Consider the following 72,089-nt stretch of genomic DNA (forward strand, 5'->3'; position numbering starts at 1 on the left):
TGTTTACTTTTATTAGCTGATTATACTTTTAAGAATGATCAAATATTGCTTGTTTGTTTCTAAAAATAAGATGTTCAAAATTAATATGATGAAAAGACGCCATATTTTTTATTCAAGCATTATACAAGATAATGCAGTTTAAATTTGTTATTGTCGTTTGTATTGTTATTTTTACATTTAGTTGCTTGTATTGCTATTTTTACATTAAGTTGTTTGTATAGTTGTGTTTACATTTAGATCACTTCACCTGTTATGATGATGAGGTTTCAAAGTTTTAATGCAATCTCAATGCCAAGATGTTTGGCATACTTGTCCACACATAAGAAAACATGTTCCACTTTTACTGCACACATTATAACATAGGATGGGATTTTTGGCCCAAAATTGCTACATAGATTTCTGTCTAATTTTAATTTAACAACTATATTGCAAAACCTATGCGAAGGAAATTAGGGAACAAACAAAGCTTTCTAAATAGTAAAAGTTAAACTTCGATTATGTAAGCTATGAGCACATCCATAATTCGTTAAGCAAGTATAGCGAATGATATCCGCGTCTGTTTCTCATTTAATTTTCTCATCAGCGTTTCAGATGTAGTAAAAATTATGACTTCGTTTCGTGCACGAATAATTTATACATAATTTATATTGACGTACAGCGCAGCAACATTCATTCGATTGATGTAGTATGCCCCATGTTGATTTGAACGATGTTGAAATACTTCGTGCGCTAAACGAATTTTAGCTACATTTAATAAAGCTATGCTGAACATTTACTGACCAACAACTGTGGATACCATTTACGATGCTGTTTAGAACGAACTATAATCAAAACTGCAGTATTTAATTGGAAGGTGATAAGCGCTATTAAGAGGTAATCCAGATCAATCTGTTAAAAGTACCTGGCATAATGAATCTAGATTATATTGAAATTTTTATTTACATTATTCTGTAAATATTCCTGAAAATATTTATGCATGAAAGATAACTTATGTTGTGAAAGTATTCACCGTCAAACAGTGTAGCTTATCACCCCCCCCCCCCCCCCCGCCCACACACACACACCTTTGATTCTGACCTTTCAGTATCTACCCTCCCATTTCTGTCAAGAATCTTCCGTTCCCAGGATGGATTTAAATTTTTAAGCAGCATGCAGACGACATATCGTTATCATTGCTAAGAGTCGCTATTTATATCTGACAGAATATATGACACTGCTTTCAAGTATGTATACCAGGTGGCGCTCCATTATACTTTACGTAATAAACAATATGCAACATTATACGGTTTTTAAACAACATGGAGTAACACTTGATAATCGACTTATCTGTCGGTCAGTCAAACAATCAAAGGTGGGAAAGAAAATAAAAGTTTCAATGCCATACAACCTGTTTATATGCTCTTTAAACTTTGTGTTCTATTCTTTCTTCCGGTTTAACACAACAAATTAAAATCTTGTGCTTCTTGGTTTATCTATTCATTAATTAATTGATGAACAAAAGACCGGCCACATGCCTAGCAAATTGTTATATAATCTCTTCTGCTTCTTAGTTTTGTTTTTAAAAAATGCAAGGATTTAAATCTAAATTAGTGACGATATGAACCTACATACATTTTAGATTTTCAAGAAAACGGATTCCGGGGAAAAAAAGTAAAATTCTAGGACAGCCAAGGTTTTGTGCGACGTAATGATTCGTGGAAAGGTTTTATTATCTGGATAGTAACAATAAATGTTTCAGTGAAATATAGTTTCCGTTTATTAGTATGAACTCATAAATTAATATTTGCACATCATCATATCGTTGTGCCCAAAAGATCAGCCATGGTGTTTTATCCATTATGCGACAAACGTCTAGCGTTTCATATGAGAGAGAGAGAGAGAGAGAGAGAGAGAGAGAGAGAGCACTTTAATTGAAAATATGTCATACATCACTTTTTCAAACGATCAAGAAAAGGGCAAGGTGGCAACAGGATAAAGATCGTCGACATTTTCTTCCCTTTTTGTAACTGTTAGGACTCTATGAGCATAATCTAGGTAACAGAAAGATGCAAAACCAACAAAGTTTGTACAACATATGAAACCTGAAACCTACAAAATAAATTATTATTATTAATGGAATCTAATATAATCCTAACAAGTTGTTTCTATATTAAAAAAAGTATCATGTCCAGAATGAATTTCAGAATGTACTGGTCAGCTAGCAGTTCTGATGTATCACATTGAATGTACTGGTCAGCTAGCAGTTCTGATGTATCACATTGAATGTACTGGTCAGCTAGCAGTTCTGATGTATCACACTGAATGTACTGGTCAGCTAGCAGTTCTGATGTATCACAATGACATTGATCTGAATGCTTGTGAATAATTAACAATAGTCCCAGAATAATATTCTAGTCTAATGAGCACTTAGTAATTCTAATGAATAATCCAAACAAATGTTTCCTCTCAAATAATATCTAAACACAACATTAAATATGTCTGCAGAGTGATGTTACAACAAGAACTTAGGAAGTATAAGGTGTGAAAATGCATTTTCTACTATTCCTACGTGACATTTTGCAAACGACCCACATCGTAAAAGAACCCATCTGATTTAACTCATCTAATGGCGAATAACTAAATTTTTCTAAGAATCCACCATACTAACCTGTCCAACGGGAAACAACCCCAAACTTGTAAACAGGTTTTATTATAAATATTACTATTAATGACCGTAAACACCTACGTAAGCACTTGTTTATTGACCGTATCCGATTTACGCTCTTACTATCTGAAATAGAATTTTTAACCCGTTTATAAAATGACCTATCTAGTATCTTGATTATATATGATCACTACAATTTACAGTCATGAATAAAGATTAAATATAATATATATACAGAAGGGCAGTTTCAGTGCTAGGGTGATATGCAGACTGTACATTACGAAAACGACTATTTAAATTCAGATGAGATATAAGTTTGGTTTGTACAAATGATGCTTATGATACAGAGGTTTGATTCAATTATTGAGTATTGCATTGCTACTGCTGCTGCTGCTGCTAATACTACTACTACTGCTACTACTGCATGAGTATTAATGATATATTTTTCAGCAATTGGTACAATTTTGTTGTTCACGTTTAAATCCGTTTATTAAATTTTTAAGAATATTATATAGAATATAATTTGTATCATTATTAGTCTTGCTACACATAACATATTACGGACTATTTGTATTAAAGCATTGTAATATGGGATATATTTTAGTTAATTCTTCTTGTTCTCGTTCTTCTCCTTTTTCCATTATTATTATTATTGTTATTGTTATTATTATTATTATTATTCAAGCGCTTATGAAAGTACACGAGAGAATTGAAGGAAAAAGGCAAGAATCCGTTTAATTAAAGATAAAACACAAAATTAACATTACTATTCAAAAAGCTCTTTGTTTTCATTGAAAACGAAATACATGAATTGAATGCTGTTACTTTTGGCCCAGAGAGAATAAGCTAAAGGCAGTTTTCTGTATATCCCGCCAAAAGTGCCAAAGACACTTTTCCGAAGAAAAAACTGCAAGTTCCTATACGGGATGCCCCATCTGGACTCCAAAATTGGGAAACATTTACACTGTTGTGATAAGGATTTGTATCATAACCTTTTTCTCGGTTTTTGCTATGAGAAGGAATTACTCATAAGTTAAGAAATGTCTTTGCCCATGGTCAGAGAGAGAGAGAGAGAGAGAGAGAGAGAGAGAGAGAGAGAGAGAGAGACAGAGAGAGAGAGAGTTTAGGCTCTCTTAACAAAGGGTATCACTCATAACGGTGTAGATACGGCTTCGTCTTTGGGAATATGACAAGCGGAGGTACGGAATCACTGTAAGGAAAGACAGAGCCCTCTGATTCTCGATGAACGAATTTTATTTTAATAATTCATATATTTAGAGATACATCTATAAAACTTTATATTTTAAAATACACGAAATACACATAACATTACACCTTTCCTTATAGCTTACCAACTTCATACATTTGTATAATTTCTGCCTTTTAGAATATAATACAGATAATTAAATCTTGACTAAATTCATGATAGCCAAAGAGTATAAAATTAAATAGATGAGATTAATGCAACAATCATTTTGAACAACTGTTTTTTTTTTATACTAAAATTAAAAATAGAATACTAATTTGGAATAGGTTGTTAAAACATTGTTCTTTATTACTTAAAAAAAAAAATCTTTTATTTTTAAAATAAATTTAAACATGAAGTTGGTTGTGAATTTGTCTTTTCCAAAAATACAAAAAAAAAATTCTTCAAAAGAATTAAACATTTTATTACATTATAATATAAAAAAGATAGGACTCATAAAAATGTGCAAAAATTAAGTCTAGATTGAACTTTACCGTCCTCTGCTACGGGAAACGCGTGAATCATCTAGCTTACTCATCCATTAGGGATTTAGGAATTTGCCTGTTCAGCAGCTTCCCACCAAGTCTAAATTGCTGACCTTTGGAGACAAGAGAAATGTATTTTATAGAGTTTTGCACTTGCTCGTAAAGCGCAATCTTTATTAAAATAGTATGCAGTTGTAGTACAGAAATATAAAAAAACTAATCTCAATATACTTTAGTGGAAAATTACTTTCAATATAATATAATGAAAAATTACTTTCAAAACAAATTTAAATTGTTTTCAATGTTAATACTTTTACTCAGAAATTCTGTCATAACAGCAATACATTATGCCGAACAAAAAGTGAGACAAAATGACGGTGTCCTTGTCCAAGGGGATTGTCTCTGAATACCGATACCTGTTTGTTATTTGAGGTTGAAGGGATTCACACCCACGAAAAACGTGATCGACATATCTCCGAATATTCACTTGGCTTTATGACTAATACAAAATTTCCTGTCTTTTGTATGAATTAATTCATCAACACTAAGCTAGGTTAAAAAGAATAATAGCAAATAAAGAGATGTAATATGTGGGAGTACATGACGAAGAAAACATGTTACTGTCTTTATATTATTGGTTTCCATTTTCAACATTAAAGGAGAGTTTCATGTGTCATCACGGTGGAATAATGACTACAGTTAGCATTTGATTTGTTGCTGTAATGTTTTAAGACTTTCATGCCTGTATAGATAGTCAATATTATTAGGATTCTATGGTATTAAACTAAGTAATAGAAACGAGCTAAAACCAACAAGTTTTGTATAATTCAACAAATAATCTATTCCCCAAGGATAAAAAGTTCTAATTTATCAAGGAACCTACGGTATTATGAATTAAATCTCAAATAATCCTAAACGTTGTATCACAACCTACAATGATAGACAAATATTAGCTATGTATAATGTTCTTTACAATATAAATGTCACTATTCAGGTGTGCCCCTACAATTTATAATCAGGAATAAAACATTAAACACTCAATATATATATATATATATATATATATATATATATATATATATATATATATATATATATATATATATATATATATATATATAGAGAGAGAGAGAGAGAGAGAGAGAGAGAGAGAGAGAGAGAGAGAGAGAGATACATACATACATACATGTTTGCATGGTTTGATATTCAATTAACTTCACAGATGAATGTCAATGTTTATTATTTTGCAATACATCTTTATGGAAGATAGTGTAATGTAATCTTGAGTGTATTTATAGAATGGGTCACAAATTGAGTTATTCAGTACAAATCAATTTCAAAATAAGACAATTGTATTTACATGTACTATGCCTCTGTTTTGGATAAGGCCAAATCGAGTTCTGACCTCAGCTGACGTTGTCATTAGAATTACGGTTATAGTGACTACGACCTAACACTAGTGATTAACTTCAACATCTTTTACACTATTATGGTAGTAACGTGTGTGTCGTATTAAGTTTCATGTTCTTTTTTAAACTTCGCGTGTCAACCACCTATATTTCATGTTTTGGACTGCACTTGTCCCATAGTTGAATGCATAAGCAATGAAATGTGTCAACACAGTTTGTAAACCTATTGAATTTTTTTTGGCGTTGTTTTATTGTCCTGGCAGACCTCAGTAACAGATATATTTCAATGACGTTTTGACATTCAGAAGTCCTAACTTACAAGTGTTAAGTCACGTCGATCATATATAACTGCCTAGCTTTAGTTTCCTTATCTGTTAGTCTTTATTAACGTTGTATGTTTTATGAATTGGTGTTACAAAAATTATTGCACACATCAAATAGGAGCTGAACTGAGAAAATTATATGACACATAAAATGAAAACAGCGCATACAAATAAATTGTTTAATTCCAATTTTAGTATACGTATATAAATCGTCATTAAAATATCTGATTGCAGACTAGAACATCGATGTGATTGCAGACTAGAGCAAAGATGTGATTGCACACTAGAAAAACGATGCAATTGTGACACAATATTAAAATGACAAAGGGCAAGTCATACCATACACTTTTGAAAATGGTACTAACATCTATGCTAAAAATCCAAATCACACACACACACACACACACACACACACAGAGGGCAATCCACAGTCAATAAATCCAAAAAATCGATCAATCAGTACATCAATCAGTCAATGAATTAATTAAGTGGAAGATTTGCCAGAAGCTGCAAAATCACTAATACATTTTTTTTCTTCAGAAGCTGGGCTGATCACATGAATCTTATAACACAACGTCACAATACCCAACCCCACTTCTTCGCTACTAGTAAATTTATAACACACCCACCTGTCTTCGCACCCCATTGCATCTTATTATAACACCTTAATACCACCCCACCCTAATGGGTCTTTGCTGAACAAATAAAACACAACCTAATACTACCCTACTACAGTTCTTCTTTGCTAACAAAAATATAACACGATAATTGAACCCCCACCCCCATTTCTTCTTTTATAGCAACAATGATACAATTGTAAAAAAATCAATGTCTAAAATTTTGCATCTGCATACAAAAGGCTGCATAAATTCGCCTGCACAGATGTATGTTCAAGTATATACATGGTAAAACCCTCGTGTAGATGTGAATTTTGAAAATATACATGGTAAAATAAATCCTCATACAGATTTAAAAAAAAGGTATATATAATACATTGAAATCCACGTGATGAATTAGATTTACTTTGAAATATATACATGGTAAAATCTGCGTGAAGATGTGGATTTTTATCTATATACATGGTAACATCCGCTTGCACATTTCCCCCATGGCTTGTAAGCATTGATGTATCACATATTTTGTTTTTATTCAACCAAATTTGCAGTGGAACTTCAGCCCAACAACGACTATCTTTCTTGTACAGTGCATGCACACCACAACAATGGACCTTATGAGAGCTGGTCTAGCTGTTTGGTATACATGGACAACATAACAATATATAAATCTGTTCCAAGTTGTATGTTTTTTTCCCGTATTGTTTATTTATGTGTAATTATTTAATTTCCTGTTAATTGAAAGAAATACAAGTTCTGCTTCTTTTGGTGTGTATTTAAGTGAACGCGAATGGAGATAATTAAAAAAATCTCTCTCTCTCTCTCTCTCTCAGTATAGTAATTTAATTTGATCAATTTATCCTTAATACTTCTGATAAAACGACCGTCTGTACTTTTACATATGTACTGTGTCCGTGGCTTTGATTTAGTGTGCATATCATATTAAAAGACTTTGGTTTTACTCCAATTTAATATTGCAATGTAGGTAAAGGATGTTGCCTTCTTTGTCGTATTTTACTTATTTCAAACGCTTTTTATTCAAAATTTCTTTCCTGGCTGATTCATTGTTTTCCCGCCCGACTCTTCTTTTGTGACATCTAAATTTTCCTTTCGTTTTCTAATTCATTCCATTTTCAATTTGACGAAATGTGATATATTATAAATCGCCCTCGGCCCATGCTGATCTGTTTATTATTTGGTGCATTGTACAAGCCAATGAGACGATTCCAATGTTTCTGTACGTGGGGACACTTTTTGAGTCTTTAACATTGAGTTGTTAACATTAATCATTATGCCCTTATTACAATCAAAACAATACTAAGGAAGACAGTTGTGAAATTAATAGGAGATATTTGTTAACAGGTCAAGATGAGATGGATGTAAAAGTATAATTGGGCACTAGATATGACAGTTTTATTTTGTTGAGAAGCAATTGTGTTTGTTGTATTTGTTTTGGTTTTGGAGCCATTTTTCAGTACATCAGATATATAAGGCGCCAATGTATTTAGTGGAGGAAGAACCCGGGAAAACCCGGTAAGAACCAACAGGAAGCTAGTAGCAAGCTTTCTAACTCTTACACTCCAACTCACAACATTCTCACAACCAACCCCACGCGGACAGAGGTACGATGCTAATGATCGGTAAATGTGCGTGCTTTAGACCACACGGCCACCCGGAGCCGGGTTGAGAGTGTTAATTCGCTAAGTTACTGAATTAATTTTTTTGGAGACGGAGAAAAACATTGCGAAAAAGCTCCATTTTAGTCACTGTTCAAACTGGGTGGCCATATTTAGTGCAGTTTAGACCAAAGTTATGAATTATTTTGGAGTTCCATAAAATATTCTAGTGTTCAATAAAATATTTTAGTGTACCAGGAACTATTCTAGTATTCCATGTTGAATATTTGTTTCTTGAGGGTTAGTTGTATTAAAACATGAACAGCACTTATAATTATCTTCAAAAACTGACTTCCTCGCGGTAGTTTCATTTCTTCGTAAATATATTTGTCCAGTTGTAACGGTCCTTTTACTTACTTCTCTCCTAGAATACACAATATAATACACTCCTGCTACTTTCTACTCTTCTAGAATATACACTATAATACGGTCCTTTATCTTTCTTACATTCTAAAATATACAATAGAATACGGCCCTTCTACTGTCTACTCTCAAGAATATACAGTAGAATACGGTCCTTCTACTTTCTACTCTCTTAGACTATACACTAGAATACGCTCCTTCTACTTTCTACTCTTTTAGAATATACAATGGAATACGGGTTTTAAAAAAAAGCAACAAAAAAGAAAAGAAAACAAGAGTAACTTCTGATAATCTACCTATCTATCAGTCAACAAATCAATCTGCAAATGAACGGTGTTTACCTCTATGGGCAGAACTCAGGCTTTCGATGCTATACGATCCCTCTTTATACTGATAAGAATTTTTTTGAAAACGATTGAATTTACCAGGAAAACGGGTAGCGGGTGGAGAACACTCTTTCGGCAAAAATGATAACCAGAAAGCGTGAAAGCTTTTTGTTTCATAGCGCTACCATTTTTTTTTCTTTTAACTCCTTAATAGGTTGACCACTGGGTCGGGGAACCATCCCAAAGTCACCTAACAATCAAACATTTCTGGTTATCAGATAATCTAGGGATAATAAATATAATCTACAGAAAAAAGAAAACACACACACACACACGCATGCACACATGCATATGACACACAATCTAGGTGACATGGACATTGTCATATTGCAATATTTTGTTCCTGTTTACCATCAAGTCAGAGACAAGTTACATGTTCATTATTGAGGTCCATTTTTGAAGAAATTCGTCCTCTTTTTTATTTACCTTAGCAGTGTATTTTACAATGTTTTTATGCATTGCGACTATTTGCTTAACAGTTACCGTCTTTTTTAAGTAATCTAATGGATCGTAGAAAGGTTATTATCCAGACAGAAAAAGTAATTGTTTCAGTGAATTAGTTTATCCTTTAAATAGTATTATCTCATTAATAAATATTGTATATAAATTTTTTTACAATTTTTATGCAAAAAAAAATGGTCTGCCATGCTGTTTTCTCCATGAGACGAAAGTGAGATAAGGCCGTACGTTTGATTCAGGCGTTTTATGTATGAATATGAAAGCCAAAACAAAGGACCTTGAGAGATTGATTGATTTGTTGGAATAAAGACAGATTCAAGGAAATAAAGAAGATTCGCGTTTTGCTTCCTCTATTCTTTGAATATATACTTTCGTTATCGACATTTCCTTGTAAAGGGCGAGAACTCAGTGTGTCCTGTCAATAGTATACGTACACAATAATAGGTACTCTGACCTTATGTAAAACAATTGAATGCTTTACTTTGATACCCCTCCCCGACACCATCATTATATCCACGAAAGTAAACATAGTCTGTAAAAATACGTACATCTGCCTTTAATAATATCGTTATACTTTCTTTACACTGTATCGTTAAACTCAAATATCGTAGGTACACATTCCTAAATGCGTTGTTTGCAAACATATACCGTGCTCCATGGGAAACAAGCTTTTGATTGGCTCAAGATAAAGTTAGTTTATTGCTATATTTATAGGCCATGGCTGTCCGACCTGATACTGGGATTTTGTGCAAGGGGGAATTCCCTGGGTAAGTCCCTCTTTGCATATTTTCTGTCGTCTGCATGCTTGCAATAATGTATGTTTGGTTAGCAATCAAGTAGTATTTGGTTTTCATGAAAAATCAGCTATTCATTTCTGCAAAAGATGTGTCCATTTGTCATAACTAGGAAGTTTATCTCTAAACTAGGTCAACCCGGCCTCTATGATTACGTGGAAAGATAGTTTTAAACCTCTTCTGAGAAAATGTCTGTTGTTTGCATAAAACTCGGAGTTATTTAAGTTAAATTCATTTGAGCAACAATTCTGTATCATTTGCAGATGCAAATACCCTTAATGTGAGGTAAGATTTTTTTTACCATTCAGTTTTATTTTCTATATGATCAAATGGGTTCGTAAGATGGCTTCTTGTTGTTGTAGCTGTCTGAGTTGTAATTGACGCGTGCCATTCGAATATATCTTTCAATTTACTCCGTAATATTCCAATCATAAAATGTTAAGCCATATTCCTTATATTGCGGAAAATAATATTCTTTGATTGGAGCCATATTATTATGTAAATATAAAGCTGAATGTAATCGTGTTAAACTTTACAAACCTGATTCTGTGCATGTGTAAGTTCTTGAAAAATAGTTTTGCCCGTTTCTTAAAGATACAAATTGGATGGTGGTATTTTTATTTTTCATTCGTTGATTCTACTATTAAATACTTTGAAAGGGATCAGATTATGTTTTTAAGAAATAGGAATACAAAATTCGTGAGATGAAAATTCGCTGTTTTTATATTTAAATCTTAAACCGGATAATGCAATTTCGCTTTTGTATTGTTGTATTATATCCTAAATCTCAGGATGAGTTGCATTTTTACATTCCATTCATTTAGCGTCCAGTGTTGATGATTTTGGAATTCACCATCAATGCCAAATTGTTAACTCAACCTCAATGTCAAAGTGTTAATTCAACCTCAGTGCCAAAGTGTTAATTCAACCTCAATGCCAGATTGTTAGGTATATATTTCTTTTATACGCACAAGATGGCATAATAAACGTTTATCTCGATTACATTTCTTAAAGCCTAAATTGGGATAGTTTCCTATTTATGTTTTCATTTTATGCTCACGCTGTATATATTTTATGATACCACTCCCGTGGCCTAAGTGGTAGAGTGTCCGCCTCTGATGCGGAAGGTCGCGGGCTCGAACCCCGGCCGAGTGATACCAAAGACTTATAAAAATGGTAATAACCACTGCTTGGCGCTCAGCATTAAGAAGTTAGTGTTAAGACTGGTCGGATTGGTGTCAGGATAATGTGACTTGCTGGGACGAGATGTTACATGTCTGCGACATGATGCCCCAGTGCTAGACATAACTATAAACTGCCATACTGCACACTTAATTATTGACTCGATACAAGTTAAATCTGAAGGAAAAAATACATTTAAAATCTGTGCACACGTAATGAGAATTACAGCCTATGATTGGAAGCTGATTACTACCATCATGGCTTATCTCAGATGCTATAGTACCAATAATCATAATAATTTGTATTGAACTTTGAATGTCCAAAGAATGCTCTGAAAGTATTCATGCATACATTATATCAATCACTGACTGCTTAATAGTTAAGCACGAAGCAATCGATTAGAAAATTATTCAGAGTTGTAAAGTACGTTTTTCATGAATCGTCACTCTAAATGAGAATGTACTCATTTTGCTTTGTAAACAGCATCACGGCCAGTGTCTTCAATCAACACATAACCATTTTGTTTGCGTGTTATTTCTTTCATTGATTGATTGATCGATTGATTAATTGGTTGAATACTACATCGGTCGTAATAATCTATATATCCAAAGTTAGATTATTCCATTGTTCCGTCTTAAACCTTATGTATAAAACATAATTTCGAATCATATTCATTGACTTTACACGGACTGAACTACAAACTATTATAGGAAACCGACCAGTAATATTGTATATTTTCGTATTATTATTATTATTATTATTATTCAGGTGCTAATGAAATTCCAAGAGAGAGAAGGAAACAGACACTAAGTACCATTCAAATTCAAGAGATTTTATAAAGAGAAAGCACACTGAAGACAGTTTATTATTTATAAAGTTATTTTCCTGAAAACTCCTTACTCTCTGCTGAAAATGAAACAAATACAATCACTAGTGGTTATTGTTTGCCCACAGAAAACAAGTTATACTCGGTGGTTTATATATCTCAATAAGCAAATGGCGAAGAAACTGTTACGAAACAAGTGCAAGTTCCTGTGCAAAGTGCCCCATCTGGGCAACAAATTTGGAAAACCTTTGCACTATGCTGCACAAAGAGTGAGGCAAACTAAAAACGTTTTTGAGAATAACGGTACCGATGCCGTCACAGATTTTCTTGGAATACCAACTCCTATATCTTGATGTCGAAGCGATTCACACCCGGCAGAAAGAGTTGGCTATAACTCGTTTGAAGTTTGGAGTAACGACATATTTCCTGGTTTTCTTTCAGATTTGTGGACAATGGGTGGATTTTAAAAAATGAAATTTTCTTAGCCATTTCCACCAAGAAACGAGAAAGAAGTAGTTTGTAGAAACGCACTGATCAGCGACATTTCGGAAGTAAACATGTTACTGTCTGTATATTATTAATTGCCATTTTCAATATTGAAAGCGAGTTTCTTACGCCATCATTGTGGCAAAATGTCTAATTAGCATCTGATTTATTGCTGTATATTTTGAGACTTTCATAATTTTTGTAGATAGTATGACGTGCTATATATACATCGTATAATTAGCTATAAATAACAACAGTCATTCAGAGCATAAAGGAGGTAATGCTTCTATAATATTGCTTTGTACTTTTGATTCTGTAGGAAAATAAAGTAACTAAGAAATGACTCTTCTTTTGTATTTCTTATGCCAATACTATTGAACAGTAAGAAAATGTAATCAGATCAAAATCACCGTAGTTTTTGTTATGATTGCATCCAAAAACCATGCATCTCGAATACATACATACGCACGCACGCACACACACACACACATACATACATACATGCATGCATGCATACATACATACATACATACATACATCTATCCATCCATCCCTCCATACATTACATACATACATACATACACGCACATCCATGCATACATACATACATACATACATACATACATACATATACATACATACATACATACATACATACATACATACATACATGTAGTTCATAATGGGCATTATAGATGTCGGTTGCATTTTTATGTCAACGCCTTCTATAATCCATGACCTGACACACTTTTACGAGCTCAGTTAATAAGTTTTGGAATATAATTTCTGATTCTTTAAAAATACAATTACTAATTCCTTGGAAATACAACGGTGACACCGTCAAAACGCTGTAACCGCAGGTGCAGACAATCCCATATGAACAGTGGTGTCATTGTGGAAATTTAACGAAGCAGTACCTGCTAGCCTAAAACGGAAGCTCACAAACAAACTATATGACACATATGTCAGGCAATTGCACTAGCATTGATTATGACAATGCTGCACATAATTTATATTGGAGAGATTTCTTTTTGTGTGAGACAAAACCTGTAGAGAGATTGATTATTGATCATGACTACGCTGTATACAAAATATTCTACTGATAATGGTTTTTTTTGTTTTGTTTGTTTGACGGTAGTTTATATTGATTGTGGCTTTGTTGTTTACACAATATATTTGGTAGAAGCTTTTCTAATAAGTGTTAATATATTATATTCGATTTATTATCACGGCATATATTATCTTAACAACAAAACCTTCACCGATTGGTGTGTATTTTATTTTCAAAGGATTTATGAGCGTATCTAGTGCGATATTAATATTGCATGGACATTGGAGTGTTTCTAAAGGAATTGAAAATATCAAATGTATAAAGGTTTCGTCGGATTTTGTAAAAGAGGCTCAGAAAATGTAAGATTTTTAAAATTCGTATCCGGAAAGACTTGATCAGTTGACCCCACCTCTTACAAGAAAGGTCATTGTATGAAGATATTGCGCAAGAAACCTTCAAGCCGCTGACGTTGACTGGGACAACCAGAATAAATAGTACCACGAGTAGTGAATACGTCAGTGCTAACACTGAAATAATTAGTGATGACAGTAACAGAAGCCATGATGACAAAGAATGCGTTAATTAGAGAAATTTTGTAGTTATAATATCTAAAATCACAAATGGCATTCAAAATAATGCATAACAATTAATTCACTGGTAATAAAGAATATGAAGAAATAATACCAAAAACACCATGAAATGGTTGCACTGCTGAGAAGAGTTATTTTTATGCAAAAATACATAACCAATACAATCAATACCTGGTGACAATAGCTATGATCAATTTCAGGTTCAAACACTAGGTTACTAATTAGTTTGAACGTCTTGCATGTGAGCTCTTAAAGAACGGAGAGTTTCGAGTTGGTGTGATGCATTATCAAAACGGTACATGGGATGTTACTGCACCAAATACCAACATGAGGGAGATTTAGTTGCAAAGGACAATCGTTTTGATACTAAACTACTTCAGAGGCTGCCGTGTAGTAAAATATCTTGCTTGCGAGACGCTAACTTAGATCGGTCACATCGATTATCTGCTGGTCCCGGAAGCGCTCTCGGTGCCGCAGAATTGGTTGTCTCCGTATCAGTGCGGGGGTTATAAATGATACCGGACGTAAGTATACAGAGAGCTGGCACCAAACCTGCTAAATTAAGTGGCCTACGTGCGTAATATTTAGCTGTATGTGCGACTGGTGATGCATATATGCAAACTGTTATAGTATCGGCAAAGCAACTCGATGTCATCGTATTCGGGAAAACTTACGGAGAATCCAATTTGATCTTATCTGAGCGATCAAGAGAAACTTCGCAGGCTTCTTGCTGATCCCGCGTTCGTGTCCCGGAAGAACTTCGATGGCCGACTCATTGCCTTTCACGTTAAAAAAATCAAAATGTGAGCTGATTAAGTCAGTCTATGAAGATGTGTCTGTTTTGGAACAAATGCACAAGATTTATTACCAAGAGATAAAACCCGCGATACGGTGACAAGATCGTGAATATATCCATGGAACATACGTGGAAATTAACACGACGTTACCCGCCTTCTAACACCGTCAAAATGTTTTAGAGTGTGTCCAAAACGGTTGGCTGCAAAACAGATTTATGGGTAAATGGTGACAGACTTGTGCCGAATCACATAAGCATGTTTAATTCAATCGTGCGTGTGATTTCATTATTCAACGCTGCTTTGACCGTGCGAAGCCGTGTCACCCAGGCGCGAGATCGTCATGTACAATTCCTGAAAATTTCCTTTACGCAATGATGCCTGAATAATTGCTCCGTAAATTCACGGTTAAATTGTTCCACAATGGCTTGATAACGATGTAGATGAACAGGTCCAAGACGACACAGAGCGTTGTATTTTGCTAACAACGCAGAAACGGTTTTGAGAAATTCTTTGCCTAGGTCCACTTCAATAGCTGTGGCAGTGTTAGTAGTGAACATGCGTGAATACATTTAACCACGTCTTCTGAATTTTCGGATATCAATGGCTACTCTAGCTTGTATCTGCTGGCAACATATATTATGGTTAACACGTACTTGTATGTGCGACCCTGTACCAGAACACGTAGAAGAAATAAAAAAATTAGCCTGATGAACTTCTCTATGTGTCCTCACATTGAAACATTCACGGAAAATGTTCCTTGGCCATGGTAGTAAAATTTGCCAGACTGCTTGTTTGGCTAATCGTGTCTGTGGGGGTGTGAGGGTTGTCTAGGGGTGGGGTTCTTCTTATAGACTTTAACGAATTATGAGAAGTTCCCCTGGTCCTTATTCAGAAGGTTAATTCTGGACACTATATTATTTATTGACTAAATATATTTATGGCTACAAGCCCCCAGTCAGCAATGCCGACAGTTAAATTAAAAGAAATACAAAGATGAAATTTAAACAATAACAATTTAATAAATGAAATTTAAAAGAATTTAAAGTAATCAATGTCTTTCTTTCACCCAATGATCCCTTTGATCATCATTTGAGTTCACAGTGTGAGGAGATTTTTCCCTTCTTGAGTGCTACTCATCTAAGTCTCTTAGTTCCCTTGTCTTTCTCTCCTTTCGTGATCTCCACTTCCGCTTCCTCTTCTATAATCCTTGTTCCTTGCCGTTATCTTGACTTCCAGTTCCTCTTCTAGTATCCGGAACCCTTGACGGTATCCCTTGAGGTCACCCGAAATTCACTCGGTATCTCTCACCGTCACCCGAAATTCTCTGAACTTATCTCGTCCCCCGAAATTCTCTGAAATTCTTTCGTCCCCGAAAGCTTCCTGATCGAAGCTATTTCATGAATTTCCTAAATTCCGCCAATTTTTACGAATGGCTAACGGAGTGTGTGTCACTGCGACTCTTAAACACCAACTGACGAATTTCAGGCTTGTACAAGTCTTATGCCAGTTTCTCGAATCAAGTCCCACCTACAACGCATCCCGATTGGATGGCGACGGACTCTGGTCATTTGATCGAACTGTCAATCATAAAATGTCAGTCTGTGTGTCCCCATGTACTGTCCAGCCTACCATTGTCGGCTTCCGGCTCTTTGAAGTTGTCTACGTCACGTGTTCCCATGTACAAAGATTCCCGCCAGATTTCCACTCAAGAGCTCAAACAAAGACTGGGTTACGTAAGAGGATTAGCCAACTTAGGTACTTGGAAAACAAAGCTTACCTGGCTCCACTTACAGACTTATAAATACATGTATAATACAAGGGGTTGGGGTAAAACATCACATCCCCCACGCTTGAGAATAAAATCAGGATTTTATTCACTCAAACTACAAAAGCAAAAGTGTTACACGATATAAAGAACAAAATCAGCAAAATGAACTAAATGCTAAACTGAGTATGAACACGAAAATATAACAAATGATCTATATCATTTCGGCGCTTCTACTCATGAAATCTGCGCCTACGTTTTCAGATCCTTTCACGTATCTGATCTGCATCTGGTACTGCTGTAAAAACAGCGACCATCGCATCAATCGACCATTGGACAACTTTGCCTGCGCCAGATAGGCGAGTGGTTGGTGGTCGGTCTCCAATATGAACTTACGTCCATATAGGTATCGCTCGAACCGTGATATGCCGAACACGATTCCGAGACATTCCCTCTCCGATACTGAGTAATTCTTCTCGGCAGCAGACAACTTCCGGCTGCCGTATGCGACAGGAAAAAGCGTCTTGTCATGCTCCTGGAGCAGTACTGCTCCCAGTCCCGTGTCGCATGCATCGGTGCGCAGAACGAATTCTTTATCCAAGTCCGGTAGACGAACAACTGCGTCGGATGTAAGTCTATCCTTTAGCGTTTGGAATGCGTGCTCACACGCATCTGTCCAAACGAACTTACTCGGGGTCCGTTTCTTGGTTAGGTCAGACAACGGGCCCGCAATCGCGCTGAAATTAGCGACATACCTCCGGTAATATCCGGCCAGTCCCAGGAATGACCTCACTTCCGTTTTCGTGGTGGGGCGTGCGGCGTTTCTCAACTGCTCCACCTTCGACTTCTCTGGAGACAGCGTGCCTTGGCTCAGGGTATGTCCTAAATAGTCTAATGTCCTGAAACCAAGGTGACATTTGGAAGGGTGGGCTGTCAAGCCCTCCTGACGTAGCCGCTCCAAAACGTCAGCTAACAGAGCGAGGTGTTCACCCCATGTCTCTGTAGCTAACAAGAGGTCATCCATGAAGTTGTGGACACCCCTATCGCGCAAGGGCTCCAACAACTTCCGCATCATTCTGGTAAAGACGCTGGGCGCGTTTTGTACCCCGAACGGCATCACCAACCATTGGTATGTCACGTCGGGAGTAGCAAAAGCAAGCTTCGGTCGGTCTTCTTTCCTTACCGGAATTTGCCAATACCCCTTGGACAAATCCAGTTTGGAAAAATATTTCGCTTTCGAGACCGAAGCGAAGATATGTTCGGGGTCAGGTAGCATTTCAACTTGAAATTCTGTCACCTGATTCAGCTTCCGGTAGTCGACGCAGAACCGATGGGTGCCGTCCTTCTTCTGCACTAAGACTACTGGTGAGCTGTACGGAGAGTCGGCAGGTTCGATTACTCCCAGAGCAATCATCTGCTTGATTTCTTCCCTTACAACTTGTCGTTTCGCGTGGGGCAAGGGGTAGGGTTTACGCTGAACTGGTCGGTCGTCCACCATCTTTAACCCGAACTCGACAAGCGTCGTCCTCCCGGGTTTTTCTGTTAGCACGTCGGAATATCCGGCCAGCAAGGTCTCTATCTCGTTCCGCTGCCCTTCAGTTAACATGGGGTCACACTCCATGTCCGACGGATTCTCGGCCCTCGTTAATGGACAGCTCGGGACAGTGTTAGCACCTTCCGTATCGCCTTCGATATCCTCGGTGACTATCGCTGCGACAACAAAATCGCTGGCGGTCTCCCTTTCCCGGTACCTCTTGAGCAAATTGGCATGGTACAATTTCTCTTTCGTCGGTAGCTGTATCCGGTAGGTTTGACCTCCGACCTTCTTGGTGACGACGTATGGACCCCTCCAGGAAACTTGCAACTTGTTGTGTTCCTGGGGCAACAACAACAACACTTTGTCCCCTACCTCAAACTGACGTGGTTTTGCGCGCTTATTGTAATTTTTCGCCTGTTGCGCCTTAGCTCGTTTGAGATTTTCTTGCGCGAGAGAACAAACCTCTTCCAGTTTGTTGCGCAAGTCCGCGACGTACTGGTAGGTAGTGCGTACTTCCTCTACAGCGTGGTCGTCTGTCCACAGCTGTCTCAGTACGGCGATTGGGCCGCGTACGGTTCTCCCGTACAAGAGTTCAAAGGGAGAGAACCCCAAACTCGCTTGCGGTACTTCCCGGTATGCAAAAAGCATGGCCGGAATATACCGGTCCCAATCCTTGGGACGGCCTTCGCACAATTTCTTGAGCGTGTTTTTCAAGGTCCCATTAAACCGTTCGACCAATCCGTTACATTGGGGGTGATACGGTGTAGTCGTGAGGTGTTTAATCGACATGAGACGATTCACCTCCGCCATCACACGACTCATAAATTGTGTTCCTTGATCGGTCAAGATCTCGTCGGGCACTCCGACTCTTGACCAGATCGCAAACAGAGCTTTCGCGACGGTTTCCGTGTCAATGTTACGCAACGCAACGGCCTCCGGATAGCGTGTAGCATAATCGACAACCGTTAAAATATATCGATTTCCGTGCGCAGACGCGGGTTTTATCGGTCCGATTAAATCCATGGCAACACGTCTAAATGGTTCATCGATAAGGGGCGTACTCCCCAAAGGGATGGGTCGCTGATCCGTTTTCGGTGCCATTCTCTGGCATTTGTCACAGGAGAGACAGAACCGTTTTACGTCTCCCTGGACCCCTGGCCAGTAAAACTCTTTTACAAGACGGTCACGCGTCTTAGCAATTCCCATGTGTCCACCCATGAGACTCTCGTGTGCAAGTTTCAGTACTTCGCAACGCTTTTCCTTTGGCACGACGACTTGCTTGAAGTGTTCGTTGTGTTTCCTGGCGTGGCGATACAAGATTCCCTTCTTGTAGACAAACTTCACCGCGCCGTTCGGAGTTTCCCTTTCTGTTCCCGCTTCTGCGTGTTTGTGCAACTGCGCCAGAGTTGCGTCCTCCTGTTTCAGCTTCCTTAACTCCGCTGGAATAACATTACTAACCGGTGTCGATGTAACTTGGATTGGCTTTTGTTTCGGCTGTCGACTCATGGCCCTGGTTTCAACAGCACTCACTGGCATAGGTGTGCAGGTTTCGGGGTTCGGCTGGGGTAACACATAACGGCAACCCAATATGACGTCATGTGATAGCTCCTCCAAGCAAGCAGCTTCAATTTTCCCCTTCACGTATGGTGAATCGAGGTCAATGACAGCTACTGGTAATGAGTCACGCGCGCAGTTCGCGTACTGGACTTCTATTACCTCCCCTGTATAGTCCTCCGGCTTGACATATTTCTTGTCGACAAGCGCGGGGACGCTGCACCCAGTGTCATACAAGATGGTGGCGCCTTCACCATTGACAGTTGCGGCCGCAAGGTTGGCTGGGTTGCGACTCGCTTCCGGCACACATTCCTTCTTAGCTACGACATTCACCTGGGTCTGCCTGCCCTTGGGACAGTCCCTGGCAAAATGCCCCAGGCGCTTGCAATTAAAACATGTCGGCGGCCCTCGCCGACGTGCAAGTCCTGGTTTCGTGGGTGAGGCCTGTCCAGGTCGATAGGCGGCAGCCCTACCTGTAGGTGCCCCTCCGACCTTCCCGTCGCCCTGACGGTTACGGACAGCCGGCTCAACCTCCCCCATACGACGCGACTCAGAGGGTCGGGGTCGGTCAGCAACCCCGGAACCTCCACTCTTCGAGTGCGCCTGCTCGTATCGCTCCGCCATGTTAGCGATCTCTTCGAGCGTCCGGTGTTCTCTTTCTGCTAAGAAAACTGTCAACTCGCGACGGTAAGTACCCAGGACATGTTCCTTGAGTATTACCTCGCGTAGCCCTTCGTACGTGCGTTCGACTTCGGCCATTTTCATCCACTTCTCAAATAAACCTCGAACACGGTTGTGGAATTGAGAGTGGGTCTCTGTTACCTTTTTCACCGAGTCCCGGAAAAGTTTCCGGTAAGTCTCGGCGGTCAGCCGGTAATGGCAGAGAAGCGCCTTCTTGAGGGCAGTGTAGTCATCAGCCTCTTGTGCAGTTAAGCCGTGGTAGACTTCCCGAGCTGCACCTTGCAAAAAGGCTGAGACATTAATGGCCCAGTGCTGTTCAGGGACCTGATGAGCGCGTGCGAGTTTCTCAAACTGGACGAGAAAATCGTCAATAGCCTCCTCCCTATCATTGAAGCGTGACATGTTGATCTGGACTATCCGGTGGTCGATGAAAGGTCGGCCGGTTGTTCCAGAGCTTGTACTGGCGTCGTCCCGTCCGTTGGTCCTAGCTTCAACTCTGACCTTTTCCATCTCCAGAGTGTGAGCGAGTCTGGCTAGCTCCAGCTCTTTCTGGGCGTCTCGGTCCGCTGCTATCTTGGCTAACTGGGCTTCTCTTTCCGCTGCTTTTTCGGCCTTCCATTCCTTGATCCTTTCTTCTATAAAGGTTGCCAGGCGATCTCCCTCGTATCCAAGATCTTCCGACCCCATGGCGCGGTATTCCTTTATCATTTGTCGTTCGGTAGCAATTATACTAATGTAAAGTGATACCTTGTCTCAAAATTCAAACAATATACAGATATTTGTAATACCAGTTTAAATACTTACCTGTCGACAACAACTAGTTTCGTTCAGGTAAGATATTTGTTCGATATCTGCTTCACACGTACTGCTATGAATGGAAGATCTACAAAGCCTGCACATATGACAATAAAAATACAAGATGAGAAAATCACAAAATTTCAAATACAAAGAATGGAAAATATCTCACACTGTTCACTAATACTTCTACCAATAACTTTAAGTCCCAAAATAATATATATGTCTAATTCATATCCCGGACGAAGCGCCCATTGTGGGGGTGTAGTGGTTGTCTAGGGGTGGGGTTCTTCTTATAGACTTTAACGAATTATGAGAAGTTCCCCTGGTCCTTATTCAGAAGGTTAATTCTGGACACTATATTATTTATTGACTAAATATATTTATGGCTACGAGCCCCCAGTCAGCAATGCCGACAGTTAAATTAAAAGAAATACAAAGATGAAATTTAAACAATAACAATTTAATAAATGAAATTTAAAAGAATTTAAAGTAATCAATGTCTCTCTTTCACCCAATGATCCCTTTGATCATCATTTGAGTTCACAGTGTGAGGAGATTTTTCCCTTCTTGAGTGCTACTCATCTAAATCTCTTCGTTCCCTTGTCTTTCTCTCCTTTCGTGATCTCCACTTCCGCTTCCTCTTCTATAATCCTTGTTCCTTGCCGTTATCTTGACTTCCGGTTCCTCTTCTAGTATCCGGAACCCTTGACGGTATCCCTTGAGGTCACCCGAAATTCACTCGGTATCTCTCACCGTCACCCGAAATTCTCTGAACTTATCTCGTCCCCCGAAATTCTCTGAAATTCTTTCGTCCCCGAAAGCTTCCTGATCGAAGCTATTTCATGAATTTCCTAAATTCCGCCAATTTTTACGAATGGCTAACGGAGTGTGTGTCACTGCGACTCTTAAACACCAACTGACGAATTTCAGGCTTGTACAAGTCTTATGCCAGTTTCTCGAATCAAGTCCCACCTACAACGCATCCCGATTGGATGGCGACGGACTCTGGTCATTTGATCGAACTGTCAATCATAAAATGTCAGTCTGTGTGTCCCCATGTACTGTCCAGCCTACCATTGTCGGCTTCCGGCTCTTTGAAGTTGTCTACGTCACGTGTTCCCATGTACAAAGATTCCCGCCAGATTTCCACTCAAGAGCTCAAACAAAGACTGGGTTACGTAAGAGGATTAGCCAACTTAGGTACTTGGAAAACAAAGCTTACCTGGCTCCACTTACAGACTTATAAATGCATGTATAATACAAGGGGTTGGGGTAAAACATCACAGTGTCCAAGCAACTATGTTGTTGACCTTTTCCGTGATCGATAGCATCTCAGAAAGCAATTTCACTCTTCTAATACCCACCATGACTAGAATACTGGGGACAACTTCCATCCGGAAGCTTTGATTTTCTTGTCATTGTTTGTTATATTGCACTTTATAATTTACTTCCAATGAGTTGATTTAATCCACTACCAAGTGGTGTGTTAGCCACCACCAGAGGGCCCTGGGTGAGCTATGACCTTGACACACCTTAATGATTCTTGCTCTGAGAAAAATAATTATTTTTTAAAAACATTGTTTACCAAAAACTGTCACATATTTTGGAACAAGGTCAACAACGAGTTACAGTGTTTCATGAAGCCATTATTAGTTGTTTACATCAAAGAAATAAAAAATATAAAAAAAACGTCAATCAAGTCAAACAGAACTGAACTCAATTCTGGACAAGGTCAAGTCCGGTAAACAATGTTACATTAGAATAGCACGTAATGGAATAAAAAATAAATTAAAACTAAATGACAAACACTTAAATTAAGTAGACATAACAGTTGCTTCCCCTGGTTTTGTAAAAATCTGACTTACATCCTTGGATTTGCGGCAAGTCAAGGATAACTTCATGCATCCTTGATATCGTATATGTGCGTTATTCCTACTAGTCACTAACTTGGCATTTTTAAAAATGTTCACAATGCAATTTTCGAAGCCAACATACGCAGTCATATTAAACCGGTAAGCAGGAGACAATGATGCAATTTGGCTTGCTGGTAGTCTCGTTGATTTGGAAGTCGTTTTGTCGAAATTAACATTGTGGATGCCTGTGATAATCCCTTGATTGTCAGGGATTATCAAAGGCATCCACAATATTAAGAGCTGCAGAAAGGCGCTTTTGTTATTATTTATGAGTTCTTGAGGCACATCAGCGCTATCATTTCTCATTCTCACCACAGACTCGATATAAGCCAGCCGTAAACAGTTTTCGTGGTAAATAACTACTGAAGAATGTAGAAAAGCACCGAGACATGTATTCATATCGTTTCAAGACATAGCTCGAGTGCGTGTGTGATAGCTCTGCAGTAAAATGATATCAGATAATTTAGGAGAGCTTGAAGTTTCCCTGCGGTTTAACGATTATCAGAAACCCACCGAAGAAACTTTTGCCTTCACTTTGAGGACAGTTGTGTTGCACATGCATATCACAAACTATGGTATCTCATTGACCGAGACCAATACGTTAACACAGGATAAATCCAAAAGATATCACTGGTTTATACCCATTTTATTACATTTGTTGGAAAGCCTAGACCTGGTAAAGTAGTCCGTGGCAGACATGATAAAATGTTGCTGCTCGAGGGTACAGGTGGCTATGTGGTTTACTGGCACAATTTGGAAAACTAGTAAAGTTATCAAAAATTAGAAATTGAACCTGTTATATTCTGAAAATAGTAATGTCACATCATTTTAAGGATGGCCTTTGCGTGATCACATTGAGGCTTTCCCCAGCAAAGCTAATTACAACAAAGGAACATGCATCGATGATCATACGCAGAGAAAATAAACCGGGATTCCTAACTTGGATTTCGCGAACAGAAAGTCAGTGCATTCCCTCAGAATGTTTCCATTTATGACAATTTGATCACTTAACTGGGTCTCTTAACTGTACCTTACTGTAGTTGTAATTAACTTGATTATTATTAGAAAAGTACATGTATGCTCTAAATATATTCACTTTTAGACAGTTTCGAGGCCACCAATAGAGCTTGATGCTATGTCGAAAAACATCCAAATGGGACATTTTGGGTTATGCATTAGAAAGGTCACAAATGCAGACGACGCAAAGTGTTTCCCCAGTTAATGTTTATATCGAGAAATCACGAATGCAGACGACACAGCGAACTTCCCAATTAATGCTTATATCTCCTTTGTAGTCTCTCATGTTTAAACATAAAGAATGTGACTCAACCCGTTTGTTACTTATCGTTTCTATATCATGCCAGGTATGGCTATTCTTCGTGTCAAATTTCCACCTTTTATGCATATCATGTCAGGTATGGCTATTCTTCGTGTCAAGTTTCCACCTGTTATGCATATCATGTCAGGTATGGCTATCCTTTGCGTCTACCGGAGGCGTCTTATTATCATTCTTATAATTTTTTTAAGACATAACATGAAATGTTATGGATGAGACAAATCACACTCCGAAATTTTTATATAATATTTTCAACACTTTGCGCAAAAAATGGAAGTATGCATTTGAATTTGACAACCCACTTTGCCGTCTGCATGCTTGATTCCTAACATGCATAATCCGAAAGGTTTCTTCTAGGATTTTATTGACATAAAATAGTGATGTGCATGAGGGAGATTTGTTGCATTTTCTACCATTGAGTTACTTCCTTCCCTTTGTGTGTAATAACTTGTTACCTCTCACTTTGTAAAATACGCTGTCTTAATGTAGTTCCGCCATTACTCTGTATATGGTTGGATGCTTGTTTATTATAAATCGCTAGAACAGTCGGTCATCTTTTTCTACGTAAATATGTATTGGCAACATTTTTTATTATTAAAATTTACCAAAACCATGGAATCGTGAAATATGATACGACCTAGATCAAAATCGAAACTTCTAGGAGTTGTAAAACAATGTTCATCCGTAAGCAGTCAGTGATCCAAAAAAAATAACACGTGATAAGCTGTGCTGAAATATTGGCAACGGACAAGTGTTGATCAATACTGAAATATTGGCAACGGACAAGTGTTGAGTTATGCCTAAATATTGCCTATAGACAAGTGTTGTTCTATGCTGAAATATTTGCAACGGACAAATGTCGAGTTACGTCTAAATATTGGCAACTGACAAGTGATGATGCTTTTTGAAATTTTGGCAACGGACACGTGTTGATCTATGCTGAAATGTTGGCAACGGACCAGCTTAAAAGAAAGAAATGTGAACCATTGCAGGTCTCCATCTCGAGAGGACAAGCTAAATAGTTACAATCAGACTGTTTAGTTACAATCATAGATCACGTGCGATATGTCTTAATTTGTAAACCAAAATGTAAAATAAAAATACACTTTCTATCGAGGAGTCATTTGACTTTATCCTTTTTAAATGCTCTTTCAAATTATAACAGTTTCCAAGACGAAGTTCAGCAACTGCAATGCCTCCCCTTAGTAAATTCCCAAGCTTTCTTTTCGTGTTTTGACATTTTGTTCAAAATATTTAATTGATATAAAGTTAGGTTAAACATATATATAATAGATTAAAATTTAAACATTACTACAACCATTTTTAAAGAAGACCACAAAAGTAGGCAGTTCTAAGCATTTTTTTGTGTCATTGTTGGATGAGAGCACGATAGCTCAGTAAAGATATAGAGATAGGAAAGATTGCATATTCCACCTCAACCCCAGCCTCCATCGCTTTTCTTCCCGCTGTATTACTCCTTACTCACACCACGCCTACCGACAGAGACCCAGGAGTCAGTATGCAAAGTCATTCAATATATCATGCGCCTTCCCGCTATGACTGTATGTATAAAATTAGGAAAATATTTGAAAACGTCACTACAATTGCAATTGCTGTACATCTGACTTCTGGCTAACTACCGTGATTTCAAAGGCTGGTGCCAGTCATGGCTTTCTCTTGCTGCCTACTACTCCAAGGGAAACATAACTTAAAAGTTTTACAAATTTTCAGCCAATGGTAACTACTCCAAGATAAGCATCCATTCAATGTTTCGTAAATTTAAAGCCAATGGTAACTACTCTAAAGGAAACATCGCTTCAATGTTTCGTAAATTTCCAGCCAATGGTAACTACTCCAAGGGAAACATAGCTCCAAATTTTCGTAAATTTCCAGCCAATGGTTGAGGAGAAGGTGTGGCAAAGCACAGACGAACGGACAGGCCAGCGGAATGCAGGAATAATAAGCTAGTGTCCTACTCTAAAATTTCTATTTCTATTGATACCTTTTACATTTTTAGTTCCCACTTATCTCGGCACAATAACGTCAATGAGTTGCAAGTGTTGTCAGAAATCAACCATCAGTCTGTAACATCATCTCGAATTGTCAGGAAGAAAAAACTCATCAGCAATCTATGCACATTATTTCTATTATCTAATTCCCTCCCACCCCCTTTCTCTCTCTCTCTCTCTCTCTCTCTCTCTCTCTCTCTCTCTCTCTCTCTCTCTATATATATATATATATATATATATATATATATATATATATATATATATATATATATATAGTTAATTCAGTAAATAATTGTAAGCACTGCAAATATGATTGATTAAACGGCAATCAAAGTTGTATGGGGGGGTCTCATCATTACAGTTTCATTAAAATGTAAGAAACCAGAGTTAAAAATAGAGGTACCACGGCAACTGACTGACCTACATATGACGACGAATAAGCTTTATCAATAAGACATTAGGAATCAATAGTGTATTGTTCATCTTGATAATATAACTCGTGTCATTTTAAACGGGAATGCATGTATGCAATCTTGTTTCGGCCCATAATTTGAACCCTCCGGTGATAAACAAGCAAGCAGCTAAAAAAATATAAGTAATCAAGTATATAATAAACCAGGTTCAGTAATTTGTTAGCACGTTTGTTAAGGAAGTATGTAAATGGAAGGATGACGTGTAGAGTGGGTTAGTTTTCATTGGAAGACTAATCACAAAAGTGTTAATCAGTTAATTAAACATATCTGTATTATCGGTTCACTTCATCAGTATTTCAATTTCGCACCAGTCAGAATAGAATAATATGTCAGTACTAAACTCACACACAGGTATGTATATATATATATATATATATATATATATATATATATATATATATATATATATATATATATATATATATATATAAACTAATAATTTAAACGAGAAATCTCACACATTAATTTGTTTATAAGCATATAATCAAGGAAATCAGTCAAATAATAATTTTTTTTCCTGGATATAATTTCTAACAAGTCGTTGAATATGAAAGAACAGAAGAACAACCAAAGAAAACAAGAACAAAAAGACTACAGGCTCAACCTGTTTCCATCTCTAAGTAAGATGTTCTTAAACCAATCAGTTTATTCTCCACTGTGGTTCATTCTAAATGAAATTCCACTTTCGTTCAGACAATGTTCTATTACACAGCAATAAAAATAACCAGTTGTCGATTCTCTGTTTATAAAATTAGTCATATACATTGATGAGATCATATTCACCAGGATCTACGTGATTATAAGCAAACACGGCAGTTATTTCATGGTACCAGCCCTAATTTTCCCATAAACTTACTATCATTAACGTTATTCCAGGAAGACAGCACGAGGTTCTCGTCAGTAGTGTGCGGCATGACGTCACGGTTTTCTAAAGTAGAATAATATTTCAGAATAATGTCATGGCCATTTGCTTCTTTAGCAATACATTCCAACGTCTATATTGGAAAACTATTGTTCATCGTATTTTTTTAATTTTCTAAATGAAAAGACAAATAGTTTCATTATATATTAGTACAAATTCTCTCTCTCTCTCTCTCTCTCTCTCTCTCTCTCTCTCTCTCTCCTGCTATGTGTATGCTTGGAAAAGGTATACTCTGTATGTATTTACAAGCCTTCTTTTCTTAAAAAGGGCAGTTTTGTTTTAAAAATTAGATATTGGCCTAATTTACATTTAAAGAAAATGATAACAAAAACAAGATACTTTTTTCAACTGGTGAAATCCAATTAAATACGTAAATATTTCTAATGATTAAGAAATTCTAGTCTCTCAGAACTTTGTTGTTATAGTAGAAAAGTGTCTTAAAAGTATGTAACTAGGAGCCGTTAATCCGGATTATGTGTTCCTTTGATCAAATCCAAAGTAAGTTGTCGAATAAATAGATTACAGATAAGAGACCATATTACGTTAAACTTGAGTAATCATTTATATAGTCAAACTGTGCGATTAAAATGTGTGATATAGGAAGTTAAACATGTCTACATTCTATCAGTGACCCCATATTTTACAAATGGATCTTCGTGATGAAATTTAATTTATAATGGACATTAACTTAAACATGTACAACGGACACTATTATTTCCCGTGCAAAAGATTTCTCTATAAATCAATAATGGGCAAAACCGAACAGGAACAAGTCTAATGATAAAAAATTCCAGGTACAATTCAATAATATTTACAGAAACTAAAGGCTGATTTTTCATGAATGTTACTTGTTTTTTTTCAAGCATAGACTGCTAACTAACAGACGACAGCACCCGTTAAAAAAGAGGCTTTCCCAAGAAGGTTCCCTTCAGCTTGCAGAATCTCCCGGTGGAAGGTCGCACCGCCATGTCCTCTTAATAAACACTATATAAAGTATAAAACTGGTCAAATAAAGTGAAATGCCGTTAGACAACGTGTAGAGAACAACTACACGTAGTATGGTACACCTAGAGTCATTCCAGTTCTACTTTACTCAGTGGTACAAATTTACTTAGTTGTAGCAAACAAAACAAGGCAAAATAAAAAGCAATAAATTAAACGACACAAAATAATTGAACAACACTGTAGAATGCAGCTTGAGATCTGCTTTTGAGTGTATGAGGACTAAATAACATGGCAATTGAATATATGCACGCTAAGAAACACATTATTGACTGAACGTAGTTTTTCAGTCTTCTTCTTTACTTAATCATGAATGTCGTGATGCAGTATTTGGTCATGGGGTTCCATCAGGCAAAAGGATTGTTTTCACGTATGAAAGTTCAAAATGGCTGCCTTTGCGACAAATCCATTTTTGTTTTAATGGAAAAAGCTGATGATACTCTGACTGCAGTTGAATAAAGTGCCTTGTCAAGGATATGCATCGGTGGCTGATCCGATGGTAGTAACCTGCCATGAGTCTAACACCTTAGCCACTGAGTCGGACTGATTCGATGGTAGTAAACTGCAATGAGTCTAACATATTAACCACCCAGTCGGTCTGATCCGATGGTAGTAATCTACCATGAGTCTAACACCTTAACCATGGAGTCGGGCTGATTCGATGGTTTAACCTGCCATGAGTCTAACACCTTAACCACTGAGTCAGGCTGATTCGATGGTAGTAACCTGCCTTGAGTCTAACACCTTAACCACTGAGTCGGGCTGATTCGATGGTAGTAACCTGCCACGAATCTAACACCTTAACCATCCAGTCGGGCTGATCCGATGGTAGTAATCTGCCATGAGTCTAACACCTTAACCACTGAGTCGGGCTGATTCGATGGTAGTAACCTGCCTTGAGTCTAACACCTTAACCACCCAGTCGGGCTGATTCGATGGTAGTAACCTGCCACGAGTCTAACACCTTAACCACCCAGTCGGGCTGATCCGATGGTAGTAATCTGCCATGAGTCTAACACCTTAACCATGGAGTCGGGCTGATTGGATGGTAGTAACCTGTCTTGAGTCTAACACCTTAACAATGGAGTCGGGCTGATCCAATGGTAGTAACCTGCCATGAGTCTAACACCTTAACAACCCAGTCAGACTGATCCGATGGTAGTAATCTGCCATGAGTCTAACACCTTAACCACCCAGTCAGACTGATCCTATGGTAGTAATCTGCCATGAGTCTAACACCTCAACCATGGAGTCGGGATGATCTGATGGTAGTAACCTGCCATCAGTCTAACACACCTTAACCATGGAGTCGGGCTGATTCGATGGTAACCACCTGCCATGAGTCTAACACCTTAGCCACCAAGTCGGGCTGATTCGATGGTAGTAACATGCCATAAGTCTAACACCTTAACCATGGAGTCGGGCTGATTCGATGGTAGTAACCTGCCTTGAGTCTAACACCTCAACCATGGAGTCGGGCTGATTCGATGGTAGTAACCTGCCATGAGTCTAACACCTTAACCACCTGCCATGAGTCTAACACCTTAGCCACCAAGTCGGGCTGATTCGATGGTAGTAACATGCCATGAGTCTAACACCTTAACCATGGAGTCGGGCTGATTCGATGGTAGTAACCTGCCTTGAGTCTAACACCTCAACCATGGAGTCGGGCTGATCCGATAGTAGTAACCTGCCATGAGTCTAATACCTTAACCACCCAGTCGGGCTGATCCGATATTAGTAATCTGCCATGAGTCTAACACCTCAACCATGGAGTCGGGATGATCTGATGGTAGTAAATTTATGCGGAATTTTTCACTCCTCTGGTGTGTGTGTGTGTGTGTGTGTGTGTGTGTGTGTCTTTGTTTCGTTTTGGATTTTCAACAATTTTCCAGTCATATCGCTACCATGTCTGCAGTGTGGCAGTTTATAGTGATGTCTAGCACTGGGACATGTAGCATGATGTCCCACCCAGTCACATTATCCTGACACCAGGCCGACCAATACTTACACTAAACCGTTTATGCTGAGCGCCAAGTGAGGCAGCTGTTAGTACCATTTTTTACAAGTCTTTGGTATGACTCGGCCGGGGTTCGAACTCGCGACCTTCCGCATCCGAGGCGGACGCACTAACCAATTAGGCCACCAGAGCGGTTTTTGGACTTGATTATAACTATTTCAGGATTATTTAGGATTCACTTCATAATACTGTATGTTCCTCTCAAGTTTTAATTTTGAACTTTGATAATAAGTTATTTTTTTAAATTTTTTTATACAAAACTTGATGGTTTCGCTGCTTCTTTCAAGTACTTAGTTTATGACCATATATTCGTGACACAACACAACAACACTTTGAAGGTAATAAGTTACCTAGTCAAAGAACAAGGCACCACGGCAAAACCTACATAGCTAACATTTTCTCGGTATAATATAGTCATCACTGAGTTGAAAAAACAAACATTCAACCAAAATCACTCTTGTCACCTTGTCACCCTGTTTTGTTTCTTCTCCTCCCCACTCAGTGGTTAGCGTGCATCACTCGAGACCGAAAGGGTACGGTTTTGAATGCTACCATCAGCTCAGCTCCATGACGGCACGCTATGTGTCCTTTGGCTAGACACTCTAGTTTATTTGCTTAAGTACAATGTAAGCTATATGAGTTTCTGTGCCTAACTACACGAAACCAAACCAAGTAACACTTGTTTCACCTTCCTAACTTTCCCAATTAACTCATCGCACATTATTTCATTTTCTTTTGCTACATTACGCTCGATATGCAGCTTCCACCCAACAAGGGCATGTTATTTATGTCGTTGAAAGGTTTAATATACAGTAGAGTATTTTGCAATAAAGCATTTATTAAACTGTTACTAAATTTAAACACACAGCATAAGCGGCTTTTGAAATAAAATCGACTTACAGACACATTTTCAAACTTTGACTGATCCTAACCCTTTCCTACCATTACATCCATATATACATCTCGGGAGACCATGCGAGTAGCGCCCTTGGAGTGTGTCGTCTGTCTCTGGGGTTTTGACATCGTCTGCTGTGGCTGTGCAGGCCTATGTGCGAGTGGGAGTCCCTATTGCAGTTGGGGCAGACCAGTCTGATTTTGATGGAGAGAGCAGTTGTGGCATCTTTCGCGCTGACGTTTGTCATTTTCAGTCTGATTGTGAGTCCGAACTGCTTGCATGAATCAGCGAAACGTTCTCCCAGTCTCTGAAGGGCATCCACAGTGTTACCAGAGTCATGTCATCAGCAAAGAACAATTCCCTGATGAGCACCGACCTCTCGGCATGCAAAGAGATTATCATGCCGAAATGTTTTATTTTTTTGGGGGTGGGGGTCGGGCAGCCGATCTTCCTGAGACGTTCAAATAGGTTCTTCCTGCTGACCAGCCTGATCCTATCCCTTTAATACCATTATATATATATATATATATATATATATATATATATATATATATATATATATATATATATATATATATATATATATAGTATGCACGCTGTTTCTATGATATACCACGAGATGTATAAATATTTAATTAAAGGGAAACGAGGCTTGCCGAGTTTATTTTTAATGAAATTTTAATACAACGAGCGGTATATCACTGATACAGCGTACATACTACATATATGTTATTTATATCACATACAAATACACATATTTGCACTTTGAATGGAGTTACGATATGCTCCTGGTAACGGTGTATTGACCGAGTGAATGAACTCCTCACATCCCTGCTAGTGTGCCCGCTACAAAATATAGGTTTACGATTTTTCTTGTTGTTCATAATCACATATGCAAATTGATAAGTTGATTGTTTTTTTCTTGAGTTTCTATTTTTATTCACATTTATTAAATCAATATAAGACACACTCATGATTTAAACATCAAATATGTTTTGTTTTTTTTTATGAAGAAAGTAGTGCACTACAAATACGGTTAGCATTTTGTACACTGAACCTGAGCTGTCCGGCATTCACGTACTGGCGTATCGAAATTAGCCTGGAATAGAATCTAAGCGAAATGACGAACCAATAAGAGGTAATTAAAATCTTTTAATATATTGACAGCTCATCTAAATCATTATTCTGCTATAATGAACATTTCTAAAGACTATAAAAGTTTTAGAATTTAACAAGTATGTCTGCAAATAATGGAATTACATTTCGTGTTTCAATATCAAACAAATATACATTTCCATACACAAGCACATTGTAATGGAACAATCAATTTTACATGTATTAGACGAGCGTGATAGCATTCTGCCATTCAATTTCACGTATATATTATTATACCCGTGATGGCATTCCGCCCATTGCAATGTACTTCAATTTGACGTGCATATTAGGGGCGTGACTACATTGATTCAGTTTTAGTACTCATCGGTTTCATGTGACTATTAAGTGTGAAGTGGCATTCTTCCAACTGCAGTGCCCTTCAATTTCGTAAGTGTGTTAAGTGCATGGTGGCATTCAGCCCATTCAGTGCTCTTTTATGATTAATATTTCGGAAAGGTTTGATATACGTAATTATCAGAATATGTCATGAACGTTTGAATGCCAAACATTCGTTTGTCCAATTTATTAAATACGTTACTTTAAATTTTAGCGGCCGAGTGGTCTAAAGCGCTCTCCGTTACGGATCACTGCCATCTCACCTCTGTCTACTTGGGTTCAAGTCTCGGATTCAGCCAATGTGGGTATGCGAGAAAGCTTGCCAGTAGCTTCTCGTGGGTCGGTGGTTCTTTCCGCGGTTTTCCCAGGTTTTTCCTCCACCATTAATACTGGCCGCCATGTATGGCCAATCATGTGCTGAAAAATGGCGTTAAACCCTACAACAACAACAACAACAACAACAACTTTAAATTTTACGTCTGGTTTTACTGGTCACTGGCAGCTTGTGGACTTACATTATATTCTAAATCAAAAATTGGAGTGCGGAATCTACTATATATAATTTATTCTTTATTTGCATGGATATTAGTTTATAGACACTTAACGGAAGCGTTTTGTCAATAGTGTATACCATTTATCTGATCATTTTTCATACACACATCAATGTGTCATAAAACACTACCAATGTTATTATTTATATTTAAGTTTTCCGAATCTAAAATGGGTAAGAAACATAATTGACACCATCTCTTCCTTCTCGACACTAATCAAAATAGGTCATGTCCGATGCGACTATGATCAATCAAATCTGACACAACAATACATGTCTTATTAGACCGTATTAACATTCAAACCAAAGCTTTTACCAAAAATGTGTAAAATCTTTGATATTAAACACTTCTTTTTCATTTTAAAAATAATCCTATTAATCAAACTTGACAGTCTTCAAAATGATTCATGATTCGCATGTGCTGTTTTAGCAAAGAAATACGACAATACTATTAGAGAAGTAATATACTTTTTACACATTCAAATCAGGTCCTTTCGACACTTAACCAATTCAGATACCTCCAATAATTTCGGAATGCCCAAACCTCCATCCATCTACAATAGGCTGTCGGTCAATTGATGTTTATTTGAAACTCAATAGAGACACTACCACCGACCTTTTCTTCTGGATCACGTATGAACAATTATGTATCAATCAATACATGTTTTTCTGTGCTAGGCAAATAGGATACGTTCTGCGCTCACGGCAACCAAGTTATTCTTCGCTTATAGTATGTATGAGTTATGATGACTTCGAAAGCTTTCATGTATTTTGGTGTGAACTTTTCAATATCTACCAAAAGTGGTTCATTAAATCAAAATGGCAGAATTTTCAGTAATGTAAGTGTCTGTTTTAGAGACAATAATGCGTGACTTTCTCGATTCTTGCGACTCGTCAATTTCTTTCACACATTTATATAATAAGGGCACGAGACGTGTTTAGGCAAATCAGGTTTCAATACAGACTAGTCACGTAGTGGCAGCTCCAGTCAAGAATAACTCTGAGGCTATACAGAAACCGTAATTAAGATCTTCGAGTTATCAAAATCTTTTAGTGTAGTCAATCTATAGGGTAATCGACTAGAAATTGGTTGGTTCCAGTACTGGAAGTATATAAAAATGATCTTTGAAACCTGGCAGAATGTTTACTTATATTGATTCGAACACTGTTCATCTATGGAACTGATTCAGTGGAAAATTTGAAGTTTGAGTCGTATCAGAATCTTCATCCTTAAAAAAAGGAAAATCAGAAAGAAATCTACTACAGAGCTAGCATGAAAACCGATTTTAAAAAAAAACTTCTTTTGGATTCAAACACTTGCATAGTATTTGTATTAAAGTAATTCAAATGACGGAATTTGTGTTTTACTTTCAAATCGGTAATTGCGCAATATCAAATGAAACAAAAGCTACATACCTGTTATCAGCTATGTGTCCTGATTGTTTATTAGCAACATATACACTGCAAGCAGCAACTGAAATTTTTGCATGCATCCATACAAAAGAGCTGGGGGATGCAGAATACATAGGACGATTAAGAATGTTACATAACCATAATAATGATGAGGAGAGCCACATGGTAACAAATGTAGAATAACTTTCAAGGGAAATTAATGCAACATAGTCATCTTCCTCTTGGAGGATCTAACTAATTAAAAAAGCAACAGACTGGTTGCGATGTTCTACCAATTTAAGTAAGACCAAAAATTGTGATTCTTTCAGGAAAATTACTGGCAAAGTCTTCTACAAAGAGATTTCAGATGAGGAGATTCGTGAAGTGATGATAATGAACAAGTCCTTCCACCCCTTCCCTGAGAGGGAATGAAATGGATTCCTATCAAGTCCCTGGTAATGTTTCCACCCCCACCCCCCTCTAAGGGCATTGAAATGGACACATATGAAGGCCTTTGTAATAATTCTACCAACTCGCTCTCAGGGTACTGAAATTTACGGCTATCATATACCTCGTAATGATTCCAATACCTCCCTGTCAGGGTACTGAAAGTGACACCTATCAAGGCCCTGGTAATGATTCCACCACCTTCCTCTCAAGGTTCGCATGCGGGAGGTCGTGGGTTCGATCCCCAGCTGAGTCATAACAAAGACTTACAAAAGTGGTACTAACAGCTGCCTCGCTTGGCGCTCAGCATTAAGAGGTTAGTGTTAGGACTGGTCGACCTGGTGTCAGGATAATGTGACTGGTTTGGACATCGTGCTACATGTCTGCGACATGATGTGCTAGGAATAACTATAACTGCCACACTGCAGACATCGTAGGGATATGACTGATTTTTTTTATATAAAGCTTCGTTGAAAATCCAAATCACACACACAAACACACACACACTCTCCTCTCAAGGTACTAAAATGGGTATCTATCATGTCTCTAGTAATGATTCCACCACCTTCCTGTCACGCTCGATTAAATCGTGTAAGAACTTTTTTTATGCAAACAGCTCGTGTTTATATTACATGCAGAACCCTATGTTGAACTATCGCGAGAGGCGAGCACACATTATTGATATGATCGTGCTAAGTAAAGACAACCTCAAACTGACTTTATGGCCTTGTTCGTCGCTTGGAAAAACGGCCCCTAGCAGACCTAATAGCCTTGTTCATTATAAAGAAGAAAAAAAAACAACAACAAAAAACAAACAAATACATTTCATTCGTTGTAGGCCCCTGTATTAATACACACTTTTTGAACAGGTGAAATTTTGTTTAATTTCCATAAACGATGTTTCCGTGCCATGCGTTATTTGTGTATTTCGCTTTAATTAAAGGTGATTTCTTTGCATACGTTCATAGGCGATTTTGGCTTATCATTCATTCCAATCGTATTTCCCCATGCCAAGACCCGGAAAATAATTCATCCGGATGCCTACCTGGAATCTCTCTCTCTCTCTCTCTCTCTCCTTTGAACGGTTTGTCTAAACTTTTCCATCATTCATAGGTCCAGAGGCATCGTCGTATGACAAAAGTTCGTATTTTCATGAATTTTCGCTCGTATCTAGCTACCATAATCCAGAGAGAGAGAGAGAGAGAGAGAGAGAGAGAGATTGGAGCGACCATTTGGACATTTTATATTTAATAATTAATACTCGAGTTTTAGAACATTATAATAGGTTTAAGAATGAACAACAACATAGCATTAAATATGCTACAGTATTTGTGCTTCGTAAGCTCGTAACTTACAAATTTAACATGTAAGCCTAGTGTCAAATGGCATTGCAACTATGTATCATTGATATAATGAACACAGTAGATAAATACCAAAGGAAAGCGTAAACCCACCGTTAAGACCAACCAGCTTACTGTCGGTTACTTGGTACAAGTTCAGTTTTAATTTTTCATCCAGCGCCATGTTTTTCTCCCTCACCCTAGATTTGTGCTTTTTATTTTGTCCCTTACGCACGAGAGTAAAGGGGAACGGAAAAAAAGAATCCCGATGAAAATTGTGTACCATTTTAATTTCTTTTAGAAAATAGGGACTATTGCTACTTTTTATTGTTATTTTCATATGTTATTTATGATTAATGAATGAGTATAAATTCATCATTGATCTATAGGCCTGCAGTTGAAAGAATGTTTATATAATCGTATTATTGCGCCATGGGCGGATCACAATTTGATATACCAACAATATTGGTATATCAGTTTGCTTTATGCCAACACTTTAAATGCCATGTTATTTTCAGTGCATGTGGTATATATATATATATATATATATATATATATATATATATATATATATATATATATATATATATATATATATATAATTTTTAATTTTTTTTGTTTCTCGTGGGTCGGTGGTTCTTTCAGGGGTTTTCCCGGGTTCTTCCTCCACCATTAATACTGGCCGCCATGTATAGCCTATCTTGTGCTGAAAAATGGCGTTAAACCCCACAACAACATATATATATATATATATATATATATATATATATATATATATATATATATATATATATATGCGATGGAAATACCATCCTTAAAATAAATAAAATGAAATTGTTCCCGATGATAATCTCATTGTAAAGAGTTATATGATGGTACGTTTTCTTTTTAAAGATTAAATGTTGTAAAGCTAAAAAAAAGTATGAAAATTTCATAACTTGTGTCAACTGTAAAACGTAGCTCAAGTGTATAAATGGCCCGATGAGTGAGAAGAAAATTCTAATAAGCCTCATCACGCTAAAAAGGTTGGACATACCTGTTCTGTAACATTGCTCTTTGACTGTATGGGTGACATGCCAGTATCGGGGTCACTATCAGTGAATAAGTTCCAAGCATGACAACGTTACCTCCCTTTTACAGCATAATACTAACACAATTCCTTCCATGGTCCATTACTTTGTAGAAAGTCCAAGAAGAACGAACAAGGAAAGGGCTGACAACACGAACAAGGAAAGGGCTGACAACAGGTTTCTTATTTGTGTAAAAATGAAACGAAACTGAATTTTACTGAGATTAATTAACGTTCCTTACTTGTGCACTGTTTTCACATGTTCTCTGGAGTCAGATAGTGGTGGTTGGCTGATGATGTTACCAATGTTGGCGGTGATGTTGCATTGATGTTGACTGTTGTTGCCTACGATACTGAGCATAGCTACAACCCAGATGTATGTAATATTCACAGTGCCAACAGTTTACAAGATAACAAACGTTGGACTTCAAGAACAGCTTCACGGGTAGAAGAAACTAAATAACATGGCATATTTTTTGAAAGTCTACAGATAGTGAAATTTTATACGAAACCACTCTCACCTGCATTTGAATAATCATAAATTGTTTGGTAGTTCGGTTAGTTTCGTATAATAATATAGATTATAAGCAAACTAGTGAATATTAAATTGCTAATATAAGTATAGTTGCTGTCTTGTATTTTCTTCCAAAAGTGGTTAATTTTGAAGCAAGTTCTTAGCCATATTAAAAAAATATTTGTTAAAAAAAATGAATGTAAGGGTCATGATATTTGACCCCAAGCTTTTTTTAAATTTTGAAGGATTGTGACCCAACTGTGAAATTTATTTTCATAACCACCTATTTGACAGCTTCAATATATCAAAAAATGAAGTGGTTCTGAATTGGGATGGTCTGGAGCCTTATCGTACATCTCCCTTAAATGTATTTTAACCATTTATCGTACATCTTCCTTAAATGTATTTTAATCATTTTGCAAACTTTAATTTCTCAAATCGTTATAAACAGGGCATGGCATAACCATTTGAAATTTATCTACAATTAGGCCACCCTCACCAGAAATGATACCACTTCGGTCTAGATACATGAGGATATACAGTGAGAGAGAGAGAGAGAGAGAGAGAGAGCCCTCAGTTTATAAGGCATGATTGTATAGTTAGTTTAGTATATTAATTTTCATGAAACACCTTTAACGGGAGGTTGGGGGGGGGGGTGACTGACGTTCCGTAGCATCATAGAAAAATTAAATTCAAACCTTAAGTTCTTATGGGTATCAATGTTTGGTTAGAAAACATATACCGATAGATCTGAGTCATAACTTACCATCGCTGTATAGTGTTCATCGGTACGTAAACATGTGTACGTGGCTAATATCCGCTTCAAAAGTCGATGTACAAAGTCCACGCTTTATCTCGGCAGATTCAATGGAGTCAGATATGCACTTCAAAGTAATCAGTCTGAAATCCCTATCCGATCAATTTAAATAGCTCCCAATCGTGTACTGAAGAAAAAAAAATAACAAGAAGACAACAAAACACACCTACTGATGTACCGCTAGGCCTGCAAAAATGAAATCGATCCTGCGGCACATATTTGTATTAGTAAAGAATAAGTAACACCCACTCTCCACCCCTACCCAAAACGACATATAAGCAGCATATAAGCCAAAAAAAATGATTCTCTTTTGAATATTTTTTTGTATTGTACATTGATTAGACAACCCACTCATCTTTCAAATGTAAATTTAAACTTTTGACCATTTTGTAAATTTATTTTAAACAAATCAGGTTGAGTATGCCGTGAAGTTGTGGAGTTTGTTGCTCAGGATCTGGTCTTATTTGCGCTATTTTCCAGTTATACTTACAAGTACTTCTAAGTTGTATGTGATGGATGATTAACGAGACAAAAATGTTGTTGTGAAAGGAAAGGCTATCAATAAACTGTACCATATGCTGGTCAATCAAATTTTCATATTTTTGTGTGCCAAAAAAAAAAAAAAAAAAAAAAATGCGTTAAGATTGTTGAAAGAAAGAAATATCTCATTTAGAAAATGGGCTATTACATATTTATTACAGGACTGGTGTAATGTCAGTGTTTACAGCACGCATCTAAACAAGAGAGTAACACGTGTGTGTGTGTGTGTGTGTGTGTGTGATTTGAATTTTTAACATAGCTATAACAATTGTTAGTCATATCGTTACGAGTATGTCTTGTGGCAGCTTATAGTGATGTCTAGCGCTGGGGCATCATGCCGCAGACATGTAGCATCACGTCCCACCAAGTGACATTATCCTGACAACAGGCCGACCAGTCCTAACAGTAACCTCCTAATGCTGAGCGTGTAGCAGGCAGCTGTTAGTACCATTTTTATAAGTCCTCGGTCGGGGTTCGAACCCGAGACCTCGCACATCGGAGGCTGACGCTCTAATCAATGGGCCACCAGAGCGGTCTGTATGTGTTTGACAGACAGACACTAAATGAGACGGACGGTCGTGGAAGTTTCTAATTTAAAGCGACTTCAGTCACTTCAGACATGCGTAGTTCGAAATATGCATACTCTTTATCTGATGACTTAAAGCTTAAGACAAATTATTGTAATACTTATTTCAAAACAAGGTGTGTAATAAAAGCATTGAAAGAATATAAACACTTGATGTCTAACGTGCGTACTACGTTGTCCAGTCAACAGTTTCCCTGTTCTCGCCTAGCCTCCTGTTCACATAACTCGTAGGAGACATACATAAGCGCTGCAGACAGGAGCATATAACTCGAATGCAATACGTCTCAACCGCTTGACCTTTGAACCTTGGACCACATGTGTTTATCTAAGATACTTGGCCTCGGAGTTGTGTGTTTTCGGGAGCTTTGCAACTTTGATACTACGTTGGTGAGATAGTGAGATAATTTTAAATAAAACTTCAACGCACAATAACTACAGTCGCTTCTTTCATTCTGTTATCAGTTTCCAAGCTGTATTTGTAAAGAAGTGGGTGACCGTGAATTTATACGCCCATGTTTTAATTACTGGCACAATCACTCCCAACTTCCTTTTCGGTGAGCCACATTCAGGTTAGTATGAATTCAGAAACAAAAATGATCAAAGCACAGGATTTTAGTTGAAGTGCACAAATTAAAGGGTTACAAGTACAAAATCTCATCGTGGTCTTTGCCAGCAATTAAAACGCAAGTGTTAAATTTGAAATAAAGACATAATAAAATTATATTCTAATTGGATAAATCTTGAAAGTTTGTTGCAACCATTAAAAGTGTCGAAATTTTAAAGCACGTGGGTGTCTCGGTGTCTGCCAGACACTCCAAACCTACTTCATGTAGTATTACGTAGTACACACAGTTAGAAGATGAGAGAGAGAGAGAGAGAGAGAGAATATTGCACGGTTGAAAATATGTCAATGCTGAAAATTGTACTGCAGTGAATGTGACAGAGTCTATAATGTCTGAATCGAGTTAAGGAACATAGAGAATAAATAATGATGAATTAGTAGATGGAATTATATGAAAGCGCATGATGAAAGAAAAATAAAACATTAACGGTCAACAGTTTACTTATAGATTTGATAGCCGCATAGCAGGATTGAAGTGTGCAATGTTGGTTTATTTATCAGCTCATGAGATACATTGTTTTCAATTTAAAAAGAGTGCGTGCGAATGTCTGTTATGGAGTCTGAAGTAAGATACCTATTTTTTGTGACTTCCATGAAGCAAGTGAAGTAAATTTTGAACAGTTTTTCTTACTGCATAGAATCTTAAAGATATTTTGAATGCTGGAAGGCGAAGGAATATAGTTTTGAGTAGCATAGAATCTTAAAGATATTTTGAATGCAATATCTTGCGTAAGCAAAATCGTACATTTCTCAATGGATGTGTTCTATCTTGAAATCTCTGCAAATACTGGCAAAGCCTAAACAGAGAATTTTGTTCTTCGATAAAGAACAGAAAAGCTGTTGCTACTACAATTTACGCTGTTGTTGTAAAAACATACATCAGTTATATTCCTGAGTTATCTTCCTTGAAAACTCTCTCTCTCTATGCTGCTCTTGAAGAAAAAATCTCACAGAAAGTGAAATCTGTGTAAGAACTATACTTTGTGTGCAATGCTATGAATTGTGCAGACATTCAAAGGGAGTTCATGTAGTTTGTGAACTTGAAGGTGAGCAAACTCAAGGAACATTGCTTTCTGATATTTCCCTCGTTTTCTAAACTTCCTTGAAATATCATGTCCGTGTATTTGAAATTGTCTGGCTGAAACATGGCACTATTTCTAGAGCTAACTCAGGCGAGCCACCTCTTCATATTCTCAGAGAACTTTACATTACAAAGTAAATAGACAATAAAACAATTTATGTATACAAATGACTTCCGATGAGATATTTCAAACAAACACTTGATGGAAAACATTGCAAAATCTGTTTCAATGCATTTGAAAAGAACACGGATACTCAATTAAGAGTGAAGGGATATGATTCTTTAAAAGAATGACAATTGAACGTACCCTTACTTATCCGTCTTCTTCTTGAGCATGGAGTTGTCAACGCTGATAGTATAAGAAAATGGGACAGTCAGACCAATTTCATTGTCAGCAAAATTAGATGCTTTTTGGCATCATATTGATAGTTAAAACATTCCTAAGCTAAGCTGTCCACAATCGAAGAGGTTTCTTCGCCGCCATAGGAAGTGTCTTCGTTCTCTACAATCACAACTTAAGATGAAAAATGATATTGATGAACTAAAAGCAGAAGAACGTTTGAATGAATGCGCTTTGATACTTAAAGACATTCTTATAACAAACACAAACAGTTCTTCTCTGGGAAGTAGACCCTGTCACTTCATGCCACATACATCAACCATGCAACCTAATAAAGATTGAACATTTCATGTAGATTGTTCGTTATGCCGATAATCTTCTATTTCAACAAGTTCTTGCCTAAGCTGTTCAGAAGATCATGAAATATGTACTGAAGACAGCAAAACACGTGACCAAGATCACAGCCTCTCTGAAGTAACAGAAGATAACACCTTAGCAGAAGAAAGCAGCGAACCATCAAAGTCAATAAAATCCTTGCAATTTAAGAAATATCAACGACCATACCTTCTCTGTAAACATTCACCTCTAGCGATTGGAAATGATGATGGTACATAAACTAAATGAAATCCTTGATGACCTTCTCGTAAAAACTTGACAGTCTTTACAAGCACAACGTGAACAAGATAGTATTGTATTTGCTCCAGATCAGAAAATCGCAACAAATTTTGTTCATTCTCATGGAAGAAAATATGACGTACAGACAATTTTATACGGAATTTCCTGGTTTACACCTCACGAAATCCTAGATTACCAACGTGATTAGTGTTTATAAGACATATAGCTTATTCAGTCTCTCTTAAATTTCTTCAGAATGAGGACTAAACAGAGTAGGCTAAATTAGTTACCATAGCAAAAATTCAATGAGAAACATCCGAAGGCTATCTTTAACTCTCCATCTGACAATCTTCGTAATAATCTTTGAGTGTCTTGAGCCACCTACTGCAACATCTCTGATAGAACACATGGCAGTGATGTCCTCAGACGATCTTGAAAGAAAATGAGGTGGAAAATATCTTGAATACATTTATGCAGATTGTGGTAGCAATGAAACCTTCCTGCTGCATATAGAATCAATGAGGCGCTGTACTGAAATTATTGGAATGTCGATAGATGAGAGAATTGGTGGAACGCATAGATATAATCTGCTATTTCCTACAGTCAAAGCGTCCTTGCCATTTGCTTTTATAAATGGTGCTTCGTCATTAGGCGAATTTTCTATCCATCTTCTATGGGAACATTTTAGTGCTGGATATTTTCACCAGTAGCTCAATGCCTCATTTTTTCCAACACCATATTTTGGAAGCGACACCAACTTCAGTATGGATTCTTGAAATAGATCATCGCGATGCTCGGAGAGCATCCATGCCATCAACAGCTTTAAAAGCTGTTGTTCCAAGAATTTCAGTGATAGACATATTGTTAGGTGCAGAAGAATCTGCTTAAAAACGTAACACCAAAAATGTACAGTCAAACAGACAGATGAATTATATAAACATGTGCAGTTTCTTGGAAAATATGTGACTGAGAGAGACCTACATGTAATACCAACCATAATAATGATTCTACGTCGAGGAGCCTCACCGACACAAAAATATCAGGTGCCACAGAATATATATGAAGTCAAATCCACACCTTTGTCTGAGTGTCTTGGACAGAAAAACATTGCAAATTGGAAAGCATCTCATCACACGATACTTGTATGAACAGGGCTTGTCTTCCCTTACTGAGCATGACATGCCAAGTCTTCAAAACACTGATGCGCCCAAGGTTCTAGTTCTAAAACAACGTGTGAAAGCTAAAAATATTGTTACCATCACAAGTGCAAACTTTAAGCCTCAGAAGACTGATCTAGTTGCAAAAGAAAAAAAAGAAACAAAATGCTGCTGAAGCTGGAAAAATTCAACGAGCATGCTACTTCAGAGATGAATAATCGTCATGTTATTGTTATACATGCATGCACTAAGGTCAATGTTTCGAAGTCCTCGGGTGTACGGAATGCTTTGGTTTCACTTTTGACAGATGAAAATATTGAAAGTTCATCTAAGGGTGACCTTCATAAGAAGGACGCAAGCATACTTTTAATAGAAGAGAAGCAAGTTCCCGTACACATCTTCCAAAGGACATCCACAATCCTAGTAGAGGTTGCTAGGGTCAAATTTAATGCATTTGGCAGATCTGGTCTTCAATATCTGCAGTACGGAGAAAACAGAGATTTTAGGGGGTTGCTGAAAGAATTTGCATTTGCCTCGCATGTTGTTATATGTGAAGAAAAGTATTCTTTCACCGTAGATGACCTAAAATCTATGACCAGTGCGAGAGGACCAAAGAAAATAAAATTGACATATATCACTTAAAAGATGACAATGAGATTATCAATACGGAAATTATTAGTAAACCTGCTATCGCTAAAACCATGAACGGGAAGAAATGGTTAGCATATTTCTGTCTGATCACGTGAGAGAAAGTCGTATATGAGAGATATTATTCTAGATGTAGGTAGTGACTAGTATCTCAGTTCATCTTACGGAGGAGATACCATGGAAACAGTTTGCTATCCCAGTAAGGTCCAGTTTTGCATCAGACAAAGGATATGGATGTTCTGAGATGGTGGACATCAAGCAAAAGAAAGGCGAGGCACAGCTAGCTCAGGCAGATTGGCTTTATTATATTGAACCGTGCTTAAAGGAGAAAACGTTGTCAGCTATGTAACGGAAGGGGACGTTGATAGTATTCCTATACATTGATTGTAACAACATAACTGATCTTGGTTTTTGGATTCATTAAGAGCACTTGTGATGGTGATACAAATACATTGTTTAATGATGCATGATTCGAATGAGAAAAATTATGATTAATACGTGCGTGTATAAGATCCAAACATTGGACAAATTAACATGATCCGCACGAACCTAATATTGCAACAAATTAAAATACAAATATATGACCTTACACAGTACAAGGACAAAGGTGAATGATTCAAAGCAATTTCACAGGACGAAAATAATGATGTGATTTACTCAGACACAAAATATCTTTACAATCCCAAAACACTGGGTATTACTAACCCAAAAATTAGCCCATGGCTAAGATATTACATTTATGGAGTTATACACTCCGTCACGAGCACACTTGGCTACCAGTTATACTGCTAAATCAAGCAGTCAGTATTCCAGGTAGTCACCGACCACCATACAATTCCTTGATCAAACAAGCAATCAGTGCCCACCAATCGGTCAGCAACGCCCGATCACCTGCTACTCGACCAGCTACACTGTTTACTCAGATCTACGGCTACTATGGTTCACCTTTACAGCTGCTTTGGTCAACGTCTATGGTTAGCTCTACAGCTACGTCTCCGAACACCCACGTCGACTCCGAACAGCTGCGATTCCGAACATCTGAAAAAACATCTAACACCGTGAACTATGCATGATACGGGCATATACGATAAAATGTAATGACTTCATGTACGGTAAGCTATACAGATTACATTATCGGCACAATAATTACAAAACAATAAACTGGTTTAGATGTGAACCTACCCGTGCCCGATAAGAATCATACGGTACTAAATGTTTCCTAAAAATGCAACTGTATATTGCTAATATAAATCTCTTGCTAAATAACACACAAGAATCGAAAATATTTGCATTATACTACGTAAGGCAAAGTTACATAGAAAATATACAAAACTAAACGTGTAGAGCAATAGTTATAACTTATACACAAACAATTAATAAATAACTTACATACCTCCACAACTGGATATGTGCAGATCCTTAAAGTAGTCCGCTCACTGATAAGACCTTCCGTTATGTGTAGATTTAGTCTTACGGTGAGGTATTTATACACAGACGATGCAACCATACATCGTCTGAGCGCTGGAAGCATTTCGATTTTCCAATTGATCGCACTTTGCACGTGCGGCATAGGATGAACTGAACTCTTATATAATATACATAAAGCGCCCTCGGGTATTGTTGTGAACAAAAACGAAACCCGAGCTATATATTTAATAAATAAAAGTATTTATACAATCCCATGACATTGATATTATTCCTATAAATTGATAGTATTCCTATACAGTGATAGTATTCCTATACGTTGATAGTATTACCATACATTGATAGTATTACCATACATTGATATTATTACCATACATTTATAGTATTACCATACATTTATATTATTACCATACATTGATAGTATTATCATACATATTCTAGACATTTCATTGTATTTGCCACGAAAGGATGACGGTTATTTAAATAATCATGTCAGTGTTGTCATCAAAAGCATGGAAGTGCTGGTAAGCTTGATATCTAAATTGTCAGGGCTATTGACATAGGATATAATGAAGAAAAAATAGCGGTGATCATGTCTTTCCGTCTCAGCTTGTGTGATAACGACTTTATCCCCAAATTGTATGGGATTGCACACGAAAAGGGGCTGACAGGAATATCTGAACATGAAACGTTCAGGAGAAACATCTTCAAGATTCGCTCAAGACCAGATACTGGAAATCTCAGTGTAACCTTTGACGAGAGGGTTTAAATAAGTCTGCCGAAGAACCTCTTCTACTTCCCTAGTAAGCACAATGCTGAAAGAGTTTCATTGGAAGAAGTAAGACAATTAAGTATAAAACTGGCTGCAGAAGATGTAAGAAGCCCAAGGTTGTGGATGCCGCCCATCAATACATTACATAGCAATTGCAAATTAATTAACAGAAGTCTGAAATATTTATTAACGACAGGCGTTTCAAAAACAGATCTCTAAAGTTTTATTTTAAATACATGTATTTAGTTATAGAATTAAGTCAAGGAGGACGCGTGCATGTTGATGTATGCTCTCAGAAAGTATAATGCTTTATGTGATTGCAGGACTCCAAATGCAGTGTCTGAATGCCTTTGGCATAAAGTTATTTTTTTCTACTAGATTAAAAAATAGTTGACGTTTTGATAGACTGAAGAACAATTACCCTCTACGTTTTTATCTCGGTTTTGGTTAACAGGAAGAAGGACATTTTGGATAGTCGGTTTAATTTCCATTATTACTTATCTATTCAAATTTATGCTGCTGTATTTTAACCAACTTAAAAAAAATACGCTGAATAATTATATTGATTTAAATCAAGGTCAGATTTTTTTCGGATACAAAAGATGCAAAATCCATTTTTGTAAACCACCGTATGTTATTGTTATTGTTTGTGTTGTTTAGTATTTTGATGTTACAGATTCAGTACAAAGATGTCCAATGTACATGTTCTGGGGTACGTATGGTGAGTAAGTAGTATGTGATCTGCTTGCACTGCACGTGCATAACATGCAACCGCTGATTACATTAACTAGCTCCCTGTTCCATTGTCCTCTCTTCCAACATCTCTCAGTAGTCAACTTCAACATTTCTGGGTGCAATATGTTACTCAGACAATAACAATAAGAAACAATGGTTTACATTTTTATTTTTTATGGCAAAATATCATTAAAATATAATGCCTCGAATAAGGAAACTCTCATGAGAATATTTTCCTTTCTTCTTGAAAGATCTGGTTTTCATGTTTAATATTAGGATCATTATTAATAGAAGTAAACGTTTTTAATTGGGTTTTGGACAGGTCTTTTTCAATTTCCTTATAAATATACCTGTCTTACCAGATATTTTCGACATCCCTATATTTTAAATGTAGAACATTAATTATTATGCTTGTATATGTAATTATATGATTATTGGAATTTAATTATCAATACTGTAAAAAATATCTTACATGTTCACTTTGGGAAAAGAAAATTGTTGAATTTTTCAAAGCTTGTTACTTCTCACTCTTTTCCATTACAAATGTTTAAGACCATAGAGTGGTATAAACATATATTATGCACGAATGACGAGGGATGGGGATGCTTGATCCACTGTGCTTAGATATCTTTCATGCTTGGCAGGGGTTTGGATGCCTGCCCTGCGTGTTTATATATCGTACATAGATGAGAGGGGATTTGGATGCTTGTACTATGTGTTTATATATATCATCGGATGAACGTTATGTCCGGGCATGGGTAGCACCTCTGGTCGGGGGAAGCAGTCGTACCCCTTCGGGGGTAGCTCGCCTACCTTTGGCTCGCACATGGCACTCAGCTCTCACCTGTGGCTCCAAGAAGCGGTGGCATGCGCAGCGGCCACATTCCTGAAAACGGCATCGACTGGCCGGATAATCAAGGCTGAGGATAGCCGTTGGGTCCTAAACCTTCGGTGAGTTAGGCGTTGTATGCCTAGCATGTGACAACTGGATTCGGCAGCCTGCACAAACGAACCAACAGCTGGCCGACGGGCAGAGAGGCGATTCCCAGCAAAGCCCTCTGAAGCGCTAAGATCTCGACGAGACACGTAGAACGTCCTTGTCATCCACTGCGCTCAACTCCTTCTCAAGCCATCTCGACGTTGTCACGCTGCTGAACTATGATGGCTTTGGCCGAGAGAATGAGGTCGACGCACTGCACAAATCTTCCTAACTTAAAGCAAAGTGACTGCGCAAGTCACTGGTCATCCCATTTCATCACCCACGCAAGTCCTCTGGCGACAGGCAAGCGATGAAGCGGCAGGTGTGGGTACACTGGCAGCCGTAGCCGCAAACCTGCACGCAAGTGGCTCAGGCTATTAGGGTCGTTCACCACTGACACAGATAATCAGTGGAGTCCGACAGCCCTCAGAGTGACTGAGCAGCCCTCTTCAGGAATGCACAGCTCACATCCTTGCCGTGAGTAAGGGGCTAGAAAAGTGCCCTAAACATTGCATGCTCTAAACTTTTCTAGTGGGCTTACCGCAGCTGGCAAGGACCAACTCTAGCGGCCAAAATACAAAGAAGAAAATGACAATTATTGCCGTCACATTAGACAAAGACGACGCGGAAAGACCCCAGAGGAGAACCGCCCTAATATGAAAGGAACTCGCCAGATACAACGTGGGCTTTGCTGCCTTGAGCGAGACCCGGCTTGCAGGAAAAGGCGAAGTCTGTGAAAGGGGCTCCGTACACTTTCTTTGGGAGCGGTCGAGGACGTGAAGAGCTCCGTCAGGCTAGTGTCGGATATGCAGTAAAGACATTACTGATTGGCGAATTGGCTGGACCACCTAAGGCAGTAAATGACAGACTCATGACCATGAAAATCCCTCTCTTGTATGGAATAAAGCACCTTACCATCATCAGTTGATACGCTCCAACCATGACAAACCCGGATGAAGTGAAGGTCAAGTTCTATGAGAATCTTCACTCCGTCATTGCTGACTTTCCAATGGCAGATTAACTCGTCATTCTTGGCGACTTCATTGCAAGAGTATGCTGTGATCACGTTGCCTGGGATGGAGTACTAGGAAAGTACAGAGTGGGTCACTGTAACAGCAACGGTCTTCTTTTGCTCCAGACTTGCACCGAGCATGAACTGCTGATCACTAATACAATATTCCGCCTTTCTACCCGTACCCGGACGTCATGGATACACCCTCGCTCTAAGCACTGGTGCCACATCGACTACATTATTGTCAGGAAGAGAGACAGGATGTACGTGTGACTAAGTCCTTGTGCGGCGCTGAATGCTGAACAGACCACAGCCTTATTATCACCAAGCTCAACATCCACATTCAGCCCAAAGACGTCCGCAGAGAAAGAAGACTCCTAAGTGACTAAACATCACCAATCTGAAATGCACCAGTCCCAAACAGTCTCTCGTGCATGTCCTGGACAAGAATCTGAAATCCACCCGCCTGGACAATCTGAACTGTACATAAGAAACTTCGTCCGATGCGAGACACATGGCTGAGCAACAAAGATGATGCGAGCCAGTGTCGCACAGACAGGCATGAGATGAAGAACTTCTACAAAACTCTGAAAGAAGCGTATGTACCTACATCCTCTGGATCATCCCCTCTTCTCAGCGCAGACGGGAACACACTAATTGCAGACAAAGAGAAGATTCTTCAATGATGGACTGTACACTTTGACAGCGTTCTGAATCGCCCTTCACCCTTCAACGATGAAGCCATCAGTCGTCTCTCCCAAGTACCCATCAACGAAGCGCTGGATGTCCCTCCAACCTTGCTCTAAACACAGAACGCTATAGGTCTGCCCTCCAGTTGCAAAGTCCCTGGTTCAGATTCCACCCCAGCTGTAGTCTACAAAGAAGTCGGCACAGCCCTAATTGAAAGGCTCCACCAGCTGTTTTTACTGATGTGGCAGCAAGAGACGATCACCAAGGAAACCAAAGACGCTTCCATTTTCAACCTATATAAGAGCAAAAGGAACCGTCAGGCCTGGGACAACCATGTGGGGTATATCCTTGATGTTAATCACAAGAAAGATACTCGCCAGAATCCTTCTGAACCGTCTCACTACGCAGCCTGACCAGGGACTCCTGCCAGAAAGTTAGTGTGGATTCCGGAAGAACGTGGGTCTATCGACATGGTGTTTGTTGCGATGCATTGATAAGAGAAATATCAAGAGCCAAACGCAGACCTTTTCTACATTTACGTCAACTTGACAAAGACCTTCGATACTGTCAGCACAGAATGCTTGTGGAAGGTAATGGCCAAGTGCGGGTACCCGAGAACATTTATTTCCATGGTGCAGCACTTCCATGATGACATGCAGACACGAGTCCAGGGCAATGGAGGGACATCTGAGCCATTCCCAGCAACCAGTGGCGTCAAGCAGGTATGTGTTCTGGCACTGACACTGTTCAGTCTATTGTTCTCTATGATGCTGACAAACGCTTTCAGAGACGGAAATGTTGGAGTCGGCATCAGGTACCGTACAGATGGAAAACTGTTCAAGCCCATGAGGCTTCAAGCAAAAACCAAGGCTATGACATACACCATCAGGGACTCCTTATTTGCTGCTGACTGCACCCTCAACGCTGGTTCAGAAGTCGACCAGAAACTTAGCATTGACATGTTATCCAGCTCCTTACAAGCTTCGGTCTCATCATCAGCACCAGGAAGTCTAAAGTCCTGCATCAGCAGGCCACTGGAAAGCCCTATATTGAGCCTAACATCACTGTCAACGGCCAAAACTCAACATATTGAACCGCTTCACCTACCTTGGCAGTACACTGTTCACAGAGTGTCACTTTTGACGACGAGTTGAGTCTCCGCATTGCGAGAGCCAGTGCAACTTTCGGCAGACTGTATGCCAACGTCTGGAAAAGAAGAGGCATCATTATCCAGACCAAAATAAAGGTCTATAGGGCAGTTATGCTCCCCAGCATCCACGCCATCCTGATGCAGTCCCATTTACGCTGCGCGGGACATGTTATACGCATGCTAGACCACCGGCTGCCTAAGAGACACCACTTCTAAGGCGTGCGACAGTAAGGATAAAGATCCCACGTAGGTCAGAAGAAACGCTTCAAAAACAGCCTGAAAGCTACATTGAAAGCGTTCAATATAAACCCTGATGCCTGGGAGCAAACAGTAAGTGATCGAGTAACTTGGTGTTCCTCCGTGCACAACGGCTCCAAGTTGTGCGAATCTAGCACGAAAACAGCTGAAGATCTGAAAAGGCATGCCAGAAAAGCACGTGCCATCAACCCTCCTGGAGATGTCCCACTTGTCCTTTATGGAGACGAACATTCTGTGCAAGGATTGGCTTCATCAGCCACCTGCGCACGCACAGAGCAGAACCAGCCCCTCCAACCCTCGGATAACTAGAGGGGTCCTCGTTGACTCTACGGACGAACAACACATAACATATATTTTACACGGACGACAGGGGATTGGTGTGCTTGCCCTATGTGTGTATGTATCATTCATGCTTGACAAAGTGATTTGAATGTTTGTCCTATATGTTTATATATCATACATGGATGAAAGGGGATATGAGTGCTTGCCCTTTGTGTTTTTATATCATTCATTCTTGACAGGAGATTTGGATGCTTGCCCTGTGTGTTTATATATCACACATGCATCACAGGGGATTGAGGTTCTTGATCCTGTGTTTTTATATATCATACATGAATGACAGGGGATTAGAATGTTGCCCTATATGTTTATATATCATACATGGATTAAAGGGGATATAGGTGCTTGCCCTTTGTGTTTTTTTATATCATTCATGCTTGACAGGGGATGTGGAAGTAGTTAAGGGGGATATTATAGCGACAATGGGAATTAGCATTACAGGACCCCTTGGGAACATATAGCGACAATGGAAATTTAACATGGAGAAAAATCGTGGGAACATATAGCGACAAGGGAAATTAACATGGAGAAAAATCGTGGGACTGTTGAGCGTCAAGGGGATTTGAATATGGGAATAGGGGACTGTATAGCGTCAAAGGAATTTAAACAGGGTGGGACTGTATAGCGTCAAGGGAAATTGAACATGGGATTTTTTTTTGATTTTTTTTTAAAAAAAAATAAAAAAAGGGGGTAGGCAATTGAAAGGCTATCTCTTTTCGAGAAATATGGCTGGCCCTGAAAAGGGCCTTTGGGTTTATGTTAATGTTTCCATTAACATAAAGGGCACCGCATTGGTCTTCTTCTTGTCCTTAGGCTGCGTCTCACTGTTGGTCCGTAAATCAGCACTCTTTTCAGGCATCCTTGTCTTTCAACGTAGATCCTACGTATCCACAGGCTGGTGTTTGTCCTGTGGACAACGGTCCACTTGGATCGGACATACATGAGCATGTCCGTCCTAAACATCATGGAAGACACAAGGGTGGATGACTCAACTGTAGTCCACATCTTGAAGCGACGAGAACAGGTGAATCAATGCAGTGAACTGCGCTTATTTATAGGCAGAGAAAGGATTGAAACGGTTTGAGTTCATTCACCAATCCGAACACGCGTTACAAAATTCAGTCAGCTCGCATCCAATCCGAAGAGAGCAGTCTGTGACGTCACGTAGTCTATATAGATTCGCTAGTGTTTGTGTACAGTCAATCTATGCGACAGTGATTCAACATGACGGAAACTCAGAAAACGATCCATTGGGGTGCACCAGCAGTGGAGACTGCCCAAGGGAACCCGGACTTACTTTCAGAAGAGGTGAATTGGGATTTTGTAGATTTTCTCTCCTCGCAAGAATTTGTTCCGGAACCTTCGTTACCTTCTTCATTACCGCAAGTGGAGAATTTTAGACAGAGACAGAAAGAAGAATTGGAGAAATTTATACAACGACAAAAGGAAGTGGAACAAGCTTTTCTTCTACAGCAGCAAGAAGAAGAGGTAAGAAAAAAACAACAGCAACAACAGCAAGAAGAAGAAGTAGCAGCAAAGAAACAAGAGGGTGAAAATCAAACGGCCACGGTACTGTTGGACATTTTAGCGGAGTTAAGAAGTCTGAAACAAATGTATCAGACTTCTTTATTACGACCGAAGAGAATACGACCTTCCCGAGCTAAACACGTCAACCCTGTGACTAAGCCTACCGTACCACCCTTAGTGATTTCAACCCAATCATCATTATCAACATTACGCAGTCCAGAAGTAGGCCTTGGCCGTGGCAAAGGCTTAAGACAGTTAAAGTTGATTGCTTAACCTCACCCCTACACCATAAAGAAAAAAGGCCCTTTCCAGGGCCACCCACATTTCTCGAAAAGAAATACAATTTCAATTTGCCAATAACTCAACAAAAAAATAACCCACCCATTTTACCCTTATAGTACGTGTCTGTGTATGAGTGCGTGAGTGTACGTTCTTATTTTAAAATCAAAACTCAAAGACACTTACCTTATATCATTAATTTATTCTTTTATCCATTGTTACAATCCAATTCACAATTCACAACGCAACACTTTAATTAAAAGTTCATTGACTTCTTCTCTCTCCTTGTTTAGTCTCTCTGTTTTTTAAATTTCTTCACCGTCACACTCTTTTCCTCTTCTTCTTCCTCCTCGCTTTCTTCCATTCTTCTTTTCTTCCCCTGTTTCTTTTTCTTCACCTGTCTTCTTTCTTCCTCAGAAGAATCCCTCTCTTCTTCCGAAGAATCCCTCTCTTCTTCTGAAGAATTCCTTTTCTCTTCTGACTCCTCTTGTTTCTTTTTTGGGCAATCTGGAGACCAATGTCCTTTTTCTTTGCATTAATAACAGGTATCTTGACTTTTGTCTTTTTTAGCCCCTGTTTTTGTTCTTTTTTGACGGTTTGGACACTCTGAAGACCAATGTCCTTTCTTCTGACAGATATAGCAAGTATCTTGACTTTTATCTCGAAAGTAAGGAGAGTAGTCCGTAGGCTGGTCTGAAGAGAATTTTCTAATGACCCCTCGCAAAGCTCTGACGAAACGTTCGATTTGGTTAGTCTCTTCCATCGTTGTGCTCGGCTTGAGAGTGAAATGAATAGTGAAAGGACAAGACACACACCCTTTTATATACGCTGGTTTGCCATGACTATAAATTAGTCTATGGTGTTTAAACTTGAGTCATTTGACGTTTTGCACTCAAGATGAAACGATTCTATTCATTTGAGAAGAAAGAAGAAGAAAGTAAGACGCAGAAACGTGATCTATCGCCTCGTACCAGGGCTGAAATCTTGGCACAAATTCATGCCAGTGATTTTGAAGAGGACATGAGTGAACCAGAATTCGAACCCTCTAAACCAAGTTCACCACCCTTAGTCAACCCTGAAAAATACTATTCCATTCGAGAGACGGAAAAGCGCTCCTCTAGAAAATTTAGAACTACGGCTTACAAATACACGGTGAAGTTTAAAGATTTCAAGGCTGAAGTGCCGTTAGAGAAAGCAGAAGTGTTCATCACTGGGGTGTGGGATTCTTTGCTCACCGCACTCAAGCGACAATGTCAACCCAAAGAAGACGATCGCTTGAGACTTTCCATACAACACGACGGTTTGAAATCCCCTGTTTGGATCGAGTTTAGCACCCCTGCAGAATTGACCGCTTCCAAAGTCATGGACAAAATTCAACACGTGCAACAATCTAATGACCAGTTTGACATCACCGATGGAAAAGCCACACTGGACATGACCCACGTCTCTCCTCCTCAAGGGACTGGACGCAAAAAGATGTTATTGGTGAACGAGCTTCGCAGCATTAAGCGTAGCCTCGTCCAAATTCACAACCCTCAAGACCAGATGTGTTTAGCCCGTGCCATCGTTTTGGGACGAACCTATGCCAACAAGAACGACACGGTAGAATGGAACAGAACCTGGAAAACTATTCAACGATCCGATCGAGCCAAACAACGAAACGAAGCAGAACTCCTGTTGCAACAAGCCGGACTGTCCAAAGACACACCCTGTGGCATTCCTGAGATGCAAAAATTGCAAGATGCCCTAGCTCCACGATACACCTTGAAAGTGCACCCTCAAGAAATGCGCGGGCCTCTGTTGTTTCGAGGGCAAGACTTTAAGGACGGAAAATGCATTCATGTTTATTATCACGATGACCATTTCGATACCATTACCAGTATCACCGGATTCCTGGGATACGGTTATTACTGTGAGAAATGTGACCATGGTTATAACAATCGAGAGCAACACAAGCATTGTGGATTGAAATGCTCAGGATGTTTGGCCTCTTCACCCTGTCTGAGCGAAGAACCAGTGCCTTGTTCAACTTGTCTGCGCACGTTTGTCAGCCCTACCTGTTACCAACAACATCTGAAAACGCAAGGTTCACAGAAGAAATGTGCTTGTCAACTCCTGAGATTGTGCCCTACGTGTGAACAAGTCATACGTACCAATAATACCAAGGCACACGTATGTTCAGGAAAGAAAAAATGTCACATTTGTCACCACATCGTGGACTTGGAACACCAATGCTACGTGCAAAAATACCAACCCCCACCAGAGAAAGAGGATGGTCACAAGAAGAAAGGCAATTTCATCTTTTTCGATTTCGAATGCATGCAAGAGACCGGCATTCACATTCCTAATTTCTGCGTGGCTCATCGAGCGTGCGAGAAGTGCATTCAAGAACCTATCTTCAGTCATTGCCCTCTCTGTAGCAAGATTCCTGGAGGGCGTGAAAAAATCTTTCGGGGGCCGAACACGTTAGCCGATTTTGCCCAATGGGTCTTAGACCCCGTCGACAAGACGTGGAGCCAAGAGGACATCGAACGTTACCGAGATTGTCATCGTCATGCCACGGTGATGGCTCACAATTTCTCCGGATACGATGGACAGTTTCTTTTGAGGTACTATACGGAACAAGGCACCGAACGTCCTAAAGTGACTTTGAACGGAGCCAAAATCATTTTCATGCAAGTGGGACAAGTACAGTTTAAAGATTCGATGAGCTATTTGGCCATGCCTTTGAGTCGAATGCCTAAAACGTTTGGAATGACAGAAATGGCTAAAGGGTACTTTCCACACTTTTTCAATACGGAAGCCAATCAACACGCCGTTCTACCCCATTTACCCGAGGCTCACTATTACGACCCCGACAACATGCGTACCGAACAACGAGAAGATTTCTACGCTTGGTACCAGGCTCACGCCTCGGACCCTTTCGACATTTTACGGCGTTGCTGTGGAAAATTTCGAGAACTGTTCATGGAACACGGAGGGGTCGATCCTTTGAAAGAAGCTTGCACCATTGCCAAAGCGTGTTCCTTAGTGTATCGACAACGATTCATGCCTGAAAACACCGTGGCTGTCATCAGTCCTTAAACGACCCACTTTGTCAAACGTCAATACTCGGTCAAAGCCCTACGTTGGTTACATTACTTGTGCGACAAGGAAGACAAGTGGATTCAGCATGCCCGCAACGAAGGGGGCGAAAAGACCATCGGAACGTATTCGGTCGATGGCTGGGACTTAGAAAACCCCAAGATCGTGTACGAGTTTAACGGTTGCTTATTTCACGGATGTCCCGTCTGTTACCCTGACCGTGGCACTAAAAATCAGTTTTTGCAACGAACCATGGAAGACTTGTACCAGGACACTTGTCAGCGACGCGTAAAGTTGGAACAGGAAGGATACCAAGTGGTGGAAATGTGGGAACACGAGTACGATCACCGTATGAAAATCGATCCCGAGTTTAAACGCCTCGTGGAAAGTTACCAGTTCATGGACCCGCTGAACCCGAGGGATAGCTTGTACGGAGGAAGGACCAACGCCACCTGTTTGCTGTACCAAGCCGACGAAGAGAAAGGAGAAGAAATCAAATACTTGGACGTGTGTTCGCTGTATCCCTACGTGTGCAAATATTGTCGCTTTCCTGTAGGGCACCCACAATTGCTGACGGAACACATCAACCTGAAAAACATTCGACAATACGAAGGCTTGATCAAGTGCAAAGTTTTGCCTCCCACGAACCTATACCATCCCGTCTTACCTCACCATTGTCAAGGCAAACTGATGTTTCCCTTGTGCCGTACTTGTGCCGAAACGTGCAACCAAGACCAACCTTGTCAGCACAGCCAGGAAGAACGGGACTTGACGGGAACCTGGGTCAGCGTAGAATTGTTCAAAGCTCTGGACATGGGATACCAACTGTTAGAAGTGTACGAAATTTGCCACTTTCCCAAGACACAACAGTACCACAAGGGTGATCCCAGTCAGAAAGGCATTTTCGCCGACTACGTGGATGCCTTTTTGAAACTGAAGCAAGAAGCCAGCGGCTATCCGTCCTGGTGTCACACTCCCGAAGACCAAATACAATTCAAAGAGAAATACTATGAACAAGAAGGCATCACTTTAGACCACATCGAAAAAAAACGAAGGCAGGCGATCGTTTGCCAAAGTGATGTTAAATTGCTTGTGGGGTAAAATGGCACAACGACCGTGTTTACCCAAGACGGAATATTTGACAGAACCTTCCCGCTACTTCCAGATGATTCACGACAAAACCAAATACATGAAACACGTGGACGTCGTTCGAGAGAATTTGATCTTGGTCAATTACGAAGAAGATTTGGACTTTGTACAAGACGACCCTTTTGGAAATGTCATCATTGCGGCTTACGTGACAGCCCATGCTCGTTTAAAATTGTACGAAGCTTTAGAACTGTTAGGGGAACGCGTCCTGTACTTTGACACGGACAGTTGCATTTACATCCATCACCCGATTCAACATCACCCTAACATCGAATGAGACCGTTTAGGAGCCTGGACAGACGAGCATCCTGACGACAAGATTCTAAGTTTCGTCAGTGGCGGCCCCAAAAATTACGGCTACGAATACAGGGACAAACAAGGAGAAGTGCACACGACGTGCAAAGTAAAAGGACTGACTCTGAATCATCGTACCAGTCGAGTGGTCAACTTTGGGGTATTGAAAGAAGCCTTGCAATCGGGAGAGGATGGAAACTTTAAAGTGACCACTTACCAACCGAACAAGATTGTACGTTTACCCACTCACCACATCGTCAGTCGACCCTTGGAAAAAGTTTATCAAATCGTGTACCAGAAGCGAGTTCGACTTCCCAATCATTTCACCTTACCGTATGGACACGTTGGTATAAAACATTGGTTGTAAGAGGATAGCCACCCACCAGAAAGATGACTTCGCCACAGCAAGAATCGAGTGAGAAACCCGATGAGAACTCCAAGTTCAAACCCTACCATTTTCCAGTCTTCTTACCTGACTATTGTGATTGTGCCCGTCGATTGGACACGTTTCAGAAATGGCCTACGGATAGGGAAGGATTACCTTCTTCGCATGTTTTAGCTAGAACAGGATTTGTCTACTTGGGACCTGAGTCAGGATTGGGATACGAGGTACAGTGTTTCGCTTGCGGACTGTAGTTACGAATGGATCTATGTATCTATAAAGATTCAGCTATTCTGGAACATACTCGATGGTCTCCGCACTGCCCTTACCTTTCTATGGTCTTTCCACCCATCACACTACGGTACAATGTTGACGGTACCTTAGAGACGGTACCTTCCAGAACAGGACATAAAAAACGTAAAAAAGGAAAGATGTACAAGCTGAAGACTGCATTGCGACTAGTATAAAAAGGGGCTATGGTCAAGATCGATAGTTCATTGTGACTACCAAGACCGAGCGAACAAGATGAATACTTTCAGAGAAACACGAAACAAGTTGTTCAGAAAGGCACAATTCAAGTGTGGGGCTTCGGAAGTGGAATGCGATTGTGAGCCTTGCGATGGATACGATGCTGTACCTTGTGACCTGAGCGATGGCGTAAAGCATCATGGGAACTTTAGTGTCACTACCCCTATCATGGAAAGCGATGCTGTGCGTGTCAAACCTGAGGGATGCGAAAGTGATGCCGCTCGTCCTCTTGGACATTTTACTGGGTTTCGTTTTAAAGGGGAATGTTCACATTCACGTCTACCCCCTTACGGATGTCATCCAGCCTTGAACAAACTCCTGTTCCTGTCACCCAACCCTCATCGAAACGAACCTGTGAAAGACGAATATTCGTTTCCTGTGCGTTTGTCGGAATACTGCGACTTTGAAAATCGTCTTCAATCGTTCAAAGGAAAATGGCCTAAGTATCTGGGAGGACCGACCCCCGAAGAATTAGCCAGAGCCGGATTTTTCTACTTGGGCGAAGGAGATAAAGTCAAGTGCTTCAGTTGCGGTGTGTCACTTCACCACTGGGAACCGCAAGATTCGGCCTACGTAGAACATGCTCGATGGTCACCGAATTGTCATTACTTACCCTTAGTGGGACCGAGACATTGAAGTAACTTCTTACCATAATAATCTGTTCATGGATACTTTACAAGAGAACATTCGTGCTTTGCCTGTGGAGTTGAGAGAACGCATTTACCGAGAACTGATCAAAATACAAGTGAAACGCAAACTCAAAGTGATTCGTCCGTTTTTAAATTATGCTATGTTCCAAAGTACAAGAAGACTTATTATGAGTGGATATTACATTAGGCACAAAGGTAAACGAGGCCATTGGCCACCACCCAACGATTCCAAAAACAGTGTATATACTTATGGATACTTTACAAGAGAACATTTTGGGCTTGCCTGAGGAGTTGAGAGAAAGGATTTACCGAGAGCTGGTGAAAATACAAGTCAAACGTAAAGAACAATTGCATCCGTTACGTCACCAGATCTTTAACCACTGGTACCTGAATGGTATAAGAGGACTGATTCGTCAGAAATTTTTTCAGTGGTCAGACCTTGTTGAACACTTTCAGTTTATGAATGAGGATGGACCAGAAGTTCGTAATTTTGGTTACTTCGAGATTCACTTACTGCAACGTATTGAGGAAGACGAGTTAAAGGATTACCAACATTTGTTACATGGAATCTGCTTAGAAAAAGACGAAACCTCTAGACAAACTCTGACGTTTCAGTTACAGTATGTAACATTTAAATTCCCTACTGGAGAACGAACGTGTTTGGTTAGAAATTACCTTTATTGCTTCCGAAACAAAGACACTATAAAATCAAGTTGCCATGTCACGGATTATGTCACATATCATTCAACAGATTCCGTGGAAGGGACTCAATGACCATATTCAAACCGTGGATCATTACCATCGATTATTACAAGAACTTTATCCATTCAATTTGGGACGACAAGTGGTGTGTGTCTTAGTGACTTGTTTTCTGGGATTTCGTTTACCAGCCGATTCTTTGTGGACTCTTTACGATCAGTACTTACCACCTCAATGGCCTTAAATGGTCACGAAAAACTCCTTTTGCTCAAAGCCTTGCGTTTTCATCTGGATACTTCTCGACCTCAACAGGAAAAAAAGATTCGTCAACTTTTAGCTACCCAAGACGTGTATGACGATGTGTGTGTAGCTTGTGACTTACATCCCCATTGGACAGATGTCCGTGCCTGGAAAGAATGGGGTTTTGAGGCTTGGACCCAAGAAGTGGCCCAGTATGCACGAGAGTTATTCAAGGAAAAAAGTTACTTTTCAACCCGTGTTAGTGACGGTGCCAGAAGAACCCGTCACCCAGGACAGGACTGTCGTGGACAGGCCTGAAAGACCCTTTCGGGAGGACACTTGTGTGACCTTACCCCCTACTATAGAACTGGTTAGAACATTACCCAAAACATGTTGTACAGACACTTGTGTTTATTCCACGTTCATAGTTATCATGTGCCTTTTATCCTTGTACTTAAGCCTTTGGCTTTTATGTATTTTTGTCTTTCGTATTCATGTTTGAAAAAAAACATTCAATAAACGTGTTCTGAAAAAAGTATATAAACTCTTGTCTTGTTTGTTTTCGCATCACAAGTGACATTTCTCACACCATGGCTACCTCTGCTGTCTCTGCTCCCTCTTCCTCTACTGTCAAAGTCATCGACGAACACTTAGATCGTGCCAGTTTGGAGGCTTTGTATCTTCGCCATCCCTTTAACATGCTCATTGCTGGACCTAACGGTTCAGGCAAAACCGAATTCGTCAAACGTTTGATCGAACATAAACATCATTTGATCGATCGACCCCCTCAACGGATCGTGTGGTGTTACAAAGAGTGGCAATCGGCGTACAACCTCTTGCGAGAAAGTCAAGGCGATTCCATCGTGTTTGTGGAAGGCATTCCTAAAGAAGACGACGGCATCGTCTCTGACTCCCGTCAAACCCATTTGGTCATTTTCGACGACATGTTAGGAGAAGACGAAGAAGAAATTAAATTGTGGTTCACGCGCAAAGGGCATCACCGTAATGCCAGTGTCGTTTACATCACCCAAAATTTGTTTCAACAAAGTAAAGCCCATCGCACCATCAGTCTCAATGCGCATTACGTGGTCTTGTTTAAAAGCCCTCGAGATAAATCGCAAGTGCAAGTCTTAGCCAAACAGTTAGGAACACCTTGGCTGACTCAGGCGTACGACGATGCCACTCAAACGCCACACGCCTATTTACTCGTCGATTTGAAACCTACCACCCCCGAGGATTTGCGATTTCGTACCCACTTGTTTCACCACTGGTGCCAAGACGGAGGGCCTGTCCTGTACACGTCTCCGTCCTCGACTTCATTTCACTCCCCATAAAAAATCTATAAAAACCTCAGACCCTTTTTCGTCTGTCTCACACAGTGTGAACATGACGTCCCTTCAGTCGCATCTTCCCGTCAAATTGATTCGTGCATTGTATGGCATCAGTCGAGAAAAAAATCCACAAACACGAGCTCGTGTCTTAGAAGCTAGTCTCAAAGAAGTCTTACGATGGTTCACGGTGACGGCACGTCAAATACTGCAAGGAATCATTCAGATTCCTCATCAAACCAAACGCTTTTTCGATCGAAACAAAGTCGCTTTAGTCCAACTGGCCGATCCCCGCATCGACACTCAAACCAAAAAACAAATCATTTTGAAACCTGGAGGGAGCGGTACTCTAGGAGGGGTCATCATTCGCTCACTCTTAAGATGGGATCCTAATGCCCCCAAAGTTATACCCAAGACAAAAGTCCAACGAAGCCCCAAGAAGAAAACGACCAAGTCCCCAAGGAGAACTTCTCCAGTGGCGGGACCCTCCTCTTACCAGACACCACCCCGGAAAAAGAAAAGAAGCCCCCAGAAAAAGAAACAGAGAAAAAGTCCCCAGAAAAAGAAAAGTCCACAGAAGAAAACTAGTCGCAAGAGAGGCACTTCGGCCAGGACGCAACCTTACACTCGCAAACCACGACCTGCCACGTCGGCGACTGTGTCTCCGGCAGCCTCACGTTTATCCACTTCTCCGTTGATGACACCAGGAACTGAAGAGTACTTGGAGACGTTGATTACACCAAGAACTTCTCCGTTGATGACCCCCAAAAGAACTTCCCCAGTGGCAGGACCCTCCAATTTAGTGGCAGTGGCTGCTGCTCACAAAGTACCTTCTCCCAAAATCAAAGTCCATGAAAGATCGGGCATGTTACAAAGTTTACTGGATTTGTCCAAGCAAGAACTGGCTCGATTTAGTCCGTTACGTACCCCTGCACGACGTGTCATGCCTGTCCTCAAACTGATACGCCGTAAAGACAATCAGTGGCGACGCGTTCCAGTATAAAAAAAGGCCTGTGACCAAGTCGGGGGTATCAGTGTTTTTTGGTGCTCCTGAAGACTCAAAGATGTCACCCTCCAGAAAACCCCAAGGAAAGAAAAGGAAAGGACTGCCACCACGTTTAGCCAAGCATCTGTCCTGTCCAAAGCTTCTCCACCCCTACGAAAAAAACTCATTCAAACGGCCTCCAAAGAGGTCATCGATACCGTGTGCGAATGTTGTTTGAACGTTTTGAAAGGCACGATTCCTTTGTCCAAACACCAGAAACAATGCTTAAGCAAGCATCGTCACGTTCTTCGCCAAATGGTTCGAAAGAAAATTCCCATTCGTCAAAAAAAGAAGATGTTAGTGCAACGTGGAGGCATTTTGCCCCTCTTGTTAGGCCCCATACTGAAAGGAGTCTTGGGAACCATGTTGGGAGGACTGGTGGGAGCAAGATAAAAGGCCTTCGGAAGTCCCAAGATCTCAGAATCGACCCCTGACAACCCCATGGAAGGACGAAAACTAGCTTTAGTGCCTTACAAACGATGGATGGAATACCATCGGTGACAAGAATAACGCACCCCGCATTTACCTCCCAATTCCCATTTGAGCGAAATGTCCCAGTTACAACACGAATTGCAGTCCTTGATGGATCGCCAAGATTTGTCCGAAACAGAAAAATCGCAAAAGTACGGTCAACTCTTACAACGACTGCAACTCTTTCACCAGAAAGCTTTAGACGAAACAGCTCTACCCACTCTGAAAGATTTTAAGACCTTGATGAAAAGTCCAGCACCATCACCAGTACCAGTACCAGTACCAGTACCACCAGTACCAGTGACCAAGACAGAAAAAGGAAAAGAAGGAGAAGAAGAAGAAGGGTTTCAAACTCCACCCGAAAAAGTACGCAAGTTAACAACACCACCTACCTCCAGAATTGGATGGATTAAAAAGATGATGGCCACCCCTTCTTCATCACAAGAAAAAAAGAAAGTGAAGACAGAAGTGAAACAAGAACCGATATCCCCCGCTCAGACATCCTCCTCCTCTTCAACACCTATTGCCGGTCGCACACGCAAAGCATTGCAATCCAAAAAAAATACCCCAAGAGAAAAAGAGTAGCCTCTTCCAAGAGTGGGTGCCTTATTAAGACACCAACCAACACAAAAAATGGAAAAAGTCTTTGCCAGCATTTACTACGATCCCTCGCATCCTGCAGGTTACGCAGGAGTTCAAAAATTGTATCGTGCTGCCAAAACGCGACTGAAAAGTCTCCGTTTACCTCAAGTGCAACGATGGTTACAAGAACAAGCTACCTACACTTTGCACAAACCCATTCGACGCAAGTTTGCCAGAAGTCGCACCCTAGTGGAAGGCATCGATCATCAATGGCAAGCCGATTTAGCCGATGTCTCTCATTTGGCCAGCTACAATCGTGGCTACAAATATTTGTTTTGTGTCATCGACGTCTTTTCCAAATTTGCCTGGGTCGTGCCCTTGACTTCCAAATCGAGCAGCGAGTTAGTGCGAGCCCTGCAACGGGTGCTGAAACAAAGTGGTCGTCACCCTCTTCGATGGCAAACGGACAAAGGCACCGAATTTCTGAACCAAGCTTTCCAAAAAGAATTAAAGAAACGTGACATTCATTTTTTTACCACCGAGAATCCCGAAACCAAAGCCAGCATCGTGGAACGTTTTCAACGCACTTAGAAAGAACGCATGTGGAAATATTTTACGCATCACCACACTCTGAAGTACATCGACATCTTACCGCACCTGGTGCAAGCGTACAACCAATCTTACCATCGAAGCATCGGACGTGCCCCGCAAGACGTGACTCCCGACAACGAAGTGTTGGTGTTTGAGCGTCTGTTTGGTACGTCCCCGACGAGGGCTGTCCCCAAGAAAAGTGGAGAGTTGGCCGTAGGAGATTGGGTGCGCATTGGCAAAACCAAACGCACTTTCGACAAAGGTTACTTACCTAACTGGACGACCGAACTGTTTCGCGTCACTGGACGAGTGCATGGCCGTCATCCTGCCGTCCAGTAATAACCCCTCGGACAGCCACAGAACTCTGGAATTATGAGTCACCAAAACCAATTTTACTTAACCTTACCCAGTGACAGTTCCATGGAGGTGTTTCCCCACAACACGTTGTGCTGTTACACGGCTAAATTACCTCAGGCCATCCCCTTAGATCACGAAGCCCATTGGGAAGTGGCTTTAGTAGAAATGATTCACCCGACCCAAGTCCTCAATGTCCTTCCCAATCAAAATTTTTTTCATGTGGAAGTTCATGACGAGCAATTGCAACAGTGGCTGGATACCCATAGCAAATATGAAAAGAAAACCCCTCCCACAAAAAATCAAAAGTGGACCACCTATCACTTGTTCATTCCCCCAGGCTATTATTTTAGTGGTCAACATTTGATCAGCACCATAGTCACCAGGTTTAATGGTGTGTTTCTGAAAGCTTTGGAAAGTGTCAAAAAAAGTGTCACCCTGGAGTACCACAAAACAGCTCGTCGCTTCCTGATAAAATTTCCTGAGGGGCCCAAATTCATGTCTTTCTTATTTTGTCCTGAATTGTTTGACATGTTGGGCGGTGACATGGAGCTGAGGAAGAAAGTAGAACAAAAAACACAACCCGAATCATCAGCCATTTATGACAACGAGTCATTTGCCAAGTATTTTCGTACCCCAGTAGAACTGAACCAAGGACTGAATTTGATGTTTGTGTACTCCGATGTGGTGGAGTACAACGTGGTGGGACACACCTCCGTGCCGTTACTGCGTGTCATTCCTTTCAAAGTGGATTCTGCCGCGAACGCTGACGAGGAAGGTGGAAACACTTACCACGTCCACCGCGAATTTGTCCATCCTCACTATTTACCTGTCAGCAAGTCGTATTTGGACACGGTCAACATTACTATAAAAGGAGATTTGGGACAAAATATTCCATTCACCAAAGGAAAAGTCACGGTGAAACTCCATTTTCGAAAACGGTTCTCTCACGACTCGTAAGTAAGTCATGTATCCAGTGTACCGAGGGGTTGCTCGACAGCGAGGACACGGTTTAGGAGACATGTTAAAATCGGCCTTTCGTTCGGTGGCCCCGGTGTTGAAACCGATGGTGACACGCGGATTGCACGCCTTGAAAGATGCGGCACTGACGCAAGGCAAAGAATTTCTCCAAAATGTCATCATCGACAAACAAAACCCTAAAGAAGCCTTCATGAGGGCAGGCAAAAATGTCTTGCTGCAAACTGGCAAAGACATTTTGGGCCGACAAGACACACCTATAAATGCCCTGCACGCTACAGAATCAGGCATTCAGCAAGGACAAGGCAGAAAGAGACGACGAAGAAAACATCCTTTCACCAGACTTCAAGCGAGAAAGATCAAGAAAAGAAGAAGAACCGTTCGAGACTTAGACGTTTTCGATTATTGAGAAAGAACAGAACAAAAAAAATGATGCACCGAGAGTCTTGCGCCTGTTCCAAGACGGAACTGGATCTGTTTGCCATGCCCCCCACCATGATGACCATGCAAGAATCCCAATGGGTGGAATTTCATCCCGTCTCCTCACTGGCCGATTCCGCTCCCATCGAGTTTGAAATCAAAGGACAGCCCGAAGATTACATCGATCTGAATAGCAGTTACTTGTACTTGAAAGTCAAAGTTCTAGATAAGGGAGGAGATACTATAAACGGCGAAGAGAAAGTAGCTCCCGTCAACAATTTCATGCATTCCTTGTTCATCTCAGTGGACTTGTACTTGAATAACAAACTGGTCAGCAGCAGCATGGATACTTACCCTTACCGTGCCTACCTGGAAAATCTCTTGACGTACGGAATAGATGCCAAGGATACTCATCTCAATGCCTGTGTGCTGTGGGAACCTGACGAAGCGGGCGAATTTAATGAAACAGGTCTTGAAGCTGACCCCAAATCAAAAACAACCACCAATGAGGGATTTGTAGAACGAAGAAACAGAATCAAAGATGGAAAGAGTTTAGAACTGATGGATCGTTTGCATTTGGACATGTGGTTGCAAGAGAAATATTTGCTGAACGGGGTGAATGTCCGCTTGAGACTGAATCGCAGTAGTGTCGCTTTCCATTTGTTGGCTGATACTGATGCTACTACTGGTGGCAATCCCAAAAGCAAAATCGAGGAGGCCAAACTCTACGTACGACGCGTGGAAGTGTTACCCAAAGTGGGAAACGACATCAGTCAGACGTTGAGCAGAACGACCGCCAAGTATCCCATACGTCGCGTGGAAGTGAAAACCTTCACCATTCCTAGGGGACAGCGATCCATGATCGAAGATCACCTGTTCCAAGGACAGCTACCCAAACGTTTGATCCTTGGTATGGTCGAGTATGAAGCCTTCAACGGACACTTCGCTAAAAATCCTTTTGAGTTTCATCATTACAAAGTGTCCAAGATTGAAGTCAGTCGCGATGGCAAGACCTTGTGTACCCGACCTTTCGAACCCGACTTTGAGAAGAAGAATTACTTGAGATCGTACTTGTCCCTGTACGAAGCCACCGGACAGTTAGGAACCAACACCAGTCACGGTATTACGTACGACGATTATGACGGAGGCTATGCTTTGTGGGCTTTCGATTTCACTCCAGACCAAGGCAGCGAGAGGGACATTTCCACCCTATAAAATCCGGCCAGATTCGTGTGGAACTTCAGTTTACAGAACCACTGGACAAGACAGTGAACGTCATCCTGTATGCAGAATTTGATAATACCATAGAAATCAACAGTTTGAGAGAAGTCATTCTAGATTACTAGAAACCATGGAAGACTGTTATCCCTCTTTACCTAGTGGAGAAACTTTGGACATGAAATGTGAGGAGACTGTGGAAGAAGTGATCATGATGAAATCAAGATGGCCAGAACAAGAAGCCCATTTAGTCTCCTGTTTTGCCAAACACTTGGTCGAAAAAATGACGGAATTGATCAAGAAAAATTGTTATGGATGTCAAAACGATCATCCCAGTCAAATTCAACACGATAAATGTCTGATGCTGAGTCAAGAAGAAAAATTGGACGAGTATCTGGACGAAGCTTGGAGTCTCATTTCGAACAAAGACGTGTTGCATCAGTGGTATAAAGACTTGCGTGAACATTCTTGTCCACCATTAACCACTCAAGAGATCCATCGTATCGAAGCTCTCCTGAATCAGAGTGAGGAAACAGAACAAATAACCGTTTATTCGTCAGACATTTTCAAGCAAAAAGTCAGGATCGAATTGACGACTTATTATTACCTGTGAAGAAGAAGAAAAAACACACACAAATCAATGGATACCTGGGAACTTTATTTCCTTTTGAACCACAGTTCGTATACGGCTTCTTGGAATCCTGTCGTCTGTGCTAAAGATGAACTCCCTCATCGCAAACCTAAAGACCATCAAGCTTACGTGATCAACACGGACGACAGTCATCTCCCAGGAACCCACTGGGTAGCCGTCTACTTTCCTCAAGAAAGATGTGTGGAATATTTCGATTCGTACGGATTGCCTCCTTTGGAAGACGATATCATTGACTTTATGAGAAGAAATGCTCAAACCACCCGATTCAATAATGTGAAATTACAAGGCACAGATTCCTTGGTGTGTGGACAGTACTGTGTGTATTTTCTGCATCATCGCAGCCTGGGCTATTCCTTAGAACATTTAGTGACTCATTTTGATCCTCGTTCTTCTTCAAGAAATGATGTGAAAGTAGATCGATGGTTTTGTGACCATTATGCTTATCTTTTGTCTCAAGCTAGGAAACGTAGTGTCCATCAATGGCCTAATGATTTCCAACAGTGGAAATCACAATTTCATTCACAACGTTGTCAGCCCTGTTTAAAGTAGATTGTATTTGAAGAAAAAATGTTTGATGTTTTGAAGAAAAAAATGTTTCATGTTATAATGTTGGATGATTGTTAAAAATATGTTAGAGTTGTTGTTGTTGGTTAGTGTTAAGTGATTTTTGAATAAAAAATGTTGTGTTTTGAAAAAAATGACTTTGTCTTTTGTTTAGGTATAAGAATGTTGGATTGATGCTCTTTCATTTCTTACTATCCTTCTCATTAGTTAGTTAGTTGGATTATAGTGGTTTTCGTTCTTTTGAACATGTACCACTTTTTTATTCACGCACTGCGTGATTTTTAATTACTCCTGGGGGAAGGAAAAGGAGCCTCATCCCCCAGGCTTTTATGTACTCAAAGAGTACTTTTTAATTTAGCCACTCAGGTGTAGGACTAACTAGTCCTTAACAACCTGACTGAAAGGCTATTAGACATGAGTGGGAATAGTCACACCACACACTCGTGTTTCTTAGTTGGATTGAAATGCCCCAGGTGTCAAACCAAGCAGTATGTGACTCCCGCCACGATTGGTCGGCAGCGATGACGTCACATTAGGACACCCGGTCTTGTGGCATTGACGAAGTGGCCCGCTTTTTTGATATCATCAATTGCCTTTCCCAGTCCGATATTCCGGTAGACAGAGCCTTCCTTTTTTCCACTCTGTTTAGGTAGTGCAGGTTCATCAGCTTCATCGCCGCTGGATGATGATACTTCCAGGGCCGCTGCCAGCGTGGAAGTTTCAAATTCTTCAGTGTCGTCTGCCAACATTGCCTGGATTTGGCTGAGTATGTTAGCAGAAATAGCTGTGGAAGCTTGATTTAAAAGTTCAGCCAGATGTTGTTTAAGAGACAAGGAGACGGTTAGGAGTATTTTTTTTTTTTTTTTCGTTTTCTTTTTTTTTTTATTCATGAATTCCTTATTTATTTTGATTCCCTATCTTATTGGTTTGGAATGAAAACTTGTTTTATGGTTGTTTGTATGTTATTATGGAGTCCTGTTTTAATTAATTCCTATTTTCCTATTTTAATTTTTTGTGGCCTTAATTGGTTTTTATTATTCGGGGTATGAACGGCTGTGTCAGTTTGTGAACCTACGAGACCTAGCAGGCCGTCATAATTCCCAAACATTGATTTTGTAATATTCGTCCTTAACTGGTTTTTATTATTCGGGCTATGAACGGCTGTGTCAGTCTGTGAACCCACGAGACCGAGCCGGCCGTCATAATTCCCAAACAGTGATTTGTTATATTTTCAACTGGTCTTTGATTTACTTTCTTAGATTTTTTTGAGTAGATTGGATTTGTGTATAAAACTTATGATATTTTTGAATGTTAGATTAATATTGGGGTTTGTGTTCATCAAGAATTCTGGGTATGTTGTAGGGGATCCAATTTTATGCTGTTTAACTTTAAACTTAGCCCTTTCTTTCTCAAGTGTATGGCAGTTGTTAAAAATATGCTCTATGTCTTCTGGGACCCTGCAGTGGTAGCAGTTAGGGTTATGTGGTTGTGGTCCTATGTACTGTCCGAAGCTGTTAGCCAGCTTGGTTTTGCCCGTGAGTATTCTATTTATGAATTTTTGTTCACTGCCTTTTGTTTTGGGTGGTTTCCTATTTCTACATACTTCTTTAATGATGGTTTTTAGTTTCCTGCCTTGAGTGCTTGTGTTCCATAATTCCTGCCATTTATTATCAATGAGGGTTTTAGATATGCTATTGAGTTCGCATATGCTATAATCTAGGTTGATGTGAGTGGTTTCGTTTAGTTTTTGTTTAGCTGTTATATCTGCCATATCGTTACCTGGTATGTTAATATGGGATGGTATCCACATAAATTCTACTTGTAAGTTATTATTGTTCAGTATTTTTAACAATAAATTGGTTTGCCTAAGATAGTTTTCTCTTGATTTGGTGTTGTTATTAAGTATTGAGTTTATGACGCTTAGCGAGTCACTTATTATTACCGCTTGGGGTATTTTGTTCTCTTTGATCCATTTGAGTGCTTCAAGTATGGCCCAGAATTCAGCTGTGTATATAGAGCAGAGGTTAGGTAGTCTTCGTCCTACTTTAATGTTAAGTTCGGGGATTACGTAAGCTGCTGCTGTTCTGGGTGGTTCTGTAATTTTGGATCCATCAGTGTAAATCTTAATGTAGTTGCAATATTTTGAGTTGATTTCTTCTGTACAGATTGTGTTTAGTTTGAGTTCCTGTTCGTTTTTATTGCCATATTTCGTAATGAGGGTGTTAACTGTGGGGTTGATATTTATCCAT

At 39.6% G+C, this 72,089-nt stretch overlaps 2 long non-coding RNA genes across 2 annotated transcripts; one reads left to right on the forward strand and one right to left on the reverse strand.

Moving 5' to 3' along the window:
* Window positions 1-1,042: 1,042 nt before the first annotated feature.
* On the reverse strand, window positions 1,043-40,197 carry LOC149794849 (uncharacterized). The gene is made up of 3 exons (XR_016422205.1): window positions 39,806-40,197; window positions 4,385-4,488; window positions 1,043-3,854 (listed from the first exon to the last, which is right to left on the reverse strand). It is a non-coding gene; the product is annotated as an uncharacterized LOC149794849 (long non-coding RNA).
* On the forward strand, window positions 10,379-13,236 carry LOC149794850 (uncharacterized). The gene is made up of 2 exons (XR_016422204.1): window positions 10,379-10,684; window positions 12,350-13,236. It is a non-coding gene; the product is annotated as an uncharacterized LOC149794850 (long non-coding RNA).
* Window positions 40,198-72,089: the final 31,892 nt, after the last annotated feature.

This window comes from Sinohyriopsis cumingii, chromosome 7, assembly GCF_028554795.1.
Source record: "Sinohyriopsis cumingii isolate HCF-2022 chromosome 7, ASM2855479v2, whole genome shotgun sequence".
Lineage (NCBI taxonomy): Eukaryota > Metazoa > Mollusca > Bivalvia > Unionida > Unionidae > Sinohyriopsis > Sinohyriopsis cumingii.